The sequence below is a fragment of the Gorilla gorilla genome, chromosome 1 (assembly GCF_029281585.2).
Source record: "Gorilla gorilla gorilla isolate KB3781 chromosome 1, NHGRI_mGorGor1-v2.1_pri, whole genome shotgun sequence".
NCBI lineage: Eukaryota > Metazoa > Chordata > Mammalia > Primates > Hominidae > Gorilla > Gorilla gorilla.
The window spans coordinates 103,983,330-104,055,091 of NC_073224.2; the positions used below are offsets into that span (position 1 = coordinate 103,983,330).

Sequence of the window (71,762 nt, forward strand, 5' to 3'; positions counted from 1 at the left end):
TTAACTGTAGACATGCTGAGAATTTGGAAATTTAATTGGCATTGTAATTCAGTCATTCACTGAAAAGATTTTGGGTTTAGTTTTTAGCAGTGTCAGCTCTGAGACTACAGAAGATAAGGGTTTCTTTCAGAATAGACATAGAAACTTTCAGGTTATTTATGTGCTGCATGGTTATTTATGTGGTGCACAAACTAAGGATTCAAATCCTGGACCTCATCATTTTCTTCTCCCATCTCACTTAACACAATGAGGAGAAACCAGCCAATCTCTTTATATTCATTAGTTTGACAAAAGTATTCGCAGGTAGCAAATCCACAGCCAACTCAAAACCTTGTCTCTTATAAGCATTTGATTAGAAACATCCAATAGTGATATTTTGCAAATCCCTATAGCCACGTTTACTATCAGTGTTCTCTTCACTATGGGAAATAGGGTTCATTAGTGCATTTAACTCTAGTTAGGCTAGAAAACAAATTCCAGAAATCCCAGAACTCATTCAGAAAACTTGTCCTTAAGATTCTATTCCTTCAGATTCTGTTATGTTTTGGTAAAGTAAGTGTGAGCAAGAAAGAGAGAAAGAGGACTATTTTGCAGCATTGGTTCAAGTGACTATCAGAGATGGAAAAACCAAAATTTATAAGGAAGGATGGCAGGATGCAGATTCAGGGGAGAGCTGATGTTGCAGTCTCAAGTCCAAAATCATTCTGGAGGCAGATTTGGTTTTAAGTTTTTATTTTCAGTTTAGGGGTACAAGTGCAGGTTTGTTACATAGGTAAACTTGTGCCATGGGGGTTTGTTGTACAGATTATTTCATCACCAGGGTACTAAGCCTAATGCCCACTAGTTATTTTTCCTGATCCTCTCCCTTCTCCCACCCTCCACCCTCTGACAGGCCCTCTGTGTGTCCACATGTTCTCATCATTTAGCTCCCACTTATAAGTGAGAACATGCAGTGTTTGTTTTTCTGTTCCTGTGTTAGTTTGCCAAGGATAGTGGCCTCCAGCTCCATCCATGTCCCTGCAAAGGACATGATCTCATCCTTTTTTACAGCTGCATAGTATTCCATGGTATATAGGCACCACATTTTCTTACTCCAGTCTGTCATTGACGGACATTCAGGATGATTCCGTGTCTTTGCTATTGTGAGTAGTGTTGCAATGAACATACATGTGCATGTGTTTTTATAATGGAATAGTTTATGTTTCTTTGGGTATGTACCTAGCAATGGGATGGCTGGGTTGAATGGTAATTGCTGGTCTTTGAGGAATTGCCACACTGTGTTCCACAATGGCAGGACTAATTTACATTCCCACCAAGAGTGTATAAGCATTCCTTGTTCCTGGAGGCAGAATATTTTTTCCGTCTCTGGATATCAGTCTTTTCTCTTAAGACCTTTGACTGATTGGTTGAGGCCTGCCCATATTATGGAGGGTAATCTGCTTTACTCAAACTCTACTGATTTAAATATTAGTCGCATCTAAAAAAAAATATGTTCACAACAACATTTAGACTGGTGAATGGTGCTAGAGCAAGATCTAGGAACCATAGCCTAGCCAAGTTGACACATAAAATTAACCATCACATATGTACATATTTTTGCAAATATAATGGCAAATAAAATTCAAAAAGGCTGGGCACAGTAGCTCACACCTGTAATCCTAGCACTTTGGGAGGCTGAGGTGGGTGGATCACCTGAGGTCAGGAGTTCAAGACCCGCCTGGCCAACATGGTGAAACCCCATCCCTACTAAAAATACAAAAATTAGCAGGGCATGGTGGCAGGTACCTGTAATCCCAGCCACTTGGGACACTGAGGCGGGAGAATCGCTTGAACCCAGGGGGCTGAGGTTGCAGTGAGCTGAGATTGTGCCACTTCACTCCAGCCTGGGCAAAAGAGTGAAACTCCATTTAAAACAAGCAAACAAAAAAAATTTCAAAAAACATGTTCAACTTTACTGATATTCAAACAAATGCAAACAAAATAAAAAAGAAATATCTTGAATTTGAGAAAGGAGACTAACAGATTTATTTACTTATTTCAAAATGACAATTATTTTAATGACTAACAAAATAGTATGTGACAGTTGGTAATAAACATATTTTGAGATGGCAATGTGAATTGGCATAACAATTCTGGATAGCAATTTGATACTTATTGAGGTGTAATGAGTTTAAATTTATAATAAGCAAATCTTTTTACACAAAAACATTGTGTTCTAGGAATTTACCTGAAAGTAGAGTTATAATATAGGAGAGATAAATGGATAAGGACGGTCATCACAGGAAATTAGATATAATAAGAGTTCAACAAGAAGAAATTGTAATGGCCTTCCTTCAAGTAGTTGTGTTGCAGGACATTGCTGATTTTGCTCAGGACCCATCCTCACCACCTCTCTTTGCTTTACATATGGACATAGACTCAGGGTATGAGATAAATATATTTTAAAAAACTATACTCAACGATACCAGCAACACTATAATAATAATAGTTTTGTAAAAGAACATCAATTATACTAAAAAAGTTTTGGGAAAATGTTTGAAACAAAATAGATGTTTAGGCTGGGCACTGTGGCTCACGTCTGTAATCCCAGCACTTTGGAAGGCTGAGGTGGGCAAATAACTTGAAGTCAGGAGTTCAAGACCAACCTGGCCAACATGGTGAAACCCCATCTCTACTAAAAATACAAAAAGTAGCTGGGCGTGGTGGCACACACCTGAAATCCCAGCTACCTGGGAGGCTGAGGCAGGAGAAATGCTTCAACCCAGGAAGTGGTTGTTGCAATGAGCAGAGATGGTGCCACTGCACTGCAGCCTGAGTGACAGTGAGACTCCAACTCAAAAAAAAAGTTTAACTATTCTCTCCTTCATAAGTTTTTAATTCAAAGGAATAAATATTAAATTTGCAATAGAGAAAGCTGGCAGATCAAGTGGTCAAAGTTGTATCTCCAGGAATGGGACAATTAGACATCATGTAAGGCTTGATATCATGCTCTAAGGACAACATCACTTTTGTAGGATATTTGCAAAAATGTGTAATCTGAGCCTGGTCAAGAAGAAACATCAGACAAACCCAAATTGAGGGGCATTCTACAAAACCAATGGTTCTTTAAAAAGGTCAATGTCAAGGAAGACAAAGAAAGACTGAAGAACCATTTCGGTTTGGAGGAGACTGAAGAATCATGGCAACTATGTCAAGGCAATGGAGATCCTGGATTGGATTTTGAACCAACAAAATTGTCTTTTGTTATAAAGGATATTAGTAGGAAGATTGGCTAAATTTGAATAAGGTCTGTAGATACTAACATCTTGGGAGAGCCTGGAGATGAGGACAGAGTATGAAAAGCAATGAAAAAATAACAATCAGTCAAGGCAAAAAGGAATGCATATTTCTGGTTTTATTGTTTCACATCAGGCTGAGCTACGCAAAAAGACAAGCTGCAAAGGGATATAGGTCTGTGCTTTGGGCTTCCCAGAGCAACCACACATATGCAAACTGAGGTCATTAAATGGCTTGGCTTTGGGGGAGAAGTTTTGGGCCTCTGAACTCCAAGACAGAAGAATCCTCTATGCTTGAGTTGAGCCCTCACCAAGACCTCTCAATAACATGGGCAGGCCCAGAAGGAGAAGGAAGACGGAAGGGAAATATTTGGCCATTTGTGTTCTTCTAGGCTCAGGATCCACTTCAGCAGCAGCCTCCAGAGTGCTGGCCACTCCCCCCTCCACAGCAGCTGGAGCCCCCGGAGGGCTGGCTGCAGCAGCCAGAGCTCTGGGGTCTGTGGCAGTGGGACCTGCGGCGCCTGTGGTGGCTCAGGCAGCAGCCACCTCCCCCAGAACTGCAGCAACCCCCAGAGCTGGAGCCACAGCTGCCCCCAGAGCTGGAGCCACAGCAGCCTCCGGAGCTGACACTGCAGCAGGAAGAGACTGGAGGACACTTAGGGGGACACTTTGGGGGGCATTTAGGGGTGAGGCACTTGGGAGGGCACTTGGGGATGCACTTGGGAGGGGGCTGGCACTGCTGCTGGTTCTGCTGGCAGGACATCTTGGTGCGGGTGTTCAGGAGCTGAGAGAGAGTCAGACAGCAAGTTAGACCCAGGTAGAGGCCACCCCTGCCTATTCTTGCCCTTTCAGCATCATTTCTAATCCCTACATTTTGATGAACTGCTTAGTGTAGTTGTAGCTAATTAATCACGGGAAGTTTCATTGTGTCTAATAGTTGGCTAAACACACTTATAGCCTCTGTTTTGAACCTAATGCTTTTTATATACTTATAAAATCATAAAGCATTTTCAACTATTTTATAATTAGAAAACCGAAGCCAAAAGATATTAAGAAAGTATTCTGAAAATCAAGCATGTAGTATGTAGAGGAGACATTCTGCTTCAACTACACACCTGAATCATGAAAACAATCTAGAAAGGGGTTTGGAAATAAAATTGTTTCTCAAGGGGAAACAGTCATTCTCTCTTGGAAGAATTTTCTAGATTACCTTGTTGTAAGGACATAGAAATTCAGAACTGCAAAGGATGTTGGAGGAAAAATATCATTGAATTAAGTTGAGAATTGTATACAGGTTTCCGACTTATTCCAGTGCTCTGACATTTTTCAGCAGACAAACACCTGTACCGAATGCTCAGCACTTATATTTTGTTTGTCTACCGTACTTGTCTCACCAAGTTAAATACCATTAAATGTGAGTTTAAGAGAGTCAGTTAGCTGTGATATCCTCTACACTGGCTGGGAACCACTGTTTCCATCTCATCTTTTCAGGAAAGGACAGTTATATTCTTCAAGGTAAATCTCCCTTTCTGAAAACAGTTACAGGTGAACATGGCAGGCAATGTTGCAATGCCTTCAGACTAGAGACCCAAGAACTCTAGATCCATCTCATTTCTCCAGAACACCAAGTCACCATCACAGGACTCCTCATTCTCATGTCCCTGGTCTGTCCCCATTGCCTTTGCTCAGTTTTCTTGAGACTCCCTCCTTCACTCATGTGGATACCAGCACCACCCCAGCCCTGGAGGCCCTTCCTGCCCTCCCCTCCTGCCCTGATCTAGGCATCCCTTTGTGGAAGCCCCTGATTCAGTACCCAGGGAACACTTACTGAGGTCACAAGCAGCACAGGAGGTGAGTGGTTGGGGTGCTCTGGCCCTGAGCCCTTTTATCCTGTCCTTTGGGCTCTTCCTCCAGCAGTGAGACAGGGCCTGGGCATGAGAGGACTTGCCTCCTGACACCCACATAGGTCCCGTGACAGGTGGTAACTGGCAGCTCTGCACATGTCTGCCTTCGTGGGTGTTCAGGAGAGCTGCTGCCAGCATGGAATATGGCCACTTAGAAATAGAGGTGGGGTGGGGAAATCCCTACCATCATCTCCTGCCTTGATCTGCCTGAAGGGCACCTGCCTTTAAGGTTCTCACTTCTCATTCTTGGAACTTTGAAGTTTTGGCCCTGATACTGCCCTTCTTGCCTCCCCAGTGTTAATGAGCCCATGCAACCTGGTTCAAACCAAATCGTAATGTATTCCTTCCAATTTTATTCTGTACAGGTTACCCTGATACAATATATACTAGGGATTACATGGTTTTAACTCTATAGAAATGGCATCATACTTAAGACACTCATTTTTGACTTGTTCTCTTCCTTAAACATTATTTTTGCTAGTTACTCAAGTTGATCTGTATAGCCATAGTTTACTCATTTTTACAACTGTGTAGTATCCATCTTATGAGTGCATCATGATTTGTTAGCTTCTTTCTTTTGGATGGACATTTAGAGTGTTTTCACTTTTCACTGTATCAATATTGCAGCTAAGGAAATTTTTGTGCGTGTCTACTTGTGTATTTGTGGGAGAGTCTCACCAAGTTATGTACCTATAAGTGGAACTGTTGAATTTTGGATCACACCCATCTCTCCAAATTGCTCATACTGATTTCAGTTTGCACCTATGGTGTATAAGAATCATTCTTGCTGCACATTGTTGCTAAACTTCAATAATTGCCATTCGATGGATGTGCACTGGTATCCGTCGGTAGTTTAATATGTGTTCCTCTGCTTTGTAGTGATCACAGCATCTTTTAATGTATTTTTGGTTAATTGAGGTTTCCCTTCTGTGACTTGTCTGCTTTTTCTCAAAAATGTTTTTCAATCTGTTTATCTCCTTTTGTTAGTATTTTTAAATGTTCTTTACATATTCTAGTTACTAATGTACTGCTATTAAATGTGTTGTGAATATCTTTTCCAAACAAATATGTTCTTGTTTGCATTTTAATGGTGTCATTTGATGAACTAGTGTTTTATTTTTAACATAGTTGAATTTCTGCAACAATAACTATATTGTTTGCAATTTTCATGATTTTAATAAATCTCAACCATTTGTAAGTTTAGAAATCTTTTCCCTATCTTTAAAAAGTTGAAAATTTTTTCTTTTTAAAAATGAAGGTTTTTATTCAATCAAGAAAGGAATTTTTGTACATTTTATATACTTTAAACATTTTTCTGAATGGATAACCACTTGTCTTAGTATTGTAATCAAATTTTCCATTTTCCCCCACTCATCTGAAATACCTATGGGTCAGAATCAATTTTTCACATTTCCGTAGATTTATAATTGGGTGAACAATTCTTGTCATTGCCAATTTGTCAACACCTCTGGGAACATCCTGCTGCCTTAATTACCATAGGTGTATAATCAATTGTGGTATCTAAATCACACAGGTCTCATCATTCCTTAAGATTGTCTTGGTGATTATTAAACCTTTGTTATTTTATATAAACATTAGAGCCAGTTTGTCACATCCTACACAATGAAGATGAAGCAAAACAAATCATTATTGGAATTTTGATGAAAACATCATTGAGAATATGCATTAATTTATGAAGAATTATTTTATTTTATTATAATTTTTTTCTACTCACCCATAAATATGGTATATCTCTTTATTATGGTATTCTGTAATGCTGTGTAATAGTCTTCTCATTTTATCAAATATATTTTACATTAAAATTGTATTTTAGACTTTATGTATTTTTGCTATTTTAAATGGCAATTTTTAAAATTATATTTTTGAATTATTTGTTGCTGGTTAATGTAAATTTATTCTTACATCTTGCAACTTTTCTAACTCTTAATATTATTTTAATTTTCTATAGTAATCATTCTTGTCTATATATCTTCTTTCTCAAAGTTTTTTCTCCTTAAGTTAAATTCTTGAAAGTACAACTGTTGGATAAAAAGTATGCGCATTTAAAATTTTGATTTGTATACAGAAAATTATTATTTGTTGAGTAATGGGTCACCAAATGTCATCTTAATTTTCATTATTATGCCAATTTATAAGACCCATTTCCTATCACCTTCAGTAATACTGTTTTGTTATTGATTTTAAGTTTCTTCTAGTTCAATATAAAGGAATATCTTCTAATCCTTATCATCCTTGAAATGGACGGGCTGTGCTTCTAGATCAGAACTACTAATGTAAGCTGAGTAACCAATGTCTTCACTACTCTCGTATTAAATACATTGTTTGGAACAACATAAGCCACAGCCAGGCAATTCAGTGGCAGACTCAGACCTCATAAGACTATCCTTGTTTTATATACTAGTCTTTGGTTATTTGTATATGCAAATATGAAATAACAAATTTCAAAATGTATTGGTCACATATTTCTTTCCAAGCTATGTTTGTTCATGCACTTTGCCCATTCATTTGTAGATAGGCTTATTTCTTTTCTATAAAGTTGTAAGGACTTACTATTTATCATAGATTTTAATACTATTCCTGACTTACATACTTCACTTTTTCTCAGCTGGTTATTTATATTTTTCATCTTTTAAAATTGTGCTTTCTGACATATAGTATTCCTTTCACTATGTGATGAGATTTATCAAGTTTTTTCATGCTTAAATATTTTATCCAATTACTTATAAAGAAATAATTAGATAGTCTGTATATTCTAATAATTTTGGAGTATCAGTTTATTGTTACTACTCTATGCAGGGGTTGCAGAGGAAGGAAACAAATTAAAAATCAGTCATGTGTGGTGCTGGCTCTGGGACACAGAGTAAAATCCACTAAGTCTAAGTTAATTTTTACTGGGTCTCAGCATTCTTCCCACCAATCTCTTGTGATATGAGAGCCTGACAACATAGAAATGTATTCTCAGAAAATCACTCCTTTGCTAGTGCATATTATTAGCATTAAAATGGTACCAAATTCAATAAATTTCAAATGCTATTGAAATCTAACACCAAACATAAGGAAACAATCCTCATGATGTTACATCATATTGCTACCTTATTAACCCAATCCATGTCAGATTAATTGACAGTTTGGGTGCTACCCTTTGTGGTATCAGAGTCATGGACGGAATAGCTTCTAATCCTCATCATCCTTGGAACGAATGGGCTGGGCTTCTGGATCAGAACTGCCAATGTAAGCTGAGTAATCAATATCTTGACTACTCTATTATTAAATACATTCTTTGGAACAACATGAGCCATAGCCAGGTAATTCAGTGGCAGACTTCTGCAGGGTGATAAGGCTAGTATACTGTAATGTAAATGTCTCAGAGTGAGAATTCCAATGATGATGGCTTAAGTCATACACAAAGTAAAGATGATGCTAATAGTAATCAATTCATTTTTAAATTGCTTACCTATGGAGTCCACCTCTGTTTTAGAAACTGTTGAGGGGTACATAAATATAAGAACAAAGCTGCAGAATCAAGGATAGTTTATTATAGTCATATTTGAAAATTAAGACTCATAAAGAAGTTACAGTTGAATGGCACTGTTTTAGAAATGCATAGGTCACGGAATAAAGCCTGGATGTTGAAGAAGGAGCGTTATCCAAATGAATATAAATTGTTCTATCATAATGACATATGAATGTATATGTTCACTCCAGCACTATTCACAATAGCAAAGACATGGAATCAACCTAAATACCCATCAATGGTAGACTAGATAAAGAAAATATGGTACACATATACCATGGAATAGTATGCAGCCATAAAAAGGAATAAGATCATGTCCTTTGAAGAAACATGGATGGAGCTGGAGGCTATTATCTCTCCTTAGAAAGCAGCTATAATTTAAAAATATTAATGCATTGGCATTTGTTTAGAGAAAATGACATGTTATAAGCTCTCCACCAGAAACTTCCTTTGCATGATTTCATTGACTTTCAGCCATCCCTGGACAATTATTTTTATATTATCTCTATTACAGAGTTGACAAACTGAGAACAAGAACGATGAGGTATTAATGCTTTTCATAAGGTCATGCAGGTAATAAGTGGCAGAATCAGGTTTCTCTCTAGGTCTGACTCTTTAACCAGTTACCTAATGGCTTTAATACGGAAGCACACACACACACACACACACACACACTCTCTCTCTCTCACACTCACACACACACACACACAACTATAAGATAGTTGAGGGTTGGAGGATTTTATGAAACTTGAGTTAAGCCAGGTTGCCCAGAGCCACAGAGGTAAGATTTGGGAGTTAACAAAACAGAGAACTCAAGCTCCAAGACTAAACAGATTAGGTATTCTCCACGGAGAACAACACAGGAAATGATGGTAGGGATTTTCCCACTTCATTTCTATTTCTACGTGGCCATAGTCCAAGCTGGGAGCAGCTTTTCTGAGCCCCATGGAGGAAGGCAAGTGAGGAGCTGCCAGTCACCACCCACCTCAGAACCCATGTGGGTGTCAGAAGGCAGGTCCTCTCATGCCCAGGCCCTGTCTCACAGCTGGAGGCAGAGCCCAGGCCAGGATAAAAGGGCTCTGGGCCTGAGCACTCCATCCACTCACCTCCCAAGGTGCTGAAGGACCCTGTGCTGCCTGTGACCCCGGTAAGTGTTCTTTGAGAATAGGAGCTGGGGCTTCCACAGAGGGTTGCTCAGCCCTAGGCAGGAGGGGAGGCTGGGCAGGACCTTGAGGGCTAAGATCCATCTGGATAGAAGTCAAGACCTCCGAAAGATTGAAGGAGGATGTGCTCAGGAGGCAGGGAGAGGGCCAACTGGTAACACAAATAAGAATTAGATGTCTCTGCCTTTGTGCTTCAGCTGGTTGAATTTTAAGGACAGAGGGAGTTGAAGCCCAGGCAAATAGACTCTGCTAGAACAGCTTCAAATAGGACACTTACTTTTCAGAGCAAAACACTTACTTTTCAGAGACATTCCTTGCAAATTTGAGCTGGAGATAGTAGTTCTCAGTCAGTGGAGTAGAGATAATTAATGGATCTTTTAGGGCTTTTTGAAACTCACTTATCTCTAGATTCAAATTGGAATTTAGAATCTCTTTAACTAGTTAGACATAGCAAGCTGAGTGAGGATCACTGTGCCAAGATGTTACTGTGAGGCCTTTGTGTGATGATTATGGCAGTGCACCAGCCTAGAGCCAGGGCACCTGAGTTCAAATCCCTTCTATGCACCAAAAATACTGTTCTCCAGCATCTTCCTTAACAAAGGGAGCCTGTGAGACCAGCCTGTCTCCAAAACCATTTACAATTGTACATGCGCAGGTTTTTACAAGACAAAGTCTCCTAGGAAGTTACTCCAAGAGATAATCCTTCATTATCTTTTTCCAAGAAAATATTTATATCCCCAGGTTTCCACACTGGACAGTTTCAGGGTTTTATTTGACACAAAGAGAAAAACTGCTTCCTTTAATTTACTAAATGTTTAATCTTGACAGATATTTTTTCATATGGCTTACTGCCTCAGTTTCCTTCTTTGTAAAAGATATAGTAATTCTTGACTGTCTTAAGATGAAATTGTGAACTCAAAAGATACAGTGTGAGAGCATTTGCCAAACTACAAGAAATAACAAAATTTTCAGTGATTAATGATTTACCATGACATTTGAACAGTTCATCAAAATAAAGGAAATAGAAACAATGTGGAAAGGACAAGAATAGGCAGGGGTGGCCTCTGCCTAGGTCTGACTTGCTGTTTGACTCTCTTTCAGCTCCTGAATCTGCCACCAAGATGTCCTGCCAGCAGAGCCAGCAGCAGTGCCAGCCCCCTCCCAAGTGCACCCCCAAGTGCCCTCCCAAGTGCCCCACCCCAAAGTGCCCCCCAAAGTGTCCCCCTAAGTGCCCTCCTGTCTCTTCCTGCTGCAGTGTCAGCTCCGGAGGCTGCTGTGGCTCCAGCTCTGGGGGCAGCTGTGGCTCCAGCTCTGGGGGCAGCTGTGGCTCCAGCTCTGGGGGATGCTGCAGTTCTGGGGGTGGTGGCTGCTGTCTGAGCCACCACAGACGTCGCAGGTCCCACTGCCACAGACCCCAGAGCTCTGGCTGCTGCAGCCAGCCCTCGGGGGGCTCCAGCTGCTGTGGGCGGGGGAGTGGCCAGCACTCTGGAGGCTGCTGCTGAAGTGGACCCTGAGCCTAGAAGAGCAGAATCCAGGACAGCAAACTGCCAAGGACATCCCCCTTCTCCTACTAGGCCTGCCTGAGAGGCTCACAGGTCCAAGGGAAAGCTCGGAACTTGCCAAGAGCATATCTTCTCCCTGGAGTCGAGAAACTCAGATCCTCTCCTGGATCTCCATTCACTGGCCTTGGACCTCACCTTTGTGGCTACCCTCCCATGCTCTGTCTAAGCCCCTAGCTTACTCCATGTCATTTGCAGCGTGCATCTGCTGATTAAAGGACTAAAACAAGGAATCTGCTCAGTGTCTTGTTTTATGAGGACCCTATTCTCCTTGAGTGGCTCTTGTTCTCTTCACCTTGTCCTCTGCAGTTGGTGGCCTTGGAACCTCAGGGGACAGTGGGGCACTCTGGAGTGAATTGGGGTTAATGGGGGCAGGAGTGGGAAGGGACCATTGCTCCCAACTCTGTCTGTCCTATGTCAACTGGCCTGAAGCAGCATTGCTTCTAACCAAGTCTGAACTGTCTCTTAGAAACATAGCTTCTTTGTTTCTGGTCTCTTTCAAGGGCTTGACCAGTCTCTCCATGCTTCTCTTTCTCTGTGAGTGCAGTCTGCTCCTCCTGACCTAGCCACACCAATATCCTTCCTCCCTCACACACATCACATGCAAAAACACACACGTCTGCACATCTCCAGGTGCACACACAAACATGCACACACATGCATGTATATACATGGATAAAAAAGAAAAATATAATAAGTAAACAAATGAAATAAAAGAGAACAAAACCCATGAATATATTTTGAAAATACAGTTTTCCCACTGACTAATTCTGCAATAAGTTTCGTTCCAGGCACATTTGCAAGTAAAAATTGCTTTTCTATTAACCTTCCATCAAATCTTGTTGCTTTCTTCCTTCTCCATCTTCATTAAATTATCTACACTTTATTCCAGAACACACTCCCTGTACCATATTTCTCAACTTGCCCATGACTCTCTATAGAAAAATGCATGTGCTTCTTAAGTATTACATTTAAGACTTAACAGAAAGTGTTTCCAACTTCTTTTCTAAGTCTTACCATTCATACCTTCCATGAAACCCCAGCACTAATACTGCTGACAGGATTTAAAAAGTTTTAACCACCCATGTGGCCATGACCTTGTACTAGTAGCTGATGGGGACTACACAATATAAGTCACAAATTGTGCTGTCCAAAGTTTTGTTAAAACCTGATTCATGAGGTATGTCAAAAAAAAAAAAGGAAAATGGAGCAAGTGAGATTTGAACTGCAGTGTCTCAGAGAGAAAAAAAATATTGGAATAAAACATAGAGGTAAAGTAGGAAGAGATATCTTCAAAGTATAGCTAATAGGCAGTCCTGCTTAGCAAAGCATAAATTAGAGGAATTGTACAGGGTCTTATGCACAGAGCCTTGAATGTCACTCAATGGACATTGACCTTGATCCTGAACACAGTGCAGAGCTCTGGATGAGATTTTCTTAATGGTCAGGGGTAATTATTTCTGGAGTGTGGGATGGTGTGGAAAGATCATTTTCAGATTCCAGTGAAAATTAGAATCATGGAGAAACCCTAGAGAAGTAAGGCATTGTAACTTCAGGGAAGGCCATGCATCTCGAGATATGTGATACTGTAATAATAGAACAAGGCCGATTATATATCCATATCTATATAATCTACTTCTATATCTATCTATGCCTATGTTCATATACATATCTCAGATATTGATTCTCTATACCCGTTATGACCTGGATATTGGTATTATTGTGGCCATTTCTACCTTATCACACGTTCTGGAGAATTGTTTTGGACACTTCCTGAAAAGAGAACTTTTTCACATGATTACTCCCTAGTCTAATTTGCTTTCATCTAATTAGTTCTTTTATTTTTTAAATAATATTTTCCTCAAGATACAAAAGGAACACCTGTTATATACCAAATTGACATTAGTAAATCTTAATCTCCTAAAAATGTTTTTAAATAGACCTTCAGACAAAAACTTTTGTTCATGTTGAAACAAAGCAATAACACTAAAACTTTCCCATTGTATTTCAAGTCCTCCTATTTTTTCAGGTCTTCCAGCCTCCTCCACTAGGGAACTCTTTTCCGTGGGGTCCTTCACTCCACATAGTGCCCGAGACTTGGACCATCTCAAAAAGTGTTCATTCCCTTTAAAATTATTGAGAGACAGGTGTTTCATATGAGGGTTCACTGTGTTACAGGAACTTTAATGTGCATTTTCTTTCTACAATTTCATTGATCCTCACGACATCCTGGAGACTAATCTTTATTATCTTCATTTTAAATTTCAGGAAACGGAGGATGAGATAATTTAGGATTTTCAGAAGTCACACAGTTAATAAGTGACAGAACCAGGATTCTGTCCCAGATATGTCCGACTCCTACCAGGCTTGTAACTGTGATGGCATAGAAATGTATTTGCACACACATGCGTACACACACACACACACACACAGAATCTGGGACACATCAGGGACATTAAAAGACTTCTGTAAAATTTTGGTTTAAATGATACCATCAGGGATATAGAAAAAGAGGACTTGGGAGGCCAAACTCCAAGAAAAAGGCCTAAGGCAGCTCCAAGAAAAATGAGGTGGCACTGATGGGAGCTATTCTGATCTCCTGTGGAGGGAGGCAGGTGAGAAGCTGCTGGTTATCACCTGGTCATACAACCCATGTTGGTGACAAGAGGCAGGTCCTCTTATGCCCAGGTGCTGCCTCACCCCTCAGGAGCACAGCCCAAGACCAGGATAAAAGGGCCTCCTTGATACTATTGCAGTGTGAGATTCAGGAAAAGACTCTCTCATCTCCATAAATAATTAACACTCAATCATTAGTAAAGTCTTGTTCAGGACTGCACACTGTTTAAGGGTAAATGTCCAAATTCCTGCAGTGAAATAAGACTTTGTGTGCTCCCTCTCATTTAAGCCTTTGTCATGTACTCTCAGAAATGACCTGAAGCTGAACTGGATTATTTTTTGTACTTTGATTATGCTTCTCTCTGCGATGCAAGCCATGGTCTCTGCCCTTCCAGGACAGCAGGGCTCAATCCCACTTTTTTTTCCCTTCCTGTGGCATATCACTCTAATGAGATAATAGTAAATTATTTGATGGCCTGCCTTGAGTGTTTTATATTTCTTTACCTCAATATTCAACACAGAGCTATGCGCACAATGGATATTTAATGACTTTTAAATCCTCTTGTTGGTAATAGCATTGACTTTACAGTTTATAAACAGCTATTCCTTATGACTCAGGCCACCCTCATAGGAGACACACTCTGAGACAGGCTCAGTGAGGTGTGTGAGCCACATCACCTTGAGAGGTCTGACACCGTCTTTCTTGGGTATGACGTTTGTTCTCCTGCTCAGATTGTTCCAAAAGGCTTAGTAATGGGGCAGTGGTCAGGACATTGGTTCCCAGGCTGTCACAATGGCAGGTATACTCAGAAGTTCAACTCCTGGTATCTAGGATGATGGGGCTGGGATGCCATCTGGTCCATGCCTCTGCCTTCATGCAGGGCAACCCCAAGCCCTCAACTGAAGTAACTCAGATGTAGGTGATGAGTCAGCAACATAGTTGTATCAGAAAGACTGGAAATTAAGTCTTGGCTTTGAGAAATCACAGCCTAGCTATCAGGTCAATACAGACATGTTGCTCAGCAAAGCACTGATTTTTCTGAGGGTCAAGGCATTTATCTTTTACATCATCAACATTTTGTCATAACATGGGATGGAACGAAACATTACTGAGATCTAACTGGAAATATAATACTTTAAGCAGAGTTATATTTTTATCTCTGTGCATCACAGCCAGCACCAAGGAAACTGGTGATCTTGTTTTGCTTTCTCATCTTGACAAACTCTTAATAATTATACATGAAGGAACTCATACAACTGAATGGCAACACCAAACAACCCAATTTAAAAACAAGCAAAAGACTGAATAGCTATTTCTCAGACATACAAATGTCCAACAGGTATACAGAAAAAGGTTCTCAATCTCACTAATCATCAGGGAAATGCAAATCTGAACCACAATGAGATATCGCTTCATGCCTGTTAAAGTGGCTATTATCAGAAGGATGAAATATAACAAGTGTTGGCAAGGATGTGGCAAAAAGGGAATTCTTGTACACTGTTGGTGGAAATATAAATTGGTACAGCCATTATGTAAAACCGTATGAAATTTCCTAAAAGTATAGAAAATAAAACTACCTCATGATCTGCTAACTCCACTTCTGGAAATAAAATCAGTATTTTCCAGAGATATCTGTACTCCCAGCATTATTTCAGCATTATTAGCAATAACCAAGATCTGGAAACAACCTAAATTTCTGTCAGTGGATGATTGAATTTTAAAAATTCTGAATATATATACTATATAGCAGAAGGAATATTATTCAGCCTTAAAAAAGAAGACAATCCTTGATTCTGCTGATGTGATGCATTATGTCTATTTATTTGCATATGTTGAACCATTCTTGCATTTCTGGGATGAATCCCACTTGATCATGGTGAATAATCTTTTTAGGGTAGTATTGAATTCTGTTTGCTAGTATTTTGTTGAGGATTTTTGCATCTATATTCATCAGAGATATTGGTCTGTAGTTTTCTTTTTCTATTGTGTCTGTTTGGTTTGGTATCAGTGTGATTCTGGCCTTGTAGAATGAGTTTAGAAGTATTTGGTGTTCTTCAGTTTTTTGAAATAGTTTGAGTAGAATCAGAATTAGCTCTTCTTTAAATGTTTGGTAGACTCCAGTAAGGAATCTATCAGGTCTGGGTCTTTTTCTTGATGGGAAACTTTTTATTACTGCTTTAATCTCATTACTCATTATTGGTCTGTTCAGGTTCTCTATTTCTTTATGGTTCAATCTCGGTAGGTTGTCCAGTAATTTATCTATTTTTTTCCAGGTTTTCCAATTTGTTGGTGTACAGTTGTTCATAACAGTCTCTAATTATCCTTTATATTGTTGTGATACAAGTTATTATGTTTCATTTTTTATCTGATTTCATTTTTCTGGGGCTTCTCTCTTTTTTTCTTGGTCTAGCTTAAGTTTTGTCAATAGAGGCTGAAAAAGCATTCAATAAAATTCAACATCTCTTGGTGGTTAAAAACCTTCAAGACACTGCATGTAGAAGGAACATACCTCAACATGATAAAACCCACACCTAATACTATACTGAATGAAGAAAAATGGAGAGGCTTTCTACTAAGTATGAAATAGGACAAGGATGCCCACTTTCACCACTTTAATTCAACATATGGTAGAAGTCCTAACCGGAGCAATTAGCCAAGGAAAAGAGATAAGTGTCATCCAGATTTCAAAGGAAGAAGTCAAATTATCCTTTTTGCAGATAACATGATATTAGATTTAGAAAAACTAAAGACTCCACCAAGAAACTCTTAGAAATGACAACTTTAGTAAAGTGGCAGGATACAAAATCAACATACAAAAATCAGTAGTGTTTCTATACACTTATAGAAATCAATCCGAAAAAGAAATCAAGAAAACAATCTCATTTATAATAGCCATAAAAATAAAATAGCCAGAAATAAATTTAACCAAAGAAGTGAAAGAACTACAATGAAAGCTAAAAGCATTGATGAATAAATAGAAGAAGACACAAACAAATGGAAAGATGTCTCAGGCTCATGAACTGGAAGAATTAATATTGTTAAAAAGTCTACAGTATTCAAAGTGGTCTACAAGTTCAATGCAATCTCTGTTGAAATACCACGCGAGCCAATTCTCCCTAATAAACTTCCTTTCATGTATACATATATCCTATTAGTTCTGTCCCTCTGGAGAATCCTGACTAATACAACAGAAAAAAAGGCTTAACATTTTTATGGAACCATAGAAGACTCCAAATAGCGAAAGTGCTCCTGAGTAAAAAAGAATAAAGCTGGAGGCATCATACTACCTGATTTCAAATTATACTACAAAGTTATACTAACCAAAACAGTATAGTGCTGGCATAAAAACAGATGTATGAACCAAAAAAAAAAAAATAGAAAATCCAGAAGTAAATCCATAAACTTATAGCCTATTTTTAAACCTTACTGCAAATAGTGATTAATAAATAATCAACTACATTTTTAGAGTGTTCCTTGCAATTGTGGTTACAAAATAGTGTATACATTTGGTAAAACTAATTGAATTGTATATTTTAAAAAGGGGTTTTATTGTGTGAAAGTTATACATCAATAAAAGTGATTTAAGTTTAAAAACTAAAGATTTATTCCATATAATGTGAGTATATATAAATATGTGTGTATATATACACATGTACACACACGTATATTTATATGTCTACTACATGTACATACAATCTGAAGGAGGAGTCTGGGGAGATTGTTAGTGGAAGGAGTGGGAAACGAGGAACACAAGAGTGAAGAGGTGACAGTGAGAAGGAGGATGAAGTCGGCCTCCTGGCCATGCCTGAGGGATGCAGTTACATAGGTGAAAGGAACCAGAATTTGAAAGAAAAATATTTCTCAATGCTATTTCAGTCCCTTGGTTTAAAAGGAAAACACAGAAAGAAGAAAAAACACAAAACACACAAAAATGCAAGCTTTATCCTCCTAACCCCTTTCCCCATCCTCTGTCCACCAAGGCCTCAGCAGCCACCAGCAGACACAGGGGAGCAGAACAAGGATGACACAAACAGGAAAATCAAGCAGGCTGGTAGCAAGTTGGGGAGCAGATTCTGGATTTTATTTCTTCAGTTCAGGCAGCACAGAATACAGCAGCGTGAGCTGGGGAGGAACTAGGTGTGTGCTTTGGAGTTCCCAGGGCAGCCATGGATCTGCAGAAGAAAGTCTCTAAATGCCATTTGGGAGAAAGATTTTGGGTTTCCTGACACCAGAGCAGAGGGATTCTCCAGGCAAGACTTCAAGCTTTTGCTGGAACCTCTCAGCTATTCAGGCAGAATCAGAAGGAAGAGGAAGTCAAGGTCCACTTCAGCAGCAGCCTCCAGAGTGCTGGCCGCTGCCCCCTCCGCAGCAGCTGGAGCCCCCCGAGGGCTGGCTGCAGCAGTCAGAGCTCTGGGGTGTGTGACGGTGGGACCTGTGGCGCCTGTGATGGCTCAGGCAGCAGCCGCCACCCCCAGAGCTGCAGCAGCCCCCAGAGTTGGAGCCACAGCCGCCCCCAGAGCTGGAGCCACAGCAGCCTCCGGAGCTGACACTGCAGCAGGAAGAGACTGGAGGGCACTTAGGGGGACATTTAGGGGCGGGGCACTTGGGAGTGCACTTGGGAGGGGGCTGGCACTGCTGCTGGCTCTGCTGGCAGGACATCTTGGTGGTGGGTGCTCAGGAGCTGAGGGAGAGTCAAATAACAAGTGAGACCCAGGCAGAGGCCACCTCTGCCCCTGTGACACTCTTAGCACCTCTCAAGTATAAAAGCATCATCTTCAGTAGTTTTATTTCCAATAATTTCCTCAAATTCTCACATCATCTTTTTCAAGATATCTTTGGATGTCAGACAACTGTAAACTAAGACTAAACAATATTGCAAAATGCATCTAAGATTCTGATGTGTTGTCAGTGGAGGAGGAAATTATTACAAATATATCTTAAGACTGAAATTGTCTAATTTATGAGTCATTTAAGAGAAAATTATTTTTAAAGGAGAAGAAGCAGTCATTCTCTCTGGTCATAACTTGCAAGACGATTTTACTTTGGAAGGTCAGCATTGTGCAGGATCTTGGAGACTACTAGGTCAGTAAACTCACTTCAATAGAGACAGATAAACCTAGCAATTTCTGCAGACCTAGTACTTGAACCCTGACCCCCTGATCTCAGGTTGGAGCTCAGACTTCCTCACTCACCACCTGCTCTGGCTGATGGGATGACATGGTGGGTCTCAGGCTTGGTGTGTCCTAACCAAGCTGGGAAGTTTGTGAACAAATCTCAGACCCATGAAAATGTGGGGTTCATAAACCCCAAAGAGTCTTTAGTCCCATGTCCACAGCTCTAGTTCTTCCCTTGCAGGCAGAGACAGGGTTGTATCTTCAGAGGTGGGCTTCCCTCCTGTGGGCTGCCAGAGTGGAGCAGGTCTCTGTGCTTCAAAGTTCCCATTCTGGAACACCCACCTCATCCTAGAGCAGTTTGTTTCCTCTAGAGTTCAAAGGCACATGGCACAGCCCGCCAGCTCTTTTCCTCTTTTCCTTCCTGCTTCCAGTTAGCGCCAGACCCCTTTTTGCCCCCGCCCCTTCAGTCTTTTCTAAACTCTCCACCTCTGACAACATGGCCCTAGCCCCGGAGGCCCTGCCCCTCCTTCCCTCCTGCTCTGTTCTGAGCATCCCTGCTCCTGTTCTTACCGGAGTCACAGGCAGCACAGGGTTCTTTAGCACCTCAGGAGGTGAGTGGATGGGGTGGTCTGGCCCTGAGCCCTTTTATCCTGGCCTGGGCTCTGCCCCAGCTGTGAGACAGGGCCTGGGCATGAGAGGACCTTCCTTCTGACACCCACGTGGGTCTTGTGATGGTTGGTGACTGACAGCTCCTCACCTGCCTCTCTCCCCAGGCTCAAGGCAGCCACTCCCAGGTAGGAAAGTGCCTACTTGAAACAGGGTTTCAGGATGACTCCTACCATCACCCACCTCATTTACTTGAAGGCTGCTTGCCCTGAGAGCCTCTCAGTTCTCAGTCTTAGAACTTAGGACCTATCTCATTTCTGTCTCTTCCGAAGTACCTGATGCTCCGTGCAGCCTGGGTTGAAGTTGAAGTACTAATCCCTGAGGTTTCCATGCATGTTTATTTCTGTCCCTGTGCACCACCAACCTGTGTGGCTGTGGGTGCAGTGTAGACATCTACACAAGTAAAACCCTGGAAGTAGAACCCGGCCCAGGACCAGGCCCTGCGAGATTGGACTGTTGAAACTATTTAGCCTGTACCATTTTTTAAACCATAAAGCTGGAAGATGAAAAAGAATTAGTTACAGAAGAATTAGTTGGTTGTGAAAGTCAATAAAGTAACACAAAAAAGAGAAAATGTGCCTGACAGAGAGACTGAAACGTTGTAGGCTCTGAATAAGTGAAACATTCATAACTTGCTGAATACAGAATGAAGATACTGATCTTTGTTTAACAAACGAAGCACAGCTTTTTTCTAATGAGAGTGAGTCTGGCTGTTTGGTGATCTGTTTGCTTTTAAATAGCCCTTTTCTTCTGGTGGGGTCCTTGATGTGTCAGCACTGAGATGTGAACAAGGAAGCAGCTCATTAGAGAAACAAGAAGCAGCCGCTCTGCTCTTTGTATTAGTGTGAGAATTTGGACTTTTCTGGATTCACACTGGGAGCACCGGATGATGGTCACAGGTGAGAAACAGGAAGAAAAGAGACATGCTTGTGAGACATTATAAGTCTACGCTTCCATGTGGGGTCAAATGGCTGGCGGAACCCCATCCCGGACCATAAGGGTACGGGTGCCCTTTAAGAACAAGAGTCCTTAATATTTAATGTGAATGTGTTTATGCTGCTACTTTGGAAGCCCCTGTCCTCTCTCTCCACTAGAATCACTAGCTTTCTACATGTCCACAGGATTTATATGAATGGAGTGTTCTGAATTTATACATTTTTAGGATATTAACGAAATGGGCTGCTGTTCATTCTAGGACACACTAGTCACTAAGACAGCCATGACTGCAAGGTTATCCACAAATTAAACTATTTCTTCAGAGGAAGACCAAGAAAAGCCAGATTAAACCATATGAGGGACAAGTCCTTTTCTTCCCAGCCCCTGAAAGACTCTGGATATGCCCAGAACTTGGGAATGATATCTAGGTCAAAATGGACATGATGACCCTAACCAAAACGTGGTGGAGATACATGTGTATTTATAAACACATATACAGAGCATACATATTGAGAGAGATGTATATGCGTGTGTACCACCTGTCTCAGAGCATCAATTATTACAGCTGCCCAGACTCCTGTGATAACGTAGTATCTCCAAACACTGTAGTGTGTCTTTGATTCTGTTCTTTTATGACATCCAAGAAAACACTCTTCCATCCCTGTACATAATTAACACTAAATCATTAGTAAAGTCTTGTTCATGATTGCACACTGTATAAGGGTAAAAGTCCAAATTCCTTCAGCGAAAGAAGACTTTGTGTTCTCCCTTTAGTTTAAGCCTTTGTCATCTATTCTCAGAAATGTTCTGAAACTGAACTGGATTATATTCTGTACTTTGATTATGCTTCTCCCTGTAGTGCATGCCGTGGCCTCTACCCTTCCAGGACAGCGTGGCTCAATCCCACTTTTTAATTTATCCTTCATGTGGCATATCACTCTAATGAGATAACAGTAAATGCTTTGATGGCCTGCCTTGGGTGTTTCATATTTCTTTACCTCCGTTTTTCAACACAGAGCTATGTGCACAATGGATATTTAATGACTTTTAAATGCTCTCATTGGTATTAACGTTGATTTAGTTTATAAACAGCTATTCCTTATGACTCAGGCCACCCTCACAGGAGACACACTCTGAGACAGGCTCAGTGAGGTGTGTGGGCCACATCACCCTGAGAGGTCTGACACCATCCCTCCTGGGTATGACATTTGTTCTCCTGCTCATATTGTTCCAAAGGGCTTAGTAATGGGGGAGTGGTCAGGACATTGGTTCCCAGGTCGTCACAATGGCAGGTCTACTCAGAAGTTCAACTCCTGGTATCTAGGATGATAGGGCTGGGATGCCATCTGGTCCATGCCTCTGTCTTCATGCAGGGCAACACCCAAGCTCTCAACTGACATAACTCAGATGTAGGTGTTGAGTCAGCAACATAGTTGTATTAGGAAGATTGGAACTTGAATCTTGGCTGTGAGATATCATGGCTTAGCTATTAGGTCAAATAAGATATCTTGTCCAGCAAAGCACTGACTTTCTGAAATTTCCTATTTGTCAAGGTTTTTCTCTTTTAGGTAGTCAAAAATTCACCGTCTCATGGGATGTGAGTGAATACTATTGCGATCTAACCAGAAATAATTCAAATGGAATAATTTTTTGTATGTGTTCTATAACCAGTAACAAGTTAAGTTAGCAATCTTTGTTTTGTTCTTTCCATATCTACAACCCTTTAAACAATTACAGTGATGAGAAAATACTATTAAAGTCTAGAAGAAAATTCTATTCTATTTAAATAGTATATTTAAAAAATACTTTTATTGCTGTTATTGTTATAATTGTTAATATATTGATATACTGCAACTGTGTTGAACTCTCCTAAATTTTTGCAGTGAATACTTTTCTAAAAAAAATTGGTAAAATACATAATCCAAAATTTACTGTCTTAATCATTTTTTAGTGCACAGTTTAGTAATGTTAAATAGAATCACATCGTTGTGTAACCAATCTCTAGAATTTTTGTCTTCTTGCAACACTGAAACTCTATGCTCATTAAACAACAGTTCTCTCTTACTGCCTCTCCCCAGCCCCTGGCAATCACCATTTTACTTTTTTTTTCTATGAAATGGACTACACCCCATATGTCACATAAGTGGAATCATACAGTGTTTGTCTTTTTGTGACTGGCTTATTTGATTTAGCATATCTTTAGGATTCATTCATATTGTAGCATGTGCATAAATTTCTTACCTTTTTAAGGCCATATAATATCACATTGTATGTGTATGCCTCCTTTTGCTTCTATAATCATCCAGCAGTGAATGCTTGGATTGCTTCCACCTTTTAGCTATTGTGAATAATAAAGCTATGAACGTGGGTGTACAAGTACCCTGTCAAGACTCTACTTTCAATCTTTTTGTATTGTATATACCCACAAGTGGAATTGCTGGATCCTATGTTAATTCTATTAACTTTTTGAGGAATCACCATGCTCTTTTTCATAGTAATTATACCATTTTATATGCTCACCAACAGTGCACAAGGGTTCTAATTCCTCCACATCCTCACCAACACTTGTTATTTTCTGTTTTGTTTTGCTTTATTTTTTACAGTAGTCATTCTCTCGGGTTTGAAGTGATATCTTATTGTGGGTTTTACTTTAAATAATTTAATCTAATTATGAATGGTGTTGAGCATATTTTCATGTATCTTTTGGCTATTTGTAAATTTCTTTTGGATAAGTGTCTATTCAAGTTTTTTTTCCATTTTTAATAACGTTGTTTGTTTACTTGTTGTTTAATTGTGGGGGTTCTTTACATATTTTGTATAGCAACCCACTACCAGATACACGATTTGCTAATATTTGCTCCCATAACAAAGATTTCCTTTTCATGGTATTGATTTTGTTCACTGATTCACATACATTTCTAATGTTTATGTAGTCTAATTTATCTATTTTTACATTTGTTGCCTGTGCTTTTGGTATCATAGTTAAGAAATCATTGTCAAATCCAATGTCATGAAGATTTCCTCCTATATTTCCTTTTAGGAATTTTGTAGTTTATTTATTTATTTATTTATTTTGAGATGGAGTCTTGCTCTGTCGCGCAGGCTGGAGTGCAGTGGCATGATCTCCGCTCACTGCAACCTCCGCCTCCCGGGTTCAAGTGATTCTCCTGCTTCAGCCTCCCAAGTAGCTGGGACTACAGGCGTGCACCACCATACACAGCTAATTTTTGTATTTTTAGTAGAGACGGGGTTTCACCATGTTGGCCAGCCTGGTCTCTATCTCTTGACCTTGTGATCTGCCCGCCTTGGCCTCCCAAAGTGCTGGGATTACAGGGGTTAGCCACCACGCCCAGCCTGTAGTTTTAACTCTATGTTTATGTCTTTGATCCTTATTGAGTTAATTTTTGTGTATGGTGTAAGCTGAGGGTCCAGCTTCATGCTTTTGCATGTGCATATCTAAATTTCCCAGCACCACCTGTTGAAAAGATTGTCCTTTCTCCATTGAGTGGTATTGGCACCCTTGTCAAGAATCATTTTAATCAGCTAGGCATGATAGTTTGTGCCTATAGCTCCAGCTGCTCAGGAGACTGAGACAGGAGGATTGCTTGAGTCCAGGAGTTTGAATCCTGCCTGGGCAACATAGCAAGATCCTGTTTTTGGACAAAAAAAGAATAATTTGACCATATATATGAAGGCTTACTTATTTTAAGTTTCTCTCCCACTCTTCTATTCTATTTCATTGACCTGTATGTCTGTCTTTATGCCAATAACACATTATTTTCATTATGGTTGCTTTGCTGTAATAAATTGTATTAATTAATTTATTTTTTTTTTTAGAGACAAGGTCTCACTATGTTGCTCAGGCTTGTCTAGAACTCCTGGGATCAAGGGATCCTCTATCCTCTGCCTCCTGAGTGGCCGAGACTACAGGTATGCACCACTATGTCTGTCTGTGATAAGTTTTAAAGTCAGGAAGTATGTGACTCTAACTATATTTTTCTTCTTCAAGATTGGTTTGGCTATTTGAGGAATAATTCACAATTAGTCATGGTGTATAATCCTTTTGATGTGCTGTTGAGGATTTTTATCGTCCCTCAATATCATCAGAGATATTGTTATGTAGTTTTCTGGCTTTGGCATCAGGATAATGCTAGCCTCAGAGAACGAATTCATAAATGTCCTCTTTTCTTCAATTTTTTGGAAGCATTGAGTAAGATTTGTGTTGATTTCTCTTCAAATGTTTGGTAGAATTAATGAGTGAAGCTGTCTGGTCCTGCACTTTATTCTGTTGGCAGAGTTTTGATCTTTGCTAGTTATAGGTCTTTTCAGATTTGTTTCTAGGGATCTATCCATTTCATCTGGGTTATCCAATTTAGCATACAATTGTTCATGGTATTCTCCTATAATTTTTTATTTCTATAAGTTAGTTGTAATGCCTTCCCTCTCATTTTTATTTTAGTTATTTGATTCTTCTCTTTTTTCTTCATCAAGCTAGTGAAAAGTTTATCAGTTTTGGTAGTCTTCTCAAAGAACAAACTTTTGGTTTTGTTGATTTTCACTATTGATTTTTCTAGTTTTCACTTCATTTCTGTCCTCATCTTTTTTTATTTCCTCATACCTTCTACTAGCTTTGATGCAGATGGTTTTTTGTTGTTGTTGTTGTTTGTTTGTTTTATTTTTTAAATTTTTTTTTGGTTTCTTAAGTCTTAAGGTGTAAAACTAGGTTACTGATTTGAGATTTTTTTTTCTTTTTTAATGTAAGAGTTTATAGGTATAAATTCCTCTCCTAGCACTGCTTTCTTTGCATCTCATAAATTTTGGTATGCTGTGTTTTCATTTTCATTTTCTCAAGATATGTTATAACTTCCTTTGTAATTTTTACTCTGACCCATTGGTTGTATAAGAGTGTGTTGTTTAATTTCCACATATTTGTGGATTTTCCAGTTTTCCTTTTGCTACTGAATTCTAGTCTTATTCCATTGTAGTTGGAAAAAGATACTTTGTCTAGTTTCAGTATTTTAACATTTATTAAGACTTGTTTTGTGGGCTTCCGTATGAGGCCTATCCGGGAGAATGTTGCATGTGTATTTGAGATAAATGTGTACTCTGCTAATCCCAGGTGGAATGTTCTGCATATGTCTTTTGGTCCAATTGATGTATAGTGTATTCCATGTCCTCTGTATACTTACTGATATTCTGTATGGTTGTTCTACCTACTAACTGAAAGTGGAATATGAAGTCTCTTACTATTATTGAAGACCTCTCCATTTCTCCCTTTAACTCGGTCAATATTTGCTTCATATATGTTGGAGCTCTGATTTGAGGCACATGTGTGTTTATAATGGTTCTATATTCTTGTTAAATTATTCCTTTTATCATTATGTAATGTCCTTATTTGTCTTTTGTAACAGTCTTTGAGTTAAAGTCTATTTTGTCTAATAAGTCTCTTAGGTTTTTTCACTTTATTTTCTTTTCATTTTCCTCCTCAAATTCAATAATTTCAAATAACTTGTCTTCAAATTTGCTGATTCTTTCTTCTGCCTCTTTGACTCTGCTGTTGAACTTCTCTAAATAATTTTTCTATTACGTTATTGTATTCTTCAGCCCCAGAACTTCTTTGTGAGTCTTTGTAAAAATAATTTCCATCTGTTGATATTTTTATTTGTTAATACATAATTTTCTTAATTTTATTAGTTGTCTCTGTGTGTTCTCCTTTAATTCTTTGAGCATTTAAGACAATTGTTTTAAAGCTTCTTCAAGGAATTCAGTGGTTTGTGTTTCTTTAAAGTCAGTTTCTAGAGATATATTTTGTTTCTGTAAATAGGTCAATTCTCTGTCTCTTTACATGCCTTGTGTTTCTTTTTTGTTGAAAATTAGATGTTTGCAAAAACAGCCATGTCTCTCCATCTTTGGGAGCTGGCTCTGTGCTGTGGAAAACCTTCAGTGTAGTCTGAAGGCTCAAGAGTCCTCTCAAACCTTTTCTGGGGATGCACCTTCCCTGAGCAAGTGTTTGTGCTTGTGTTTGTGTTTGTGTGTGTGCACAGACACTTTTGTTTCAGTTCCCTGACTGCTTTTAAATGTCTACATTTTTCAGAGTCTTACTCTTGCTTCTTCTTGGAGACTTTGCCTATGTTGTTCCTCTGCTGCTAATCTCTGGTCTTTAGGCACTTGCAAGTCTGCAGTCCCCTTGCAGCTGTTTCATGCCACAGTGCAGCCTCTGCTTTCAGCAGCCTTCAACCAAATATCCAGACTATGCCACTGACTCATTGGTGCTCTAAACTCAGGTGAGACAAAAACCAGTTCCTCACACAGTCCTCACACAACCCACAATCTTGCATGCAAGTTCCACTCTTTTCCTTCCATCTGTAAGAAAGGCTGAGAAATTGTGCAGCCTCCTCTGACCACACCACATTATGTGTAAGATGGGATGGGGTAGGAGTGAGCAAAAGCACCACAAAATTTCCTGCCATTTGAGTATGGTTACTTTCTTTATTAAAACTTTGCTTGGTTGCTGAAGCTTCTTACTTTGTTTTTAAAGTTTTCGGAAAGCTGTTTTTGTCTGTATATCATTGTCCAATGTCTCTGAAGTGAGCTAGAGCCTGGAGGTTCCTTATTTACCATCTTATGTCATCATCTGATGTCACTTCAGCAGTGAACACTCTTAAATATCTATTTTTTATTATTATATTTTGCCTCATTTGCCTAATACTAGAAATCCAATAAGTATTGGTAAATGAATAATCACCAAATCTTTTGCATGAATTGTTATGCCAGTTAGCATTCTAAATTACAAAGAGTAAGTGATCATTTCCACATAGCTTCAACAACGTTTTGTAAGCTAAAATGCTCACAGAAAGCTTGTGAACCAATAATGAGTTCTCATCCCCAAAAGATGAGCTATGCTTTTTTTATTAATGAGATTAAATTGCTTTTAAAATCTAATTTCAGAAGTTATTGGTTTTCTTCATTAATTATTTGTTAATTAAATATGAATTCTGCCAAAACTTTTATAGGAACATTTATTTACTCAGTTTTTATGAACTCTATGTTTCTTACCAATATGAGTCATCTCCCTATCACATATATTATAATTTTCCCAAGTTAATTTTTTATCCTTCCTTGCTTTTAGTGGTACTATCTGATACTTAGAATTTCATTTTAATGTGGTTAACTGTATCCACATTTTCATTTATGTATTCTAGATTTTGTGTTATTTTGAAAATCTTCTCAATAAATTAACTACATTTTTGGTGTGTTATTGCAATTATAGTTGTGCAGCTATAAATATTTGACAAAACTCATTTAATTTTACATTTAATTTTATTGAATTTTATTGCATGCAAATTATACAGCACCAAATGTGATTTAATTTTTTTACAATGCAGATTCATCTCATCTATGTGCATGTACATATGTGTGTGTGAATGCATGCACATACAATATGGAGGAGGAGTCCAGGGAGATTGTTAGTGGAAGGAGTGGGGAACGAGGAACACAAGAGTGAAGAGGTGATAGTGGGAAGGAAGATGAAATCGGCCTCCTGGCCACGCCTAAGGGTTACAGTTACATAGGTGAAAGGAACCAGAATTTGAAAGAAAAATATTTCTCAATGCTATTTCAGTCCCTTGGTTTAAAAGGAAAACACAGAAAGAAGAAAAAACACAAAACACACAAAAATGCAAGCTTTATCCTCCTAACCCCTTTCCCCATCCTCTGTCCACCAAGGCCTCAGCAGCCACCAGCAGACACAGGGGAGCAGAACAAGGATGACACAAACAGGAAAATCAAGCAGGCTGGTAGCAAGTTGGGGAGCAGATTCTGGATTTTATTTCTTCAGTTCAGGCAGCACAGAATACAGCAGCGTGAGCTGGGGAGGAACTAGGTGTGTGCTTTGGAGTTCCCAGGGCAGCCATGGATCTGCAGAAGAAAGTCTCTAAATGCCATTTGGGAGAAAGATTTTGGGTTTCCTGACACCAGAGCAGAGGGATTCTCCAGGCAAGACTTCAAGCTTTTGCTGGAACCTCTCAGCTATTCAGGCAGAATCAGAAGGAAGAGGAAGTCAAGGTCCACTTCAGCAGCAGCCTCCAGAGTGCTGGCCGCTGCCCCCTCCGCAGCAGCTGGAGACCCCTGAGGGCTGGCTGCAGCAGTCAGAGCTCTGGGGTGTGTGACGGTGGGACCTGTGGCGCCTGTGATGGCTCAGGCAGCAGCCGCCACCCCCAGAGCTGCAGCAGCCCCCAGAGTTGGAGCCACAGCCGCCCCCAGAGCTGGAGCCACAGCAGCCTCCGGAGCTGACACTGCAGCAGGAAGAGACTGGAGGGCACTTAGGGGGACACTTTGGAGGGCATTTGGGGGTGGGACACTTAGGAGGGCACTTGGGAGTGCACTTGGGAGGGGGCTGGCACTGCTGCTGGCTCTGCTGGCAGGACATCTCGGCAGTAGGTACTTAGGAGCTGAGGGAGAGTCAGACAGAAAATCAGACCTAGGCAGAGGCCACCTCTGCCCCTCTGACACTCTTAGTATGACTTATAATTATGGAAACATCATGTCCAGTAGTTTCACTTCCAATACTTTCCCCAAATTCTCTCATCATCTCTTTGCAAGCTCAGGATACCCTTGTGTGTTATCTGCTACACAAAATCGTAAACTAAGACCAAACAATGTTACAAAATGCATCTGACAGTCCAAAGTGTTATAAGTGAAGGAGGAAATTATTCCAAATATGTCTTCACACCCTGAAATTATATGATTTATAGGTCATTTAGGGAAAATTATTTCTTAAAGAGAAAAAGTAATCACTACCTTTTGTAACTTGCAAGGTAGTTTTACTCTGCAATATCCATACTACAAAAGATCTTGGATATTACTGGCTCAGTAAACTTACTTTGTTGAAGCAGAGACAGACAAACCCATAAATTCCTGCAGCCTTGGAATTTGAACCCTGGCCTCCTGATCTTAGGCTGGAGCTCAGACTTCCTCAGCTCACCACCTGCTCAGGCTGATGGGTGGGCATGGTGAGTCTCAGGTTTGGTGTGTCCTAATCAACCTGGGAAGTTTATGAACAAATCCCAGACCCACAAAAGTGTCAGTTCCATAAGCCCAAAGGAGCCTCTGGTCCCCTGTCCATGGCTCCAGCTCTTCCCTGCAGACAGGGACAAGGTTGTATTTTCAGAGGTGGGCTTCCTTCCTGTGGCCTATCAGAGTGCCCCAGGTCTCTGTGCTTTAAGGTTTCCCATCCCGAGAGGACTGCTCCACCCTACAGCAGTTTTTTTGGAGCCCAAAGGCACAGCCAACCAGTTATTCTTTCTGTCCCAGTTGTTACCAGTCTCCTCCCCCATGGAAGCCCTGCCCACCACCCCTGCTACCCTGATCTGAGCATCCCTCTGTGGAAGCCCCTGCTTCTGTTCCCAGAGGACACATACCAAAGTCACAGGCAGCACAGGGTCCTTCAGCACCTCAGGAAGTGAGTGAATGGGGTACTCTGGCCCTGAGCTCTTTTATCCCAGCCTGGGTTTCTGCCTCCGGTGGTGAGACAGGGCCTGGGCATGAGAGGACTTGCCCCCTGATACCCACGTGGGTCCTGTGATAGGTGGTGACTAGCAGCTCCTCACCTGCCTCCCTCCCCAGGCTGAGGGCACCTGCTGCTAGACAGGAGTAGGGCTGCTTAGAAACAAAGGGTGGGGACAATTTATACAGGACCTTCTGCCCCATTCTTCCCGGTAAATCCCAGCCTTGACCGCTTTTTAGTTCTCGTTTTTGCACATTGGCCTGCAATTCCTTTGCTCCTTCTTGTTGCCCATGAAACTCATTGGCTTCTGACAGCTGAGTTTGGACTGTAATTCAGAGATTCTTTCACATTTTCCCTCTTAAGTCTAAATAATCCTCCCAGGCTACCGGGGGTCAGCTAACTTCTGTCTGCAGCCCAAATCTGCCTGCTGCCTGATTTGGATAGCCTCCAAGGTTTTTAATGTGTTTAAATTGTTGAGAAAAGAAAGCAAAAGAGGAAAATATTTTACAACATATAAAAATTATATTAAATTCAAATTTCAGGCTTCATAAAGTTTTATTTCTCTGACTTAGATAATAAGCCACATTTATTATTTTATTGATTGTGTCTGTGGTACTTTTCACACTAAAATGGAGAGCTGAGTAACTGGGATAGAGATGCTATGGTTCCCAAAGCCTAAAACATTTATTCTCTTAGAGTTTGTAAAAAAAAAAAAAAAAAAAAAAATGCTGACCCCTGATGCATTCCATTATATTTAAGAGCTTGCAGTCAGACAGGCTAGAAAACTGCCCTGGTTCTGCCACCTAGTAGCTGTGTATACTTGTGAAAATTAATTAACTTGACTCCTTTTCAGTTTGTTGTTCTTGTTTCTTCCTCGGTTTAAAAGTACAGATAGTGATACAGATATCTCACAGGGTATTGAGCCAGCCAGTAAAATAATATAAGGAAAAAGTCTGGTAGAAGGTCTGTGACATGATAGACCCTTAAAAAATGTGATGCCTACATATGCGTCAATAAAGAAATAGGTATTTTGAAGTCATAGCTGCTTTCCAAGATGGGGGGTGGGGTGGGGTATAAATCTGAGATTTGGGGTTGTTTGGTTTTTGTCGATTGTTTCCTTTTTTAGTGTTTAAGACTCCTTTGTTCTGCTAAGTATATTGATGTCTTTGACTATGAAGTAGGAATGACTGTGAATGTGAATAGGGAAGCCATTTGTGTGGAGTAGAACTCTAGAACTCTATATTGCTCCACATAGAGTGAAAAATTCCGGAGTTTCCAAGGACCCTATGTTGGGAAGGAGGGAAGGGCACACATGGGGAGATGGAAGGGGAGAGGGGGACTTGGCAGAAGGCCAGGCCTGAGGTGCAGGACACTGTCCAAGACATGGTGGGAGAGCCTCTAGAAGCTTTTGCACCTCAGCAGCTCCCTCCTCCTAGGTTTCCCCCTATTGTCTCTGCTTGAAAAGTGTTTTCTTTCCCTCTACTTTCAGTAGATAAAGGGAAGGGGCAAGAGTTCCTGTCTGGTTCAAGTTTGTGTACAACAATATGGTGAGCTTTTCCAACATAAAACTAATTCATGAATTAGAAGAAGGTGTACTAAAGCTAGAACAAACATGTGAGGAAAAACCCTCTCTTTCCTGTCAGTGTTAGAAATACTGGGGGAGCATCTAAAATTCTCCAGAGCCTGTACCAATATAATGCATTAGCGATATCTAGGTCACAAGGGGAAGAGTGAAGCTAGTTCACAAGTAGTTGCAAAATATAAATATGTTTGTGCATGTGTATTGAGGTATCCAAATAATATATACACTAAATGTGTGTGTTTATATAAACATACACACACATCATATATTTTATAGTGACTCTGTGTGTACATATTTTCTTAGCTGTTTCTCTGCCTCTCGCCTTCTTGGTTTCTCTCTAGCTCTTCTTCATTAGAACTATTCTAGAAATAATTGCCTGTGACCTTAATAGAGTGACCAAACATCCCAGTTTGCCAGCAACAGTTTGGAATTACACCTTTTGTCTCAACATATATATACCTTCTTTTCAATCTCAGTTGTGTCCCAGTTTGGATGAAAATGTAAATAATCATGCTACCATTGAACAAGTCTTCTCAAAGGCTTTCGCTGATTCATGATAAAGCCAAAACTCTTACCCTTCGCATTCAAGGACCTCTGTGATGTGACCCTATTCTATTTCTACAAGTTTTTCTTTTCTTTTCTTTTCTTCCCCTGCCCCACCTTTTTTTGAGACAAGGTCCTGCTCTGTCACCCAGACTGGAGTGCTGTGGTGCAAATCAGGGCTTATTGCAGCTTTCAACTCCTGCTAGAACTACAGGCACACACCATCATGCCCAGGTAATTTTAAATTTTTTGTAAAGTTGGAGTCTCATTATGTTGGCCAGGGTCTTCTTGAACTCCTGGCCTCAAGTGATCCTCCTGCCTCGGCCTCCCAAAGTGCTAGAATTACAAGTGTGAGCCACTATGCCCGTCCAACTGCTTTGCTTTTTCAGAGAATAAATCCTGTAAAGCTGACTTGGTCAGTTAACTCTACTTTGAACAGACTACTCCTTGCCTTACCTGTGTTTTGCTTTATGTGATGTATCTCTGAAATGAGATTGAATATTTTGTCTGGATGTGATGTTTGTATCTTTTATCAGCACTTAGAGCAAGGATATGCATGTAGTCATTTCATCAGCATATCATAGCGCCTGAGAGCTTGCAAATAGCTCTTCCATCTGACTCGAGATCATCCCATATGGGATTGACCCTAAGACATGCCCAGCGATAAGTGCTGGCCATATCCTTCAGAAAGATGCCTCTGTATTATTCAAGGATGATGTTTGTACTTAGGTTGTCCCAAAGGGCTTTGTTATTGAAGGAGAGGTCAGGGTATTGATTCTGTGGCTTACACAGGAAGTACTACTCATACGCCCAGCTCACTGATTCCTGGTATGATGGTATGATGGGGCTGACATGCCACTGAGCCATGCTTCTGTCTCCAGGAAGGGCAGCACCCAACATCAATTACTCTGACTTGTGTTTGGTGATAAATCAGCAGCATGGTTGTAGTATCATGAGGACTCATTGCTAAGCCTTGGCTATTAGTTTTAAATCGGCTGGATATCATCTCAATGGAAGAAACATTTACTGACAAGTGATTGGCTTTCTGGGGTTATCTTTTCATCAAGGGTATCTGTCTCTTATAATCTCAGGAGATGAGAGGAAACATGACTGAGATCCATGGGAAGTAATTCTAACTGCTTGGATTTCACTCTGTTCCCTAAACCCTACAGCCCTTTCCAGAGAAGGATCTCGTACATTAGCAGTTTTTAGCTTATTCCTCTTTTTTCCCAAAACTTTTATTTTGTATTGTAAATTCCTTTTAATGCATACTTAGATGAAGACATTTATGGTTTCTAATTCATTGATAAAGAAAATTATTTTGAGTGAAAAAGGGAAAAGGAAATATAAAAGAAAAATCAATAAGTGCATTTTTAAAACTTAGAAATCTATATAGCAAATAGCATCATAACTAAGACAGAAAGAAAAGTAATCAGTTGGGGGAAATTGCAATACATTTGCTAAGAATATAGAAAAAACAATCCTTACAATTTAATTGGAAAAATGCAAGTTTGCCAATACAAAGAACAATCAAAGGCCATGAACAGGCAACACACATACTACAAAAGAAACACAAGTGGGAAAAACAAGTTAAAAATATGTTCAATGTGGCCGGGCGCAGTGGCTCATGCCTGTAATCCCAGCACTTTGGGAGGCCAAGGTGGGTAGAGTTTGAGACCAGCCTGGCCAACATGGTAAAATTCCGTCTCTACTGAAAATACAAAAAATTAGCCGGGTGTGGTGACGGCATCTGTAATCCCAGCTATTTGGGAGGCTGAGGCAGGAGAATGACTTGAACCCAGGAGGCGGAGGTTGCAATGAGCCATGATCGGGCCACTGCACTCCAGCCTAGGTGACAAAGAGAGACTCTGTCTCCAAAAAAAAAAAAAAAAAGTTCAATGTGACTAATAATCAAAAAATGAAAAATAACAAAAGGAAATATTTTGGGTTTTTCTGATGTAGATTGTCTATCCAGTTTATTCATATCAGATTGGCAAAGATTTATTACCTAATAAAAACTCAGTGTTGGAGAGGATTTGTGGAATTGAGCACTCATGCTTTATTAGTATGAAAGCAAATTGCCATAATTATTCTTCATTGTAATGTGATGATAAATTCATTCAACACATACTTGATGGTGGGTAAATGAATTAAAATGTAAATGAGCATACTCTTTTACAATGTTTGAACATCTAGGAATTTCACCTAAGGAAATAAGGGAATGAAGGAAAGAATATATGCATAAGAATGTTCACAGTAACAAATTAGAAATAATAGGAGTTCAGTAAGTTTTCAGAATACAAGACCAATATTCTTATATCTCTGAAAATAACAGAAGATAAAAAATTTAAAGATGCTATTTTAAACAGAAAAATGCATGTTATATAATAATATGTATATTTTAAATGAACTACATACTCAGGAAAATGGATCACATGACTACAATGAGAAACTATTTCACACTTATCATAGGATAATTATATAAACATCTAATATCACACAGTGTTGCCAGCATGTGAAGCAAAAGGCATTCTCACACTAAGGGAGGGAGTGTGAGCTGGAGATCAATGTGACAGCATATTGTAAGGTTAAAGATGAGCCTATCCACAATTCAATTGTGTGACCCCTCAGCACATATCCTAGAGAGACTTACCTAGGCCTAGACAACAGAGAATTTTAAATAGTGGAATTATTTAGATTTGCAAGATAATTAGAAATAACTTAAATATTCATTAAAAAGAGATTTCTTAAATATGTAGTAGTGTGGTTGTAAGGTGAAATACTACATAGCAGTAAGAAATGCACTAAGCTAAACCGATTAATAGGAATATCTCACAAATGATTCTGTGATAGGAAAGCAAGTTTGCATAAGATTGCATCAAGTGTGTAATGTTTGAGTTGAAAATATGTAAACTAAACTGCATATTTTAAGGAAACTTACAATGTAATAGAAGTTTAAAGAAATACATAGGAATACGTAACACCAAACTCAGGATATTCCTCCGGAGGGGAGGGAGAAGATAGGTGCCAAATGTATAAAATTGTTTGCGTCTTTGTTGGATAATCTGCAAGGAATTATTTATTAAACAAATATTTATACTTTTTAAATATCAATTTCTCATAACAATTACAAATATTTTAACTAAACTTTAAATTAAATAAGAACTTTTAAATTTTAACTTTTATTTCAATAATGTAAAATTTAATTTAAAATTCTGACTTTAAAATGTGTATATATATATAAATTGTATGTATGCCCTTTTAATTATTAAAAAGAGAAAAAAATGAAACATTTTGTCTTTCTGATGTAGGGTATCTATTCAATTTATTTATTTATATCAAATTGGCAAAGATTGAGTGCCTAACAAGAAATTTATTGTATTTTATTATATGAAAATTCTGAAATAGTACTCATTGAAAATCTTTCAATAAAATCAAATCTATGCATTCAGGAATCTTTTTTCTAGTTGCTCACTAGTATGCCTCAACTGTCTAAATAAACTCCTAGAATATTTTAGGCTCTTAGTAAACATTTATTGAATATTTGATTTATAGTGTTAATGGCTTTCTAGTTTGTTTCTTTCATATGATTTTGAACATACTGAAAATTTTATTGTGATGGTATTAGATCTATCGAAATTTCTCACTAACATTTGTTCTGTTTCTTTTGTGCATAAAAAATATTTTTCCAAGGAGAGTTCTACTTTGTGATTCGATTTTAAAAATTAGCTCCTTAATTCTCCTGAAACTCATTTTGTTAAAGAACATAACTTGTTTTTTTTTCTCCAGTTCAGCTTACTAAATAAGCCATCCTTTCTCCACTGATCTATATGCTAACATATTTTAAATTCTTTTCACACAAAAGGGTCTCCTGGCTATTTATGGTACTCCATTTCCTCCCATCGTATGTGTTCAAGATGAAGATATTTTCTTTGCACTTGGGTGTTTTATTGTGCGAAAAATCATAAGGCCTTCAAAACAGCCGCTTTCATCACTCTGAGACCTGTGGAGATGAGGAGTTTTCCAGAGTTTCTGGGAAGCTAGTGATGGAAAGGGGAATTCTCAAAGGACTGTGATGGGGCCATCTCCTCAGGATCCTGAACACTGTCTGTCTTTCTGGGGAAGGTCCACAACACGGCCCAACAGATCATTCCGGGAGTCCACTCTCTGGCTATCTGCCGTGTGTTTGGTGAGCAGAGGAGGGGGATAGTGTTGGTATAGATAACTGTGGCAAGTATCTTGAAAAAATACTTGCATTTAACTCTCTGTGCCTAAATTTCTGATTTTTAAACTGAGGCTAAAAATGGACCTGCTTCATAGAAATTTCAAGGATTAAATAGTATACTGTGAGCACACAGTGCCTGGCTTATTGAAATTGCTCAATCAGTGACGGTTCTTGTAATATTACCCATTCATCAGAACACAGAACAATACAGAGTAAGAGATGTTCTTCAGGGAATGAGCAGATGGGAGTCACCAAGGTGGCTGAGAAGATTGTCTTTACCCTAGCAACCCAGGATGGTGGTACTCCTCTGCCACTGGTCTGAGTATCTAATGTGGGAGGAAGTGCTGAAAGAGGGCATTCTGGATCTTCTCATGTTGCTTGGACTGTGTCATGATCCTGGTCTCAAACTGAGTGGGAATTGTGGAGCATCTGTATGCATGAACAAGAGGGTCTTGTTAAAGTAAATTAAAATGGACACCGGACCTGAAGAGTCCCTGGACAGACAAAGCCAGTTAGGCCTCATAAATGACCTCAACTTTGCTTGATCTCCAAACATAAGGGAAACGTAACTTAGGCTATTTCTTGTAAACGCCTATATTAAAGAAAAATGATACTTAAAACCAACCAATCAGAAGCCACCAGCTACCTTATAATTATGCAACTAGGGACTTTCAGCATGATAGACTGAGTAAGAAAATGGTGTAATAGCAACCAATCAATAATTTTCTTCACTTTACTTTTGTGTTTGCTTTATAAAAGCTTTCCTCTTGTGTTCTCTTGACAGAGCCCTCAAACCACTTCTGGGTTTCATGAATTGCTGTTTGCTCTTTAAAATAAACTCTTTAAAATTGTATTATACCTCAGTTTGCTTTTTAACAGTCCCCACATGTGGAAAGCAGAGAAGAAATGAAGTCCAGTCCCACTGCTTGATACTGGTTTCTGGACTCATCAGAGAGCCGAAGAAGAAGGGAAGACTTACAGGGACCCTGCAGAAAACTGATGTCCTAGTATTTAAGGAGCTCCTTACCTTGAAGCATCTGTGAGTCCCTGTCTAAACAGCTCTGGTCCTTAGAGCTTGGAAAAAGTAGGAAAGAGATAAAAATGTCACCTTTAGCGGGAGTACTGTGAGATGTCCTCTCCTCCCTGGAGGAAGCCTTCTCAAGTTAAAACACAGGGTCCCCTGCCTTAGGGAGCCACAGGACAAGGAGAGAAGCCCAGCCCTTCTCCTCAGAAATCCCCCAGGATGGTGTAATACCCATGTCCCCTGGACTCGGAAAGTCCTTACCCAAGGCCTATATGCTGCCGGTCCCTATGGAGTATCCCTGATCCCAGTGCAGAGGCCTGGTAATACAGGGGTTGCAATTTATAGGGATTCAAACTGCCCTTTCTTCAGGGACTCCATGCCAGATGGGGAAAGAGGAAGCACATCTGGGTGGTTCCAGGAAGAAAGGACACAAAAAGTCATGATAGGAGAGAGAATAGCCTGAGAATACTAATATTGAAGGATTGTAGTGTTAAAATAGTGTGAAAGTAGAGGACATATTAGACAAGCTTCCTGGAAATGGAGGAGGCTGACTGATATTGATCCAGAATCCAAACCTCAGGACAGACAAGCAGAAGGACTTCTAGAAGCACAGAGGCAGGGTGTCTTTCACAGAGTTGGACATTGTTTCCAAGCTCTTGACACCAGGGATGAACACTTGTGTGTTTGTATGTGTGTGTGTTTGTGTGTGTGTGTGTTTGCATGTGTGTGTCTGTAATTTATGACTCCATTTGTATAGGCAGTGGCAAGAACAGAAACTCTTTGAGGTCCATTTGCAGAAGTGAGCTTAAAGGTTTATTTGTACTACAGCAGTCTGCATTTTTAAAGTATAAGCTACATGGAGTCATTTTGCTATGTTTGCTGAAGGAGGAGCATGGTAAAATTCTTTGGGAGAATAGATGGGGAGAGAGTGAGGGTATCAGGAAGAAGGAGGCTGACAGCTGAGTAGGATAATTCTGTCTTCCTTAATAACCAGGGTTATTAAGTCACCATCGCTCCACTTTGGTCCTCCCTTCCACATCTGGCCTTATGATGGAGGGTTGGGACTGCCAATCCCATTTCTCTTTGCTGGAGGTTTCCTGAAGTCTCCGCCAGTAGGCGGAGCTAGAGAGAACTTGGGAGACTGGCAGAGTGACAAGGACCAGGCTTCCTTAGATTCCCTTAGAATATTACTTCTCACCCCAGCAGGAGCAATTTATCCCTTTAGCAACAGTGGTTCCAGTGTGAAGTCTTTCCCGCTCACAAAACCAACCTTGTTGGGTTCTCATGGAGACAGACCCTAGGGCCAGCACCAGCTTGTGCCCCTCCTCAGAAGCCTGAGTCCAGACACACAGGGCCCCTCCTCTGAGCTCAGGGACCCCGGCACCCATGAGAAGGGCCCCTTTCTTAGAGGCCTGAGTTCCAATTCATGGGCCACTGCTCCAAGTTTCTAAGTTTTGATAGTTTTGAGACACTCCCTTTACCTGCCATTGGTAGCATGGTGGCAATGACAGTTACCGCCTCCATGAACTCTTTTTGTCCTCTATTGGTCTTGTCAGTTCTCTGATGCCAAGTAAGCAACTTTTTATGTAAACTTCTGTCTATTAAAGTACATCTCATAATTCTCTTTCCTGACTTGACCCTGGCTGAGGCACTGAGGGGCGAGGGTCAGCTCTGGTGAGGACCAGGAGTTGAAGGAGTTAAGCAAGCCATGCTGCTTCAAGGCCCAGATAACCGGGTGATGGAGCTGAGATAAGACATGCTTATCCCTCTGTTCACATTTACAAGCAAGAGTAATGCAGTCTAGAAAAAGCTGATGAGCAGATTATTTGTTTTATTGTTTCATGCACAATGGAGATTGCCAAGGAAATCAGGGGAATGAGGCAAGGACTTCTATTTGGTATTCCCAGGCCAGGCGCACAGATGGAATCAGAGGTCAGAAGAGGAATTCTTGTGAGAGGGCAGATTTCTGGATTCTAAGTCGGAGGAATCTTCCAGGACAGAGTTTGAAATCTTTACTAAAATGTCCCAGCAACACAGTCAGTCCCAAGGAAGATGAAGTTGCCCCTTTCATGCCTCTAAATCTGCTCTTCTAGGCACAGGGTCCACTTCAGCAGCAGCCTCCAGAGTGCTGGCCACTGCCCCCTCCGCAGCAGCTGGAGCCCGCTGAGGGCTGGCTGCAGCAGTCAGAGCTCTGTGGTCTGTGGCGGTGGGACCTACGCCGTCTGTGGTGGCTCAGGCAACAGCCGCCTCCCCCAGAGCTGCAGCAGCCACCACCCCCAGAGCTGCAGCCGCCCCCAGAGCTGGAGCCACAGCAGCCTCCGGAGCTGACACTGCAGCAGGAAGAGACTGGAGGGCACTTAGGGGGACATTTAGGGGCGGGGCACTTGGGAGTGCACTTGGGAGGGGGCTGGCACTGCTGCTGGCTCTGCTGGCAGGACATCTCGGTGGCGGGTGTTCAGGAGCTGAAGGAGGGTCAGACAGCAAGTTAGATGGAGGCAGAGGACACCCCTGCCTATTCTTGTCCTTTCTGCATTATTTCTAGACCCTTCATTTTGAAAGCCTTATATCAAACATAGGAAAATCACCTCTAATGTTTTTATCACTCTCAATGTTTACCAAGTGCTTTCATTCATGGATTCTCATTTCAAACCTTATTTGAGATGTTGTCATGCAATATATAATCTCCAAATATGTAAATAAAGTTTCTGCTCATTAAAAGCTCCTAAGTGTGGGAGAGAAGTCCAGGAAATAAATTCGCTCCGGGCCAGCATTCATTCTATCACATCACCAAGAATTCTGAAAATGTTCAATGTTGAGACCAGTTTAGAGATGAAAATCTCTTTAAGGAAAAATCAAAATAAATTTCTATTGGAAGAACTGATATATTTCAGTTTGCATAAATAGAGAAAACTATAACCGCAAAGGATGTTGGAGTCAATTTGTTCCAACCAACTCAATATATAAATAAAGAAACGGAAGCCAAAAGAGGTAACTTCACTGGCCCAAAGTTATTCATTAGCAGTCACATTCGTTCCTGGGTCCCCTGGTTCCCATCCTGGGCTCTGCCCTTTAGCACATCCTGCCTCCCCAGGCCTGTCCCCAGGCACTGTCACATGGCTTTTAAACTCCAGTGTGCACTCAGTTTTCCACTACAGATCTTCTTGTTGGCATCTAACAAGATCCACAGGTGTCTCTGATCCTTTCTTCCTCTAAGTAGCAGTGTTCTCAGCATATCTTTTCTAAAAGTGAGTATGTCTGTATTTCCAAAATTATATTCCCACTATGCAGCCCACTCTAGCAACATCCAGTGGCCAATGTGTTTATTCTCTAAAACCAGAGAAACACACTGAGCAACTGAAAACAATTTGGTTCCTCTAAATCTGTGTCATACAGCCCTCCAGATCTTACCAGTTCTTCCTAATCTCTCTCACTCCACCCCACCCCTCTACCTCCTCTTTCCAATTTTCTGCCCCCACCCCATTCCTTGCCAATCACAATTCCAGGCCCCTGAGGCCCTGCCTAGACTCTACTCCTGCCCTGGTCTGAGTATCCATCCCCTCCTTCCCTGGCCTGGGCATCCCTCTGTGGAAGCCCCTGCTCCTTTTTCCAGGGCACACTTACCAGGATCACAGGCAGCACAGGGTTCTTCAGCACCGCAGGAGGTGAGTGGATGGGATGCTCTGGCCCTGAGCCCTTTTATTCTGTCCTTGGGTGCTGCCTCCAGCGGTGAGACAGAGCCTGGGCATGAGAGGACCTGCCTCCCGACACCCACATAGGTCTTGTGACGAGTAGTGACTGGCAGTTCTGCACATACCGTCCTTCATTGGTGTTCAGGGGAGCTGCTGTCAGCTAGGAAAGAGCTTGGTGGAAATGGGGGCTTGTGGTGGGTGAAAATGGACATCATGGTTCCTGGAGTCCTCAGTGGCCTATTTCCTATGAAGATGGCTCTCTTCACAGTCTTGTAGTCACACTTATGAATTCTGCACAAACAACTCATTTTTCCTTCTATCCTAGATACTAATTTTCCATCTAGACCTTTGGGTCCATATAGCTTGGTTAAAAATCCACATGCCTGCATTGTGGGGTTTGTCCATGTGCACATGGGCATCTGTGTGCATCATAGTAGTTGAGAAAAGAGGCCTTGGAGACCCTGGCAAAGTACTCAATATTTTTGGCCATTGGCTTTCTGATGTTTTAAATGAAGATAATAAGAGAAATATCTTTTCTGCAGCATTTACAAATTAATTAAGATAACAAAGGGGAAGTAGCTGAGATAGTATGTGGCATGTGGTTATAATCAGGAAATGGAAGGATAGGTAGATAGATAGATAGATAGATAGATAGATAGATAGATAGATAGAAAAATAGAGGCAAATCTGAGATTTTAATGGACATTGGGAATTTTTAAAGTCACAGATGCCTTTTAAGTTAGGTGGCTCTTATTAAAACTAAAGGCCATTTTTTTTCCTCCTACATACCTCAGTGAATAGGGCTTTCTGAAGGTAGATCCAGAGTGGGTATAAGAAAAGAGGAATAAAGGATGTATATTGCCCCAAATTATAGCATAAAAGAATTTGCAGTTTCCTGAGGAAAAGCTGAAGGGATGAGGTAAAACAAAGTTGAGAAGGGTGAAGAGAAGAGAACAGCCAATGAGGTGGCTTTGAACTGTGACTTGGAGTGGTGTAGTTGGTATAGACAAGAATAGACATAGTCAATATTTAATTTGAAATTATTGGCTTTGTTGCAATACACATTTCCTGGGTTTAATTTCCCAGTTTCCCATGCTCAAAACTAACCAAATGCAAAATCTAACAATGAAAAACCAATATTTGAAAAATAAATATGGTCAAAATTACATATAACATCAAAAAATTATTGGATGGTTTTAGCAGATTATAAGTTGCAGAAGAACAGATCGGTGAACTTGAAGAAATTGTTCAAACTGAACTGAAGAAAGGGAAAAATATTTAAAAAATGAACAGATGATCAGCGACCAGTTGAATAATATCAAACATTCTAGCACCCATGTATTTAGAGTTTCAGGAAGAGAACTACAAACCACTGCTCAATGAAATAAAAGAGGATACAAACAAATGGAAGAACATTCCATGCTCATGGGTAGGAAGAATCAATGTCGTGAAAATGGCCATACTGCCCAAGGTAATTTACAAATTCAATGCCATCCCCATCAAGCTACCAATGACTTTCTTCACAGAATTGGAGAAAACTACTTTAAAGTTCATATAGAACCAAAAAAGAGCCCTCATTGCCAAGTCAATCCTAAGCCAAAAGAACAAAGCTGGAGGCATCACGCTACCTGACTTCAAACTATACTACAAGGCTACAGTAACCAAAACAGCAGGGTACTGGTACCAATACAGAGATATAGAACAATGGAACAGAACAGAACCCTCAGAAATAACGCTGCATATCTACAACTATCTGATCTTTGACAACCTGACAAAAACAAGCAATGGGGAAAGGATTCTGTATTTAATAAATGGTGATGGGAAAACTGGCTAGCCATATGTAGAAAGCTGAAACTGGACCCCTTCCTTACACCTTATACAAAAATTAATTCAAGACGGATTAAAGACTTACATGTTAGACCTACAACCATAAAAACCCTAGAAGAAAACCTAGGCAATACCATTCAGTACATAGGCATGGGCAAGGACTTCATGCATAAAACACCAAAAGCAATGGCAACAAAAGACAAAATTGACAAATGGGATCTAATTAAACTAAAGAGCTTCTGCACAGCAAAGGAAACTACCATCAGAGTGAACAGGAAACCTACAACATGGGAGAAAATGTTTCCAATCTACTCATCTGACAAAGGGCTAATATCCAGAATCTACAATGACCTCAAACAAATTTACAAGAAAAAAACAAACAACCCCATCAAAAAGTGGGCAACGATATGAACAGACACTTCTCAAAAGAAGAGATTTATGCAGCCAAAAGACACATGAAAAAATGCTCATCATCACTGGCCATCAGAGAAATGCAAATCAAAACCACAATGAGATACCATCTCACACCAGTTAGAATGGCGATCATTGAAAAGTCAGGAAACAACAGATGCTGGAGAGGATGTGGAGAAATAGGAACACTTTTACACTGTTGGTGGGACTGTAAACTAGTTCAACCATTGTGGAAGTAGGTGTGGTGATTCCTCAAGGATCTAGAACTAGAGATACCATTTGCCCCAGCCATCCTGTTACTGGGTATATACCCAAAGGATTATAAATCATGCTGCTTTAAAGACACATGCACATGTATGTTTATTGTGGCACTATTCACAATAGCAAAGACTTGGAACCAAGCCAAATGTCCAACAATGATAGACTGGATTAAAAAAATGTGGCACATATACACCATGGAATACTATGCAGCCATAAAAAAGGATGAGTTCATGTCCTTTGTAGGGACATGGATGAAGCTGGAAACCATCATTCTCAGCAAACTATCTCAAGGACAAAAAACCAAACACTGCATGTTGTCAGTCATGAGTGGGAATTGAACAATGAGAACACATGGACACAGGAAGGGGAACATCACACACCAGGGCCTGTTGTGGGGTGGGGGCAGGGGGGAGGGATAGCATTAGGAGATATACCTAGTGTTAAATGACCAGTTAATGGGTGCAGCACACCAACATGGCACATGTATACATATGTAACAAACCTGCATGTTGTGCACATATACCCTAAAACTTAAAGTATAATAAAAAATAAATAAATAGAATGGGGGAGGAAACAACATATTTTTAAATAATGGTCAAAAATTCTCCAAAAGTGATAAAAATTATTAACCCATAGGGCCAAGAAATTAATAAATCCCAAGCAGGATAAATACATAGTAAGCCAATAAATGGTACTATAGGTCCAGAAAGAGGATACCAATTAGTCTTGGAAGACTGGTGGAAGAGAGAGGGATTCTGAGGGAGGGTGTCTGGGAAAGGTTTGTTAAGGGTGTCTGATAGGATACAGGCTTTAAGTGGTAGTGAGGTTTAGACAGCTTAGAGAGATGGAGATGGTAGGGAGTAGGGAGGTATGTGGAGAAGAAGTGAAGGTTATGACAATATATACAGGGTAGGAGGGGCAGGTGGTCTTTTGTGGTTGGAATGCAGGGTATGTGATAGAGAACAAGGCACAAGTTGAGGCTGAAAGAAAGACTGAGTTCAGCCTGTGGAAAGTCCATTGTCAGGGCAAGTGACTGGGCTGTATTGAGTGTTCATCAGAAATCCATCTCCTGAAGGCTTTAGTTAAATTTTATTTTTTAAAGTGTATGTTTATTGTTATAGGATGGGAAGAATGGTCACATTAGTGCTGGATTCTAGTATGGAAGAGGACTTTAAGGGAGACCCTGCGAGAGAGGGTGACATGGTTTGGCTGTGTCCCCACCCAAATCTTATCTGGAATTGTAGTTCCCATAATCCCCACATGTCATGGGAGAGACCCACGTGAGGTAATTGAATCATGGGGGTGGTTACCCCCATGCTGCTGTTCTCGTGATAGCGAGTTCTCACAAGATGTGATAGTTTCATAAGGGAATTTTCACCCTTTGCTCAGCCCTTCTCCTTGCTGCCGCCATGTGAAGAAGGATGTGTTTGCTTCCCCTTCCACCACAATTGTAAGTTTCCTGAGGCCTCCCCAGCCATTTTGATCTGTGAGTTAATTAAACCTCTTTCCTTTATAAATTACCCAGTCTTGGGTATTTTTTTTGGGTATATCTTTATCAGCAGTGTGAGAACAGACTAACACAGAGGGCAACAGCAGTAGAAAATGAGATGAGAAAATACCATTGCTGATAATCGCCAAATATTACTACATATCCACACTCTCATAGTCACAATTTCCAATTCCAACACCCCTAAAAACTGAGTTTTTGTCTGATTGTTGACAATATTCATATGGTGGCCGAAAAAAAAAAACCTGACCAGAACAGACAGTGAACTCCCTTCACTTTGCTGTAAATATTCTTATTTTCTGTTGTAAAAATATAAATGTTCTCCCCAAGGAGAAGGATCCCTGAAGCTTTAGGGATAGCAGGTGGTCCTGGACTGCCCACCCTTACCTTGCCTGCCTAATATGTGGTCAAGTCCTTGGTTGTAATTCCATGGTATTGAGACTGAACATGGCCAATTTTGAAGCATGCCTGCAGTGTTACTAATGAATTTGATTCACTGTATTACCCTCCTTAAAAAAAAAATTTCTAAATTTTGAAACACATCTGTTGCTAAGGATCTAGGATGAAAGTCATTGGAGGAACAAATAAATCTAGCATTTTTCAGGAGGAACAATCTATCTCTAATAATCACTACTTTGTTTAGGAGAACCTTGTATCAGTCTGTCTGCCCAAATTCTTAGACTTAAACAAGACTCAGATTCTCCCCATTTGTAACTGATACCCCAAGATTCTCCCCACTCATAATCATATCACCAGCCCTAATTCATAATGTGTTCCTAATGTTTTTACTTGTTCTCAACTAGTCTCCTGTATTCAGTGGGTACCCAGAAGAGCAGTCATGGGCACCCAGAAAAGCAGCTGTGGGTATCCAGAAGAGCATCTGTAGGCATGCTCTTGAAGTCCTCCCAAGGGCCCTTGTGCATTTTTGTCTTTTTCTCCTTTTACCTATTAATCCCATTGACTAATCATCAATACAAATAATTCCTCTTTGTGTTAAAAAGACCTGTGTTATACTTTTTCAAGACAATAGAATTTCCTGCTTATACATTTTTCAAGTTGCCACTAGCACTCCATGGCAACTAAGTAGGAAGGTTAGAAAGTGAGTATTCTGAGCTCTTGGACAAGTTTGCCAAATAATGATTATAATTACTGGCACAGATAATCTACTCACAATTGCCATAATAGCCAAGATAAACAACTCTTCCATAATCAGCATGCAGATCCCTTGGGGAAAAATTAAAACCTTCTGTATATCCTTAAAGGTGTAATTGCTTGCATGTATTTGCATGTATTCGTGCCTTATAGAGACTTTTTATTTTTAATGAATGGGAGGTTCTTGGGATGGAGGTAAGGGGAAGGTGTGATTCACTGTTGGCTTGGGATGGCCCTGAGGACAAAGCCTAAGACTTTCCTCTAATTCAGTGGTTCTCAATGGGGTGAGGTTGGGGATGGCCTGACTCCCACACCCCAAAAGAGGGCATTGGACAGTCTGGATAAGTGTTCGATCATCACAGCTACTGTCATCTAGTTGGTAGAAGCCACGGATGCTGCTAAGCACCCTTCAAATCACAGAATAGGCCTTCTCTAAGAAAGAATTATCTTGTCCAAATCGTCAGTAGTGCTGAGGATAAGAAATCCTGCTCTGGTACAGGAGGATTAAGACTATACTTACTGGAGACACCTCTTGGATTTCTCACTGAACAAAGCAAACCTCAGAAGAATGCTGATGAAATGCTGTAGAAATGAATGATTAATTAACTTATTGCTCAATCCAGATTTCACATTCAGGCCAGGTCAAGGAAGGACACCTTTCAGTGACTAAGGACCCAATCCCAATTCGAGGCTAAATAGTATTTCTGATTGACTGCAAAGCCTCCCCTGTCTCGTATTTCCTCTCCCTCTGGTGAACTAAGGAGCCATGCTGATGGCACACTGGCTGAGTGGCATCAATACACTGATGACCGTCTGTGATGGCTGCTGACCTTGCTGTGCTTAACCCCACCCTCACTCTGACATCTGGACTTCCTTCCCCTAGATCTTATACTTCCTCTAGACTCAGTGTTTTGCTTAAGGCATTTTTCCAATTCACCCTATCCGTGTCCTCTCTGCTATTCCATATCCCACCACCGCTTCAATTCCTCCTCCTTGAAGCTTCCTGCCTGCCCCTGCTGACCACAAGCATCCCTACATGTGCATCCCTGCGGTTCATTTAGTCTCTGCTCCTGCCTGGGCTTGAATAACCCTTGTGGCCCACCTCCTTCATCAAACAGGCCATTCCCCAAGCCAATCGTCCCCCTTTTCTCCAGGTGAATATTTCACTGCCAAAAGCAAATATATTTTTAGTGTTTTATAATATACTGAGTATTTTAAATAGCTTATCTCATTTAATCCTCAGAGTGATCCAGACAGGTAGACATATTTTCAGCTACATTTTATAGATGGGGGAACTGAGAGCCAGAAAAATTGCCTGAGTCAACACTTCTCAGCTAATGAGTGGTACAACTGGGCTCAAATCCTCCTCTCATGATGCCTCTTCCATGCCCTTTCTATTGCCGAGTATTTAGGCCCCACAGCCTCTCAGCCCCTTCTTCCACACATCTAGCTCAGTACTTCTCCCCTTTTTGTACTGTTTGGGATGCTTGCCCAGGTCGTCTTCTTTGCTATATATGTTCTGATTTCCAGATTAGTTGTATGTTTTGATTTATTATATAATTTTTTAAAATATGCCCAATGTTTGCTTTTCTCTGCTAGAATTTAAACTCCTTGAAAATAAGGATCTTGTTTTGTTCACTGATTTACCCCAATCATCCAAAATACTGTCTGACACATAATAAATATTCAATTAACAATGACTAAATGTTTGTTAAATGCACGGATGAACAATATATTTCATTTCCAAACAGTTCTGACTATTACTTTTTCTTTATTTCTAGCCAGAATCTTCTTACAGTTTCCATGCATTGAAACTGAACTCTTTGTTTTACCAAAAAAGCTGATTCTTTTTCTAAGTGAAAGCACTATAAATAATGCAAGATGGAAGCATGCTAGTCCCTTCAAAACGTAGTGTTACTCTTCCTTCCACAGGGAGGCAGATCAAGTTTTGGAGCAAGATTAGCCTAGGCTTGAATTCCATCACTATCACGTCTTAGATGTGTGACCAGATAAGCTAGTTAACCTCTCTAGATTTTGTGTCTTCTAATGTATGCAAAATGGGATGGATGATGTCACCTTTCCAAGTTGTGAGTATGAGGAAGGATTTCCCACCTCAGATGGTGGCTGGCACATAGTAGATCACTATCCTCCAGCCCCACACATTTGACCTGAGCTGACCACAGTGCTCAGGTGTGTGCATATCTGTGCCAAGCAGAATGACCCCATCACACAGAGCTATTCAGAACAGGAGTTCGTTGCCGTTTGGCACAATCTCACTCTTGGCCCACACTAAGATTCTAATCAACCAAAATTTCTTCACGTGTGCAACTGTGCATATACCCACTCATCTTCTACAAGTGTGGCTAATCTTTAATGTACATTAAAACTTAATGTTTACTTTAATTACATTTTATCTTGTCAGATTAAATTCATTATTCTTGCCCATGTTAAATCAGAATTTTACTCTTCAATTCTCCTTCATGACTTGAAGTAACCTGAAATTTAGGCCAGTTTCTTTTCAAGTTTCTCCCAAGGTGCTGATAAAAAGTTCATTACAGCAGGGCTGAGAATGGAGTCCTGGGACCAGCATAAAACTTCCATATAGTGTTAGGAACCAGGAAGGATATTTAATTAATGAGGACCTACTCCTCACCAGGCTGTCTGTCACTAAGTCAATGATGCTGATAGCATGCCTGCTGTTATCTCTGAGAGGGGAGAAGAATCCCCTCTCTCCTCCATCATCAGCTAACTGCCACTCATTTGTCTCATCTCTGACTTGTAGTTGCCTCCTTTAGGCCCTGGACTTGCTAAACTGCCCCCTTTGTGGGTTTCCATGGTACTCTGAGCCTCCCATATTGAAGTTCTCACCATATTATTGTCTGCATTGCTCACTAGTGTATCTCCAGGATCAATACCAGTTCCTGAAAGATAGCAGGGCCTCAATAAATATTTGTCAAGTGAATGAATGTGTTGACGCAAGTTCATAAGTGGTTTCCTCCCTCCCTGATGGGCGTGCACTAGAGAGTAGAGGAAAGGTGTGAATCTAGCTCAGGGTTCCTATGACAAGATGTGATGGGTAGATTTGGCACAGCTTGGGTTATTCCTAGGCCCCTAGATAGGTCTAGCTTAGCCTTCCAGAACAGGAAACACCATCTTTTGGAGGAATGAGCTGGATGGTCTCTGGTGATGAGAAGCACATAGATCATCAGGCATCACCCCATCTTCCTGACTAGTCTCAGGCATAGGCATGTGGATCCTCTAGAATCCATTCATGCCATGCCAGAATTCATGATTCCCATTACTGCTGTCTACCTATGGATTCCAATATGAACAGCTGAGCTATTCTCTGATGCATAACAGTTGTATTTGTTGATGCACTAAAGGGTGTTATAATGTGTAGGACAAACTGTGGGATGTGGAATTTCTTTCTCTTAATGTCCAGGTAATGCCTGGGTAGAGGAGAGATATGCTATGGCTAGACCCCCATCTCCCATATGTCTGTAACATATGCCAGATCCTCTCATTCTGGGTGTTTTTGGTGGCAGTGAAGTTGGGGATTTAATTGTGGAAAAGAAAGAGATTCCTTCATCTTAAGGTACTTCTAGACCAAGAGGTAGATAATTTGTGTCCCCACATGGACAATTACATAAAACCTCCTACAAGAAACCAGTTAACAGTCAGCTCTGTCTTCACCACCACTGCCACATCCTACTCATGCTGGGGCCAGATATGTACAACTTTCAACCCTCCTCCTAGGCATTGAGTAAGCTCACACACCTGGATATTCATTATAGAAATGGTTTTCACTTCTGATTGATCAGAATAATTCTCAAATGGAGGTCCCCGATTTTCATTCTGGAAGTTCAAGCTAAGTAGTTCTAGGATGTATCCTGGGATTCTGTGTCTTTGAGTACCCCAAATAATTTCACTCTAGCATACTGCCTTCCACAAAAAGGAATTTTAGATAACCCACCTGGTCTGGAAGGAACCTCTGAGAACATCTTTCATTCTACAGTGAAGATCCCACCGTGGAAAGCTTAGAAAGGAAGAAAGATACAGAATTGCAGAAGAATGTAGGCAGGATTCCAAAGTGAGAAGCGTGATCTTCAGGCCCAATCTCTCTCATGTTCTCCCCTTCTCTGGAAGCCAGGCCCCAGTTCTGAGGCAGCATGGCTGGATGTCAGGCATGGACATCTGGACTGATCACTGCCTTACACTTTGTGACTTGGCCAATTCATGGGCACTTCTGAGCAACAGTTCACCAGACTCTGGTACAGAAGCTACACAACCTGTGCACTGCCTAACATCCGTGTGGGATTTGAAGAGGAACCTCTCTGGTGGGTTTTTGAGTACATCGAAGGGCCTTATAAATGGTCTCTTTTGCTCTTTTGGATCTTCAGCCTTGGTCCTGCAGACACTTTAAGTTTCGTTCAAGTGGTTGACACAAAAGGAAATGTCAGAAAGCCAAGATGCCTGTCATCAGTGAAATGGTGGATGGTGGAGAGTAGAAGAGATGACAGGGATCATCAAAGCTATTGCTGAAGGACTTAGGATATCCTAAAGCATACTTCTGAGGTCACAGCCCCTGTTGCCAAATGCATTTTAAAAGCTCCAAGCTTTCAAAGCAGACAGTTAGACACACAGACAGACACACAAAAAGAAACATGAAAAACAGACACACACCCCTGTGTGCCTTTTTCCTCTGAGGTGTTTGTCTCTGGCTGTAGAAATGGTCTGGGGGCTGGCTCCTGCATAGCCCTGGGCAGTGGAGAACACCAAGCCATTGGGGGTTTCTTGGCTCAGCTCCAGGCTTGCCCAACCAAAGACCCCTCCATTCTACCATCATTCTGGGAACCAGAGTCTATCCCCAGGGGATGGTGCAGACTACAGAGCATCGCTCATTCAATAAAGATCCTCGATGGGGACCTGCTGCCCAGACCTGGGGGAGGTCAGGACTTCTTAGAAGTGAACGCCACTTTCTCACAGCCAGTTATATGTTTCTTCAATATTTTGAGGGAGTGAATGATCTGCCCCCAAGCATCCCCAGGCAAGGGGTTCCTTGTCTAGCAGTGTGTTTTCGAGGCTATGGGAGAGATGTAACAAGAATCCCTTCCCAAACTAGAGCTTCCAAGCCTCTCCCTACCCTGCCCTCCTCACTCCCACCCAGAGGCCTGGGTGATGGAAACCTAGAGATGCTCTATGGGGCCAAATTCAGGCCCTGCCAAGCCCCTGGGGGATGTGCCACACAGCAAATTCAACTCTAGAGTAGCTTGGATTTTAAGAGAGGAGGCAGATGTGGAACTGAAATAACCCATTCAGTGATTGAGAGAACTCCAAGATTGTGTTAGGAAAATAATTGGGTTAAAACAGGAAAGATCTTCGGAAGAGGCAGGGACTGTGACTAAGATCAAAGGTTCCATGTGTGGTAGAAAAGAGTGCAGACTGGGAGTCACGAGTGGCCCTATGGCTTGGGCAAGCCCTTAAACCCTGAGTGCTTAGGTTTTTAATTCTGCAAAAGGGCAAAATTATAATGCCTGCCTGACCGAATATTATGGGAATTAGAGGATGGATAGATATGTAGATATGTGTCTGTATACATGCACACAGATATACACATACTATATATGTACATTAATATTCTATCTGCATATGGCATTTCACCAAACCAGTGATGACCAAATGTTCCTGGGCATCAGCAGCACCAGGAGAGCTGGTTAAAACACAGCTTGCTGGGCCTTGCTCTCAGAGTCTTTACTTCATTAGGTCTGGGGTGATGCATTTCATTTGCATTGCTAACAGGGTCCTAGGTGTTGCCGATGCTGCTGGTTCAGGTACCATATTTTGAGGACCAGTATACTAGGTTATGCACTGACAGTAAACAAGGTTATGTCTGTCTCTCTAACCAGGACCATCCTAGCAGACGAGCAATAAATATTGCCCAACAAATACATAAATGAATGGATTTCACATGAAGGGCCTCAGTTTTCCTTTATATGACACAGGGCTCTACTAGTTGGTTTCTGAAGTCTCCGCCATCAGCCTGGCAGAACTAGATCCCTTGGGCAAGGGAGAAACATACTACTCAGAGCCAGGCCCTGGATCTGTTTCCCAACTATGGCTCTGTAGCTGTGAGGTCCTCTGGGGCATGGACTGTGAGGAGCAGGACAATGGATCAGATGTTCAGAGGCCCGGGCCAGAGCTGCCCTCCGCTGTCCTCCTAAGTGGAGCTTTTTCATTCTCTCTCCCTGAGGGAGGTCCTGTCCTCCAGCACCCTCATGCTCCAGAGCCACATCCCCACCCAGCATTCATCTCACCTGCAAGGACTGAGAGGAGAGTCACTTCTGTCTCTTCTTCCCCTCCAGCCCTTACCTTCATGCTGCCAAGACCACCCATGCCTAATGGAATCTGGGAGCAGTTGAGGAATGCAGAGTCAGACTCAAATGCTTCCATAAAAGAAAACAGAAAGAAAAGTAAATAATTTAGTTCTTTTTTTTTTTTTGAGATGGAGTCTTGCTCTGTTGCCCAGGCTGGAGAGCAGTGGCATGATCTCGGCTCACTGCAACTTCTGCCTCCTGGGTTCAAGCAATTCTCTTGCCTCAACCTCCTGAGTAGCTGGGATAACAGGTGCACATCACCACGCCCGGATAATTTTTGTATTTTTAATAGAGAGACGGGATTTCACCATGTTGGTCAGGCTGGACTCGAACTATTGACCTCAGGTAATCAGCCCTCCTCAGCCTCCCAAAGTGCTGGGATTACAGGCATGAGCCACCATGCCCGGCCTAGTTCTGGAAGAAGAGGAGTATCCCCAGAGAGCCTCCAGGTGCTTCATTCTTCCCTTCCTCTGGTTCCAGAGGCAACAGGGCTGTGACTGTGGCCCTAGAGCTGGGCAAAACCCAGTTAACCAAAGCCAGGCCTGAAGTCCTTTACTCCTAGACCGGGGGGAGAGTTATTCTCCCTGCTCCCTCATCCCCTTGTCTTTTTCTTCATCCTTTCCATCTGGGGCCAAGGACACTGAGGGAAGTTTGAAAACTCACAAGACAACCCACTTGGTCTAGGCTTAAAAAGCTCACACCATGGGTACAATAAACTAAAGAAGAAAGGTAATAAATTAAAATGAAAATTCATACTATGTCATATCCATCAAGATGGCTATTACAAAAACAAGACAATGAACAGAAAATAACACATGTTGACAAGGATGTGGAGAAATTAGGACTTGTACCCTGTTGGTGGGAATGTAAAATGATGTAGTCACTATGAAAGATAGTATAGCAGTTCCTCAAAAAAACTAAAAATAAAATTACCTACGATCCAGTGATCCCACTTCCAGGTATCTATCCATAAGAAATGAAATCAGGGATTCACAGAAGTATTTGTATACCCATGTTCATTGCAACACTATTTACTACAAGAAAAAAGGTGAAAGCAACCTAAGTGCCCATCCATCCACTGATGAATAAATAAACAAAATGTAGTATGTACATGCAATGGAATATCAGTCAGCCTTGAAGAGGAAGGAGATAATGGCACATGCTACAACTTGGATAAACCTTGAGAACATTATGCTAAGTGGAGTAAGCCAGTCATAAAAGGACAAATAATGTATTTTTCTACTTATATGAGCTGCCTAGAATTGTCAAATTGATAGAGACAGAAATGGTGGTTGCTAGGGGCTAGAAGGAGCAAGGAATGAGGAGTTATTATTTAATGGATGAAGATTTAATTCAGCGAGATGAGTTCTGTGGACAGATGGTGGTGCTGGTAGCACAACAATGTGAATGTACTTAATGCCATTGAACTGAATGCTTAAATATGGTGAAGATGGTAAATTTTATGTTACGTCTGTTTTACTATCACAATTTAAAATAGCAACAATAAAAACCTCATCTCAGCAAATCAAGGAATAAAAGCAGGAATGACTCAAGACTCAGGCAGTGAGTACATCATGATCTTTATTGTCACGTGGTCTCCTCTCACCTCAGTTCCTGCAGTTGAGCATCAGGACAGAACATGGTTCAAGCTGCCAACCCACAAGCCTTGCTAAGCAACAGCCAGCCCCAGGATAGATAGACACTGAGATTTAGAGATTCTCCGACTCCACTCAGTTGGGAGTTTACAACCTAGTTGGGCGGATAAGGAAGACATGCCTGCAAAGTGAAATAACAATTCAAGAGATGTCACCAGGCAGTTACCAAGTAGTGCGGAGGATGCAGTGAGTTCTAGGAAGTCGGCACAGGTTCTTGTGAGTGGGAACAAGCAAAGAAGGCTCCAAGGGAGAGCCACTGAAAGATGGGGTGGATTTCAGAAGCTGAGGAGGAGGAGAGAAGTGGTCCAGGCAGAGTGGGGAAGAGTGAGCAGAGGCTTGGAGGCAGGGACATCTAAAGTATGGCCTGGGGAACACCCAAGCTGTGCCCAGTGGCCAGACTGGTCTGGCTAGAGCTGAGGATGTGTACGGGCAAGGAGTGACACGTGAGGCTGGAGAGGCATCTGAGACCCAGGTGTGGATATTTGGATGATAGGCAAAGGAGTTTGGACATCACCTTCGTAATAGGGAGTCTCTGAATATCTTTGGAGAGATTCAAACAAGAGCGCACTGGAAATTGTGGAATAGGAGGAACAACATTTTCAGAGCAGGAGAGAGGGTTATCTCAGTCACCTTTCCTTTAAAAATAAGCACTCTTTGCTTCCCCTTTCACTCCAGCAAAGGCATTGCCTTGGTCTCCATGGCCATCCTGACCCCTCCGCTCTGGAAACACATCACCAGGCCCACAGCCAGCACCACTTTCTTGCCCCTGGTTATAACTGGATGGGCCACAGTAGGGAGCTTCGGTGTCTAGGCGGTGTGGACTAGACTCATGACAGCCTAGGTCTCCTGGGTATGGAACTGGATTTGGGCCCCAGCATGGGCTGGGGCTGCGCCAAGGCTCCCTGCAGGGCTCCGGGCTTGGGCAGGGCGCCGGCAGGGGAATTGGCTCTGGTCGTGGACAAGGCTCTGGGTGCTCACAGGGCTGCAGACGTGGACGTGGCTCTGGAATCTCACACTGCCCTGGGCGAGGAAGGGGAACTGGCCGCGGTGTTGGACGTGGTGCTGGAAGTGGTTCTGGATACAAACACGGTTCTGAAAGTTGTCGTGGTAGAGGACGCGGGCGTGGTTCTAGACTTATGCATGGTTCTGGGCGCAGACGTGGACGTGGAGCAGGAGGTGGACATCGCTGCAGTGGTGACTCTGGACACTGGTCAAGACGACGTGGTGGACAGAAGCTTGGGAGCGGACGTGGCTCTACGTGTGGCCTCAGCTCGGGGCAGGAGGCGCCCCAGGAGGGCTGCGGGCCACAGCTCTGGGAGCGGCGTCTGATGGGAGGAATCTCAACAGGACACCTCTGTGGGGGAACCTGCCTGGGGCAGCACGGGGAGGAAATCTCGATTCGGCACTTGGGGCCACGTCTCTGAGAGCAGCTTGAAATGGGGCGGCGAGGACAGCGACTGTTATATATGGGTTCAGAGCGGCGGGGTGGGGTGCAGTAGTTAGGGAAACCTTCAGAGGGTCTTAGTGGCAGGTAGCTGCTGGAGCAGGGCTCAAAACGTCTTGGTGGGGAACAGCTGCGGGGGAAAAGCTGCAGCCGCCGAGGAGGAGGAAGGCATCTGCTGGTGCTCCGAGAGCGGTGCTGTTCAGTGAAGCTCCCATAGGAGCCCTGGGTCTGGCACTGGGGCACACAGGGGCTAAATGAAGCCCGGGACCGATACTGAGGGAAACAGCTGCTGTAGGAAGGCCTCAACTGGAACTGGGGTGTGTAGTTGTTGCAGGTAGCCCTTGACTGAAACTGGGGGCCACAACTGCTGTAGGAGCCTTGATACTGGCACTGGGTGGAGAATCTTCCCTGAGTCTGGCACACTGCAGGACGCCCTCTATACATCTGGACAGGCTGAGGAGCTGGACAGGGTACATAGTTCTGGACCGGGCATTCTACATAACAAGTTTCTGTATAACAAACTGGAGCACATTCTACGAAGCAAGTCTGAACAGGTTGTGAGGCTTCGCACTGCACGTAGGACACCTCAGATTGGCATGGAGCCTGGCTTTGAACAGAGGAAGTTTGAGATTGGGATGCAGCCTGGCCCTTCACCTGGGTGGTCTTAGACTGACATGGAGCCTGGCCCTTCACCTGCTTGGTCTTAGACTGGCACTTCACCTGTGTGGTCTGAGACTGGCATGGAGCCTGGTCTGACACCTGGCAAACTTGAACTGGGCATGATGCAGGGCAGTCCACAATTTGCATCTCACAAGGGGCTTGAACCACCACTTGGCTCTGGGCAAAGGGGGAGTGAGAGGAGCAGAAGGAGGGACCCTTGACGCAGCACTGTTGGAGCGGCAGGCGGCACTGGATCTGCTGCTGGTCACACATGGTCCTGATGCAGCCAGTCAAGAGTGACCTGAGGGCAGAGAGACCAGGGTCAGGAGGGTGAGAGTTGGAGAGGGGGTGCCAGGACCTAGAGGAAGACACCCTGCATCTTCCCTAGCTTTTCTTCCTCCACCCTCAACTTTCACCCAAGTGTCCTGACTTAGTTGGACCCAGGATTAATCTGTTAGACCTGCCCTGGGTCTGTCAAAGGGCACATCCAGGGTTGCAGATGTCCAGGATCTCCCTGGGGGTGGACCTACCAATGCCCAGAAAAGAGGGCACTGATGACAAAAGGATTCTCATTTCGTCTCCACACTTTCTCACATCCAGTGTGGTCTGAGCAGCCCTACAGGAAGTAGAGATAACAACTTGCTCCTAAGGCTATAGCCCAAAGTGGAAACTCCATTCTCACAGGGGCTTGGATTTACTCACACATGTGCACTGGCAGTACACATAAATGTGCAAACATGTAAGAAAGTACATATGAGAATAAGCACTCAGCACCATCTGCATTCACATAATGTCAAAGCATTCACTGGAAAGCGGGCAGCTCAAACCCAACATTAAAAGTTTGTTTCTCTATATTCATTGTTTTTAGATAAATTCATTTAAACATGACACAATGTTTTGAAATAAATTCATTTAAACATGACACATGCAAAGCATGCCCATGCAAAACACACCAGCCTTGGAAAGACTCTGACCACCATGGCAACTTGCCCAGTCAGGTTGCTGTTGCTAATCACCTGAAGTGTGACAGTCTGCAGGCCTCAGAAATGTTTTTCCCCAGCTCTTCTTAGAGGCAAGGTGGAGTTACCTAAGATGGAGAAAGCCAGAAAGTCCAAGGTTCTTAGTCAGAAGACGGACATTCTGCCATACTTAAAGATCTATGCAGCTGGGGCATTGCAAACATAACGTGAGGGCTGCAGGCATACACCCTGACACCATACTTAGCTGGGGAGAGCACAGGGCAGCCTCACTCGTCTGCTTGTGTCAGATCCACGTGTTTATGTACAGGCAGCCCACTGACCAGCAAAACAAAATCATTTGACAACAGGCTCATCCAACAAACCGTCTTTCAATAAGCTCCCCAAATGCTCCTGATGAGGGTTCAAACCTTCTATTTTCAATTTATAGAGAATACCTACATATCTGTTTCCCTGGGGAAGGTAACCCTTCCACACACAACTTTGCTCATAAGGTGTAAATTGCTAATGTGGCTCTTCCAGAAAGATCATGAGGGAAAATAGTACCTGAGGATAAGATCAGGGTTATCAAAGGCAAATACACTAGCTTCACAGCCCTAGCTCATCTCATAAACTCTATAGCTATGCTTCTGTCTCCTAAAACTCACCAGACTTTTCTCCTCAGGTTAATGCACCCCTCGCCCTCCCTGGTGCCTAGCTTCTCCCTTCTTTGTGCCTCACCACTGTGAACCTGGGCTCCCCCCTGAACATCACACCCACCCCAATCCCAGGATCCAGCTGCTAGACTCACCCTCCTCACAGGCAAGCAGTCCTTCAGGCTGAGGCATCTGGGAAGAGGGCTGTCTTTATATAAAGGGTTCTGGGTCTGGCTTGGGCCATGAGACAGCTGGTTGGCATCTGCCTGGCGCATCAATCGGGCTGGCATTCCAGCAGCTGGTTCCCTCCCTGTGTGCCTGCCCTTGCCGTCACCTACAGAGTGTGGGAGTGTCTTGTCTTAGTGTTGAAGCCTCAGGACTACGAAGAACAGATTCTTATTTTCTTCCTCCTTCATTGCCCTAACAGTTTCTTCTCCATCCCTAGAAGACCTGATGGTCGGGAGATGAGGAGTGGCAAAGGTATCTTCTCTCCTAAAAGATGATTGTATCTGCCAACTTCCACTTTGCTTCAGATTCTTACCAGAGTGACATAAAAGAGGAAGTGTTTTCTAACTTGAAGTAATTTAAGTTACTTCAAAGATAGAGGCAACTCTATAGAAGGATGAGCCCATGGGGCCAAAGGTGAGTCTAACATCCCAGGCCATGTACTTATAGCTATGCAACCTTTATAACCAACCTGAGTATCAAATTACTCTTCTGCAAAATAGAGATAATTAAATCTTCCTTCCTGATTTTTGTGAGGATTAAGGCAAAAAACCAAACACCGCATGTTCTCACTCATAGGTGGGAATTGAACAATGAGAACACGTGGACACAAGAAGGGGAACATCACACTCTGGGGACTGTTGTGGGGTTGGGGGAGCGGGGAGGGATAGCATTAGGAGATATACCTAATGCTAAATGATGAGTTAATGGGTGCAGCACACCAACATGGCACATGTGTACATATGTAACAAACCTGCACGTTGTGCATATGTACCCTAAAACTTAAAGTATAATTTTAAAAAATTCATCCAAGAATGATGTTTAAAATATCCCAAATCCACTCAGGGTAAATGCTGGCCATAAGCCACAGGCACTGCTGAGTCATGGGTGCCTGCTGCCTCCCCATCCTGAGCTGAGCAAGTGGATGCCTGCACAACAGTTGCTTAGTCAATGCTGCAGAGCAGTATTTGAAGGCAGCACCAGGCAGGTAGTGCTGTGGAGTAGCCCTTAAAGGCAGCACAGTGAAGGACAGAAATAATAATCTGGCACTCTGTGAGCCACATAGAGTCAAAACAGACAGCTCTTTATGTTTTCCCTCATAATACTCTCATTAATCATTAGTATTTAAAAATAGGGAGATTTTATTAAAGATTCCAGAAATTCAGATTTTCTTCTGAAATAAAAAGATCTAGCATAGTTGAACATACCTTCCATTATCCTGATTAGCAGCTGCCCACCTTAGATAGGGCATTGCTATAGTTTGCGTGTTTATCCCTTCCAAACCTCATGCTGAAATTTGACCCCCAGTGTTGGAGATGGAGCCTAATAGCAGAAGTTTGGGTTATGGGGGAGGATACCTCATGAATAGATTAATGCCCTCTCTGGTAGGGGTGGGGGTTAAGGTCTCTCTCTATTTGTTCCTGCAAGAGCTGGTTGTTAAAAAGAGCCTGGCACCTCCCTCACCCCTCTCGTGCTTCTTCTCTCTTCATGTGATGTCTGCACAGCCTGCTCCCCTTCACTTTCTACCATGAGTGGAGGTGGCCTGAGTCCCTCACTAGAAGCCGATGCTGATGCCGTGCTTCTTGTTCAGCCTACAGAAATGTGAGCCCAATAAGCCTCTTTTTTTTTTTCTTTTCTAAATTATCCGGCCTCACATACTCCTTTATAGTGACACATTTGGACTAAGACAGGTAAATATTTTGCTGTTCTATAATTCTCCATTATTCTTTTCTATATCTACAATGTAATTCAGTGTAAGTTTCCTTATGTTATTTTACTTGTGCTTTTATTTTCCTTTGGTAAAATTAAAAGTGAAATAATCCTTCTACCTGGATTATTTCACTTGTTTATATCACCCTTCAACCCCTTTCAACAGAATCTTAAAAGATTCTCACCAAGCTTATGAGCGGAGACTTTATTTGGATTTAGACATATTTTGGGTTGAATCTGAGCTCTAGTAACTTACTAATGGTATGAAAGCTACTTAGTCTCCATGAGCCTCAGATTCATTATCTACTTCTAAAATGGAAAGGAGGAGGAGGAGGAAGAAGAGGGGAGATAACAGCAGGAGAAGAGAAGGAATTAGAAAATATTTTCTCCTACGCAGTGGGACAAAATCTTCACACTGGGGATCAAATATCAACATGAGGTCTGGAAGGCATAAACACCCAAACTATAGCAATGCCCTATTAAAGGTGGGCAGCTGCTAGCAAGGATGATGGAAGGTACGTTCAACTATGCTAGATTTTTTTATTTTAGAAGGAAAGCTGAATTTCTGGAATCTTAAGTAAAATCTCCCTATTTTTAAATGCTAATGATTAATGACAATATTATGAAGGCAAAACATAAAGAGCTGTCCATCTTGACTCTATGTGGCTCACATAATGCTCATTTATTACTTCTCCCCTGCCCTGTGCTGCCTTTAAGGGCTACTCCACAGCACTACCTGCCTGGTGCTGTCTTCAAGCACTGCTCTGCAGCACTGGCTGAGCACCTGCTGTGCAGCCATCCACTCGCTCAGCTGAGGATGGAGAGGGAGCAGGCACCCATGACCCAGCTGTGGGTGTGGCTTATGGCCATAGGGTTGTTGTGTTAATTAAATGAGAAAACTAATCTAAAGTACTTAAAACTTAATTAGCCACTTCTGCAGAGTAAACAGACAACCCACAGAGTGGGAGAAAATCTTCATGACTTATATATCCGACAAAGGACTAATATCCAGAATCTATAAGGAACTCAAACAAATTAGCAAGGAAAAAAACAATCTCATCAAAAACTTGGTTGAGGACATGAATAGACAATTCTCAAAAGAAGACATACAAATGACCAGCATACATGAAAAAATGCTCAACATCACTAATGACCAGGGAAATGACCACAAAACCACAATGTGATACCACCTTACTCCTGCAAGAATGGCGATAATAAAAAAAGCAAAAAATAATAGATGTTGGCATGGATGCGGTTAAAAGGGAACACTTCTACACTCCTGGTCGGAATGTAAACTAGTACAGCCACTATGGGAAACAGTGTGGAGATTCCTTAAAGAATTAAAAGTAGAACTGCAATTTGATCCAGTAATCCCATTGTTGGGTAACTACCCAGAGGAAAAGAAGTCATTACACGAACAAGATACTTGCTCATGTGTGTTTATAGAAGCTCAATTTGCAACTGAAAAAATATGGAACCAACCCAAATGCCCATTCATCAACAAGTGGATAAAGACTCTGTAGTATACGTATATGATGGAATACTACTCAGCCATAAAAAGGAATGAACTAATGGCATTCGCAGTAACCTGGAGGGAATTGGAGACTATTATCCTAGGTGAAGTAACTCAGGAATGTAAAACTGAACATCGTATGTTCTCACCCATAAGTGGAAGCTAAGGTATGATGATGCAAAGGCATAAGAATGATACAATGGACTTTGGGGACTCAGGGGAAAGATGGGAAGGGGGTGGGGGATAAAAGACTACAACTTGGGTTCAATGTATAGTGCTTGGGTGATGGGTGCACCAAAATCTCACAAATCATCACTAAAGAACTTACTCATGTAATCAAATACTTCCTATTTCCCAAAAACTTATGGAAATAAAAAATTTAAAAAATATAATAAATAAATCTGACACCTCACAGTTAAAACAAACTTAATTAGCCACTTAGCTGTCTGGACTTTATTTTCCTCATATGACGATAAAACTGATAATACTGACTTTACCAGGTTCCCACAAAGAAACAATCAGATAATGGGTATGAAGCTGCTTTGTAACTGACAGTACCTATGCCAACTATGTGCATGGAATCTGTCCCAGGGGGATGTCTGCGCAACTCAACATGATTTTGGATTCCTAGTTCTGGATCCCATCACTCATTCCAGAGGGGTCTCCAGATACCATTTAAAACTTGAGTAGGATCATAGATTTTCAGAATGTCATGGCAACAAGAACCCCCAGGAATTATCTGGCCCCACCTTGTCATTCTACAGATGAAGACTATAAATCTCAGAGAGAGGAACCTATCTAGGGACCTGAAGCTAATGGCTACCTTGAAGGGACTAGATTTCAGGTAGCCCAAGTTCCAGATCAGGACTCTTTCCACTTTCAAAGTGATTTCTCTGATCACACATTTTGGCCAAGGTGCTATGAATTTGAATAGCCCTGGGACTATGTTTACTAAGAGGGTGGTCAGGAAAGCAGTGAACAATGAAAACTGAGAGCATAGATCAGCTGGCCTCAAGAGAATACAAATTATTGAATCCTAATGGCTATGTCTCTCTGTATCCTGACATATAAGCCTGTTGATGGATAGATAGATGAGTGGAAGGAAGGATATAAAATTAGGCTTGGTTCATGTATCCTTAATCACCAGAGAATGACTTGGCATTGTCTCATCTAGAGATCAGAGCACTGCAACCCTTGTTACTTTTTGCTTCTTGCTTCTTCTGGAGAGAAATGAAGGATAGGGGTGGGAGTAGAAAGAACCTGAAAGTTAAGTCTTAGAGACGACAATGAGGTTAGCTCTTAGAGTTTTCAACAATATTTTAGAGACTGATTGTTAAGCTAGAAGCAAATGATTTGACTCCTGAAATTCTTCCTTCGCTTGTGTGTAAGGCTCTAGAATTAAAAAGTTGTCATTGCTTAAATAACTGGAATAAGTAATGAGATTGTCTAAAGGCAGGGTTAAATATGGCGTATTCTCTTTTTCTCTGGTGAAGTTTAGAACTCTCTTAAAGGGCATTCTAATTTGGTGATTTATTCAAACTAAATCATTTCTTTAGCTAGGCATCAGTGTGATCTTTTAATCTCTGTGATTATTTATATATTTATAGGTGTTTCAATTTTGGCTCAACCAACTCAATGTGGACAAAAATAAGTTTTCATCTCCTATACATTTTCTTTTTCCAAGGTCCAGTTTCTGACAATGATCCATTCACACCATTTTTCATTCACCCTGGATGCTGGTTCCACCTTAACTTAACATACAGTCACCACACTATTCATTCTGCTTTGTACTTGCTTTCAAATACACCCCTACTCTTCCCCCCTCTGCCCCTGCTGCATCTCAGGTCTTCATGACTTCCTACATGGTGCAATGATCTCTTAACTGTTTTTTTCTGAGTCCAGTCTTTTCTTCTTTCGTTTAACTTACAAATAGCCACAAGAGTGATCATCCTAAAAATTAAATAAAATTAAAAACAAAGCTGATTATGTTATTCCCTTTGCTTCCCATTGTCTAGTGGAAAATGTTCAAACTTCTAAGCAAGACATACAAATCCTATCATAAGCTGCCTCAGGTCTACCCTTCCAGCTTTACGTCCTCTCATCATCACTACCTCCCGACCCCCCTACCACTCCAGAAAGCATCAAAGGTGGCATGCATAGTGGCTTTCATTCTCTATGCATGCCTTGATATTTCACTATGTCAGATCTTTGCAAATGCTGTTTCTTCTGCCTGAAATGCCCTTTCATCTCCTAACCACATGTGGAACTATTGCTCATCATCCGAGACAACTACAATGTCACTTCCTTTGCAGTGTTCTCTGTCCACTAAGCCATGACTCAACTCTGAGCTCCAGCAGCAATTCATACACACCCCTCATTGAAGTGATCATGTGTTTTGTGATTATTTGCATTCCTGTCTTCTACACCATCTGTAAATTCCTCAGTGAAAATAAGTTTTGGTATGTAAATATTTGTATCCCAAAAGAGGTGTTGTGCTAATGCTTTGCTCATTTTACCTTGTTGATTAAACATTTCATTTTCATTTTTACAAATATACACACACCCTTACACATGCTTATATGCATATAAGCCTAGTATATGTATATCTTATGTTGCATTTTATGGATTGATTCATTTTATTATCTATTGAAATACAAAAAACAGATACATGATAATATGCAAAGGTCATATTAAAAACCATAATGGTAGCAAAAGGATCAATGATATATATGGATGATATATTGTATATTGCTATATACAATATATATTATACACATAACTATAGATAAAAGGATGTACTAAAGGCAGAGACTATCTCCAGAAAGAAGTCATTAATTTTAGGGAAAGATATTGAGGCTATTTAGATAAATGGAGGTATTTAGAAATAATTAATATAGGTTGAAATACATGTGGCTATAAATATAATATAAATCTAGGAATAAATTATAAGTATGTAGTGATTTATAAAATTGGTATGAACTATCAGAAGAAAGCTGAATATAAAGATATCCATAAAATTATTAACATACACTTAGAAACAATGGCATACAGGGCAAAAGATGAAGATGAAGTTACAAATTTAAATAAATACAGACGTGTAAGTGGAGCAAATTAGGAAAGGGCGGATCACATGAAAGAGATCATGAGGCACAGGAATAGCAGGATACGTTAATCAACAAAAAGGTGGAGGCAACTTGGAAAGCACACATAAATCTGGAGATAATTCACAGAGGACTTGCTCTATTACTGTCATTTAGCTAGGGAGCTGAATTATGTCAACTCTTAATTTTTCAAACAACCCTGCAGGGTACCTATCATTATCATTATTTATAAAAAATGAGAGAACAAAGGCTCAAAGATGAAGTAATTTGTTGTAGATAACAAGCTTGGAAACAGCAGAACCAGGATTTATAGCCAAATGATCTGGTGAGAGAGGCCTCTGAAAGTAGACATACAGTAAGGTGAAGTTATCTTGAGTTAGAGATACAGAGATGCACTCAATGTTTTATTAAACTATGAGATTATTTTCAGGAGTTATGAACCTTTGAGACCATGGATTTTCATTTGAAGGAATTTAATGATATATTGATCCTGAGAGCTAGGACATCCATACTTGCCCTCTGCTCCAAAGATAAGTGTTTTCAACAGATTCGAGAAGAATCTTTTCCCTTGTATCATTTCACAATCTTTCCATTTTAGTCTCCCTCCGATCACTGCAATAGACATATATGTCCTGGGACTCATCCCTGACAAGAAGGTGGTATTTGTCATCTGAGGTATCTTCCAATATTTCAGTATGAATGCTTAGTGCCTTGTGACTTCTCCCTTCAAGCATTGAAGAAATCAGCGTTTTACCTGAGTGCTATTGAGCTTTCCTCCTTAAGCCCAGCTCTGGTAGATCAGACACATATCTAAACTGCATAGTACCTATGTGTCAAGTAGGGTAAAGGTGAAAAATAGTATCACAGGTTTTCATCATATGACTGTTAAGTAGATTAAGAGACAAGGACACCCAAGAGCTGTATCAGGAAGAACAAAGTTGACCAGCCATGGTTACTTGTGCCCGTAATCCCAGCATTTTGGGAGGCGAAGGTGGGGGGATTGCTTGAGCGTAGGACTTCAAGACCAGCCTGGGTTTCGTAGAGACCCCCTTCTCTACGAAAAATAAAAACATTAGCCATGTGCAGTGATGCACGCCTGTTGTCCTGGCTACTTGAGAGGCTGAGGTGGGAGAATCGCTTGAGCCTAGGAGCTCAAGGCTTCAGTGAGCTGTGATCACACCATGGCATTTCAGCCTGGGTGACAAAAGTAGACTCTGTCTCAAAACCAACAAAAAAAAAGTAAAATGAAACAACAAATAAATAAAATAAAGAAGAATAAAATTAATACTAAGCAGAGAGGAAGAGTTTCCCAATGCTGTCTGCAGCCACCTTTAACAGGGGCATTAAAAGATTGAAGAGAAAGCACAATAAGGATAGTGATAGAGAACACCAAATAGATGCATAGGGAGAGAGAAGGAGAGGCTGGAGCTGGGAATGTATAACCAGAGAATGTAGAGAAGCAAGGGAAGTAGAACTATATATCTACTTCAACCCTTCTTCACATTTTGCAAATTTGATGTTGTCTCAGTTCAATTAAAGGAAATATATGTATGTTTCATTGGCAGGATAAAAATGAGGGTAGGCAAGTTGTATTCCTGCTTGTACAGATAATTTAAGTTTCTATACAGCTCACTATCTTACAATGTTCATTTTACTTAAACAATAATATTTTAAGCCTAATGTGAAGCTAAATCAACCACTTGTTGAAGTCATAGGAAACTCTCAGGCCATCATCACATTTGGTGAATGGAGAGCCTTTCTTAATCACATGTTGAGTCTCAAAGAATGTTAGCAGTATTGCTGGGTTATCAATATCCAGTGATCTAGAAAACAACAAAGGGGGCTCAATTATTGGCAAGGATACACCAAATGCCAAGTAGTCTTTGGTTACTTAGAAGCCTTAACCTACATCTCACTCCTCAAAATTGCTCCCAATGTAGGTTGGTGCTTCATTCACTTCCATTTCTCAAAATTCTTTCCTTTGTTAAGAACACTGTCTCCTCACTCACCCCTATTCCCATTGTATGCCAAACTCCTGCCAATATTGTAGGACCTACTGGTATTGCATTTCTATGCTGCTGTGTCTGTTTTCTACACTAGATAATGAACCTCTTGATGGCAAAAGACTGTGCCCAGAAGAAAACTGGCTTCCTAAAAGTGCTCATTAAATGTTTGCTGAATGACATAATAAAATCAGTGATAAGCCCCAGAGGACAATGAAAATAATTGGTTATTTGATAGATAATAGGAATGACTTCAGCAGGTGTAAGTTGGCTAGAAAAAAGATGACTTTCATGCCTGTAATCCCAGCATTTTGGGAGGCTGAGGCAGGTGGATCACCTGAGGTCAGGAGTTTGAGACCAGCCTGACCAACATGGAGAAGCCCTGTCTCTACTAAAAATACAAAATTAGCTGGGCATGGTGGTACATGCCCGTAATCCCAGCTACTCAGGAGGCTGAGGCAGGAGAATCTCTTGAACCCGGGAGGCGGAGGTTTCAGTGGGCCGAGATTGTACCATTGCACTCCAGCCTGGGAAATGAGAGCGAAACTCCATCTCAAAAAAAAAAAAAAAAAGACATTTCAGTTATTAAATAGAATGTAATGATACAGATTAACTTTTTATGTTTGAATTATTTGTTTGCTGTGAGTTTCAAAGAAAAACTGACTTTCCGTTTAGGATTTAACACTTTATTAAATATATTTTTGCCTAAAGTTAATTTATTATCACAAAATTTATTAATTGATGATAAATATATTTAATTACAATAAAGAATACATTAGAAGTTATCTGGCCTCCAGCAAAATCACTCGAATTATCTGGGAATCAGTTGGTCTAAATAAATTCTAAAATTACTTCTGGTCCTAATATTAGGTTCAAATTAGAGAGATAAAAATTGAGTTAGAAAGAGAGAGAGAGAGAGAGAGAGAGAGAGAACTATAGATTGAGGAAGAACAATGAAAGAAATAGGCATAAAGCAGTGAAAACAGACTATCGTCATTAGACATGCATATAGAAAGATAAGAAGAGAAATTTGTGCAATAAGATTATATAGAGTTGCCTGTAAGAATATACAAATGAAATTAAGATAAAAAATATATGATTCCTCACATCATACATAGAAAGTTACTCAAAATAGATTATATACCTAAATGTAAAAGCTAAAACTATAAAACTCTTAGAAGAAAACACAGGAGTAAATCTTCATGACATTGGGTTAAGCAATAGTTTTTTAACTGCAATACCAAAAACACAAGTGACAAATAAAAAAAAAGAAAAATTGAATTTAATAAAATTAAAAACTTTCAAGTTGCAAATGATACCATTAAAAATTGAAAAGATGACTCACATAATAAGAGAAAATATTTGCAATTCATATATCTATAAAGTGCCTTTTATCTAGAATATGTAAAAACTCTTGAGATTCAATAATAAGAACATAGTACAATTTAAAAATGGGCAATGGATGTGAATAGACAGTTCTCCAAAAAAGATATACAAACAGCCAACAAGCACACGAAAAGTTGCTCAACATCACCAGTCATTAAGGAAATACAAATTAAAACCACAATGACATACCACTTCATACCCACTAGCATTATTATAGTCAGAAAAAATAGACAAGAACAAGAGTTGGGGAGGATGTGGAGAAATTGGAACCATTAATACACTGCTGTGGGGATGGACATGGTGCAGTCACTGTGGAAAACAATTTGACAATTCCTCACATAGTTAAACATAGAGTACTATATGATTCATTAATCCCACTCCTAGCAAAAATGAAAATTCCGTGCAAGCAAAATGAAAACGTATATCCACTTAAAAACTTGCACATGAATGTTTCAAAGCAGCACTATGCACAATAGCCAAAATATGAAAACAACATATGCATCCATCAACTGATGAATGGATAAACACAATATGGTTAACCTATATGAGGGAATATTAATTAGCCATAAAGAAGAATAAAAATCTGATACATGCTCCAGCGTGGTTGAATCTTGAAAATGTTATGCTCAGTGAAAGCAGTCAGTCACAAAATACCACATACTGTATGATCCCATTTATATAAAATATCCAGAATAGGCAAATTTGTAGAGATGGAAAATAGGACTTGGGGGAGTGGGGTGTGACTACTTTGGCTACAGGATTTCTTGGGGTGAGGAAAATATTCTAAAATTAGATTGTAGTGATGATAACACAGCTCTGAGAATACACTAAAAACATTGAGTTGTATACTTTAAATAAACTGATATGTGAATTATCTCAATAAAGATTATATATGTGTGTATACATATGTGCATATACATATATGTTGTATGCATAAGTACATATATATCTACACACACACATATACACACATGTCTGTGAGAATATATCTATAAATCTTGGTGAAACCTAAATTACATTTATGAACCACAGAATCACAAACTCCTTGAGATCCAACCTCTCTGCCATACTAATTCCCTCTAAAAGATAGGATAAGCCTCTGTTTGAACCTCAGTTAGGTATCTTTCCCAAGTGTGCTGGGGATACTAATCACCTACATTGAAATGTTCACAAGAGGTCAACCCATAATCCAGGAAAACAGTGTATTTCCTTTGGTGATTACTACATTTTAAAAGTCTTCCCTATTAATAGTCGTTATCTCACACACTCTACCTGGAATAGAAAAGATCTTAGTTTATGAAGTGGAGCTTATTCAGTCTAGTTCACTCAACATATATTTACAGATCACCTACCAGGTTCCTCACATTGGATTAAGAATAGTCACCATCATTTAGTCCACAAGCACTCCCTGAGCATGTATTCACTGCATCTTCCCCAGGGATCTTTCAGTCTAATAAGGAAAGCACAAAGATACACAGACAAGGCACTGCCTTCCAAAGACTTTAACATCCACTCTGGAGAAACAGCCACGCATGTCAAGCAGTGAGTGAGAGGATGGGATGTGAATCTCCAATTATGAAGCTGGGTAGCCCACAGCACAAAAAGGCCAATGTGTGGGGCAGGATTTCCAGATTTAGCAAATAAAAATACAAGATTCAGATAAATTTAAATTTTAGGTAGACTACGAAATTTTTTAGTATATATGTGTCCATGGGACACGAAGAGTTAAGAAAGATATTTCAATACTAATAATGATGAAAGGATGATGGTGATAATGGTGAGGATACTGATTCAATCATTCATTCATTCATGCAAATATTCACTCAACAAATATTTATTAAGCATTTACTAAGTAAGAAGCACCATGCTATGCCCTGTGGAGACAGTGGTAAGATATGCAAACTATTAAATACAATTCCAGTGCTGAATGAGCTTTTGGTCAGCAGGACAAACCCAAGGGTCACAGAGACAAATAGCCAATGATAACCTTGATTAATATTTGACAGAAGAGGTCCACAGAGCAGCAAAAGCTCCCTAGGGGTGGGTGCACAGGACAGGGGAGAGCTAACTGGGCGAGGGAGGGCTTTCCTGAATAAGTGGCTATGGGGCTGAGATCTGAAGGATAAGTAGGAGCAAAGGAGTGGGAAAAGCATGCTAGAAAGGGAACTCCATGTGCAAGAGGAGTGTGTGGGGGGCAGGAGGGATCATGGCACCTTCACAGAACTGAAAGCAGCCAGTGTGGTAACAGCGGGCAGAAGGGGCCAGTTGGTGCCTGGTTTTAAGAACCAGGTCTATGTCCTTAGACCGATAGCAACTGTTTTAGGTAGAGGCGTGATAGGACCAGTCTCCAGGTGCCCTGTGAGGAATGGTGTTGGGAAGTTGAGCGGAAGCAGAGAGACAGGGATGGAGACTATTTGTTTCAACACAGGAAATGAATCGTTGACCCTATACTAGCACTAGGCACCATCAGACATAATACTCTCTCGTTTGAATCTCAAGAAGTGAAAACCGCAGTTAGGAGGCTGAGTGGCCCAAGGAAACAGCAAAGTCTCCAAGTCAGACACATCTGCGCTTACCCTGTTGCTTCCCTCCAGCCAACTGTGTGTCACACCAAGTCACGTGCTCTCTCTCGGTCTTTTTAGTTTCATCATACAATGTAAACAATAGCTGCCTCATAGGTGGTTGTAAAGGCTAAAGAAAAGATACGTGAAGAGTCAAGCCATGAATAAGCCCTCAATAAAGGTAATTATCATTATTGCGATTATATTATTATTATTGCTTAATTGTAGCCATTTTTGTTACATCATGATGCCACCTAGTGGAAAAATAATCATTTCCAAAACAGCTTACAATGAGCCAGAATTATCTGGAGTATGAAATCACATAGGCTGATCATGTGACATGAGGTGTGATTGAAAGGGAAACAGACTGGAGCTTCAGGCTAAGGTTCCAGCTCTCATATGTACTCTCTAGGTGGGCACTCCGCATCTCTGTCTTCATCTCTCAGTTCTGTTGGTTTTGTTTTTCTTGTTTATTTATCAAAGAATGCTATAAAAATAAAATGGAATAAATACTACAATTTTCTCTAAATTAATATGTCAACATAAGCATAGGAGTGTCTTCCCCTAGACACATGTGGCATTTCTAGTCCCTAACCCTGGGACTGGCAGAAGGGAAGCAGGTACTATTTCCAGATTACATGATGAGGTCACTCTGAGGTTGTCTGGACAAAGCAGTGTGTTTTCCGGGATGTCTGGAGACTGAGTTGGGCCACCTTTCCTGGAAAACACTAATTAGCTTGGAGGAGTGGGTTACTGGGGAGGCAGTGTGTGTGTATGTGTGTGAGGATCAAGAACAAGGAGCAGGTGGTACTGGAAGGAAGAAATTTTATGTGATTTAGGATCTGATGTTCCACAGAGGGGTTTTGCAGGGGCATGGGGTTAGGAGCTTGGGGAGTTTGTACAGAACACAGGGTTGAGTCCTCTGAGAAGAGTTTGCCTTAACATCTCTAGCACCACAAGAGAAGAAAGAATGAGAGGGGAGGAAATCTCAGAAAGGGAGGTCCATGTTTAGTTGGGTCCTCC

The 71,762-nt window shown here is 41.0% G+C and overlaps 5 protein-coding genes across 6 annotated transcripts; 1 reads left to right on the forward strand and 4 right to left on the reverse strand.

Moving 5' to 3' along the window:
- Window positions 1-3,376: 3,376 nt before the first annotated feature.
- Window positions 3,377-5,202, reverse strand: LCE1B (late cornified envelope 1B). Its single transcript, XM_019039289.4, has 2 exons — window positions 5,104-5,202; window positions 3,377-4,059 (listed from the first exon to the last, which is right to left on the reverse strand). Exon 2 carries the CDS (start codon window positions 4,036-4,038, stop codon window positions 3,682-3,684), a length of 357 nt encoding a protein of 118 aa, XP_018894834.1. The 5' UTR covers window positions 4,039-4,059; window positions 5,104-5,202; the 3' UTR covers window positions 3,377-3,681.
- A 4,572-nt stretch (window positions 5,203-9,774) lies between these two features.
- LOC101154124 (late cornified envelope protein 1C-like) lies at window positions 9,775-11,669 on the forward strand. Its single transcript, XM_019039559.4, has 2 exons — window positions 9,775-9,861; window positions 10,979-11,669. The coding sequence occupies exon 2, from the start codon at window positions 10,999-11,001 to the stop codon at window positions 11,377-11,379; it is 381 nt and encodes a 126-aa protein (XP_018895104.2). The 5' UTR covers window positions 9,775-9,861; window positions 10,979-10,998; the 3' UTR covers window positions 11,380-11,669.
- Window positions 11,670-28,070: 16,401 nt separating this feature from the next.
- LOC115934023 (late cornified envelope protein 1E-like) lies at window positions 28,071-30,264 on the reverse strand. The gene is made up of 2 exons (XM_031009538.2): window positions 30,189-30,264; window positions 28,071-29,219 (listed from the first exon to the last, which is right to left on the reverse strand). The coding sequence occupies exon 2, from the start codon at window positions 29,195-29,197 to the stop codon at window positions 28,841-28,843; it is 357 nt and encodes a 118-aa protein (XP_030865398.2). The 5' UTR covers window positions 29,198-29,219; window positions 30,189-30,264; the 3' UTR covers window positions 28,071-28,840.
- A 9,195-nt stretch (window positions 30,265-39,459) lies between these two features.
- Window positions 39,460-41,329, reverse strand: LOC109029442 (late cornified envelope protein 1F). The gene is made up of 2 exons (XM_019039821.2): window positions 41,270-41,329; window positions 39,460-40,110 (listed from the first exon to the last, which is right to left on the reverse strand). The coding sequence occupies exon 2, from the start codon at window positions 40,086-40,088 to the stop codon at window positions 39,756-39,758; it is 333 nt and encodes a 110-aa protein (XP_018895366.1). The 5' UTR covers window positions 40,089-40,110; window positions 41,270-41,329; the 3' UTR covers window positions 39,460-39,755.
- A 13,100-nt stretch (window positions 41,330-54,429) lies between these two features.
- KPRP (keratinocyte proline rich protein) lies at window positions 54,430-58,465 on the reverse strand. Of its 2 annotated transcripts, none has more exons than XM_004026695.4 (2): window positions 58,396-58,465; window positions 54,430-56,929 (listed from the first exon to the last, which is right to left on the reverse strand). In XM_004026695.4, exon 2 carries the CDS (start codon window positions 56,899-56,901, stop codon window positions 55,162-55,164), a length of 1,740 nt encoding a protein of 579 aa, XP_004026744.1. In that variant the 5' UTR covers window positions 56,902-56,929; window positions 58,396-58,465; the 3' UTR covers window positions 54,430-55,161. The 2 variants fall into 2 exon arrangements, with proteins under 2 accessions (XP_004026744.1, XP_055215414.1); XM_055359439.2 differs by lacking the exon at window positions 58,396-58,465 and adding an exon at window positions 57,645-57,716 and having other exon boundaries at window positions 54,455-56,929.
- Window positions 58,466-71,762: the final 13,297 nt, after the last annotated feature.

Bases quoted from the DNA above. Each gene is read 5' to 3' on its own strand.
- LOC101154124 (XM_019039559.4), top strand. From the start codon at position 10,999: ATGTCCTGCCAGCAGAGCCAGCAGCAGTGCCAGCCCCCTCCCAAGTGC.
- LOC109029442 (XM_019039821.2), bottom strand. From the start codon at position 40,088: ATGTCCTGCCAGCAGAGCCAGCAGCAGTGCCAGCCCCCTCCCAAGTGC.
- LOC115934023 (XM_031009538.2), bottom strand. From the start codon at position 29,197: ATGTCCTGCCAGCAGAGCCAGCAGCAGTGCCAGCCCCCTCCCAAGTGC.
- KPRP (XM_004026695.4), bottom strand. From the start codon at position 56,901: ATGTGTGACCAGCAGCAGATCCAGTGCCGCCTGCCGCTCCAACAGTGC.
- LCE1B (XM_019039289.4), bottom strand. From the start codon at position 4,038: ATGTCCTGCCAGCAGAACCAGCAGCAGTGCCAGCCCCCTCCCAAGTGC.